The sequence below is a fragment of the Hemitrygon akajei genome, chromosome 10 (assembly GCF_048418815.1).
Source record: "Hemitrygon akajei chromosome 10, sHemAka1.3, whole genome shotgun sequence".
NCBI classification, from domain to species: domain Eukaryota; kingdom Metazoa; phylum Chordata; class Chondrichthyes; order Myliobatiformes; family Dasyatidae; genus Hemitrygon; species Hemitrygon akajei.
In genome coordinates, this window is record NC_133133.1 from 65319976 (window position 1) to 65392064 (window position 72089).

Below are 72089 nucleotides of genomic sequence, written 5' to 3' on the forward strand. Positions count from 1 at the left end.
TAAAAGACTGGGCAAGTTTCCTTTCTCACAAAACCTCTCTCTCTCTCTCTCCAACAAGTGAAACCCAGCGGTCCCCAAAAGGCTAAAGCCTGCATGAACATGAGAGATTTTTATATTTCCATCGGACAATATTTTCACCCCTAGACAAAACGATAGAGCTACTTCTTATTGCTGATTATTACTATACCCGCGCTTTAGATTGAGTATTGATGACGTATATTATCTGAATGTTTGTATTAACCTTATTTTTGTGCCTCTTTATAAATAAAGACTTTTAAAGATAGTACCATCCGACTTCAACGGACCTCTCTATCTTTGCTGGTAAGTGACCCAGTTACGGGGTTCGTAACATCACCGGTCCATTAAGCCCATTAACATTAAAACTTTTAAAATTGAGTAAATTAGTCATTTCATAATACCTTGGGGAATCTCCTTAAAATTCTCCATGTTGCTATGTGTCTCCCCCCCAATCATCCAGGCAAAAAAAAAGAAAAATAGAAGAATGATATATAGTAAAGAAAAAGATAACAAAATATCCCCCACTAATGTTGTGAATGAATAGAAACACAACATTACGCCCCTCTGTTTTAAGGGTCATGGCAATCGCCATGATTGCACACGTGAATCCCGCAGCAATCAATCAGAAGCTCCTCCAGCTCCCCCGTAACAAAGAAAAAGATACATATAAGCGAAGGAAAAAAATTAATATCTCTACTCCCAATTAATATTCCTCAATTTTTTTTTATCTTTCTCCCCTTCTATCATATACTTAAAGTATATTTGTATATTCTTCTACTCTTAAATATACATCAAATCCGATCCCTATCTCAGTCTTCATCTTTAATCCATTTCACTTCCATAATTCTTTACCATGTCTCACGAATATTAGTAAGTTCTTGTACAATGATCCGTAAATCCGATGATCAGTAAAAAAATTTATTTCTTCGTCATCCAAAAAGATTATCAGTGTTGCCGAGTAGCTCAGTATAAATTTATAACCCTTTTCCCATAAGATTTTTTTCACTGGCTTAAATTCCTTCCTCCTCTTCAAAAGGTCATAACTTATATAAGGATAGAAAAGAACTCTTTTCCCTTCTATCATCAATAGCCCATTTCTCTTTCTGGCACCTTGAACAGCTGCCTTCAAGATCTTTTCTTTATCTTGATATCTTAAGCATTTTATCAAGATTGATCATGGATTTTGATCTTGTTGGGGCTTTGGTCCTAAAGCTCTATGAGCACTTTCGATTTCAATTAACTGACTTCTCTCTTCCATTTCCAAGATTTCCGGGATCCATTTTTGTAAGAATTTTATTGGATCTTCTCCCTCTATACCTTCTTTAAGACCAACAATCTTAATATTATTTCATCTGCTAAAATTTTCAAGCACATCTACTTTTTCCAACAACCGTTTTCTTTCTGATGTCCAGGCAAGGATATTATCTTCCATCTTGTCCATTCTTTCAGTGGTGTCTCCCGTTTTTTCTTCCAACTTTTTAACTTTCTTATTCGTTTTCTTTTGTTTTTCCACCACCTTATCAAGCGTAATCTTCATATTTTTAATATCTGTTTTTATTACTTTTAATGCTTTTGTATCAGGGCTTTTCTTATGTCTCCAGAAAGTCTTCCACCTTTAATTTCTTCCTGTTCTTCTTCTCCTTCATCTATTTCCTCATCTGTGTTTTCCAGAGAGTCTGATTCTACTACCAGTTCACTTTCACTTTCAGTCGCAGCTGGAACTTGTAGTTTTGTTTGCACCTGTTTGCACATACCCGTTTCTTCACACATGTGCAATTCCTGCTGTTTCTTTGTTGATGCTGCCGCAGTTTCCTGTTCTGCATCATCAGAGGCGACATGTACTTCACCGGGAAGAGATCCAACTTGAGTATGAAGTTCTGTCATAATGGTCGGGCCTCTTTCTTTGCCAACTCACGCTATCTTCAAAGTAGTAGTTCTCTTCTGTTTCTGTTTAGGAGACATATCTAAAGATAGTCCTGAGTTGTTTATAAATAGTTTTTAGAAAGTATTTATTAACTCTTCTTCACTTAAATTTTATTTTACTAGTTTTTACGGGAGAGCCGGATTTCCACGTTTCGATCCTACGTCATCACGTGATGCCCCATGATCTTGTTTTGAATATAAAAAGACACAGGTCCTATATCAGCCACCACCCAGCCAGTGATTTATCCAGTCCTCCATAAAAATTGACAATAATACCCTTGAAAATGTAGACCCACTTTCCCTAACTTGGCAGCATTCTCTTCTCAAAAAGCAAACATCGACTTGGAGATCAACTACCACCTGTATAGTGCAAGGGGAGCTTATGCACAATTAAAGAAAATAGAAGAATAGTCTCTGAAGACCATGACCTACAAGTCCAAACAAAACTTTTGGTTTATAGAGCAGTTATCCTTCTTACATTACTCTATGGATCTGAAGTATGGACCACCTAGAGTACACACCTAAAAGCCCTGGAAATAATACCACCAAAGAACCTTATGAAAGATTTTGAGGATCATCTGGAAGGACAGATGCACTAAATCTAGCATACTGGAAGAGGCCACCGTGAACAGCATTTCCAGCATGATAAAGCAACACCAACTCTAAGGGCGTGATCAGGTCATTCAGAAGCCTAACTCACATCTCATCATACAGATCATTTACTCCCAGATGAAGATAGGTTTTCAAGTCTCTGTTGGGCAAAGGAAATGCTTCGAAGATGACATCAAAATCAGCCTGAAGAAATTCAATACTAAACCTAAATCTGGGAAGATATTGCACTCAATTGATACACCTGTTGGATCTCCACCATGCCACAGATAACAAACAGCAACTGTGAAAGGAGAGAATGAACAACTAAAAGATCCAACGAGCAATCATAGCCATTTACATATGTCCACACTACACCAGAATATGTGGATCCCAGTGTTGGCTAGAAAGAATTACAAACCACAAATCAGTGAATTCAAATGAATCAAGGACAGTGGAAATAGACAAACCAACATCTTTGTTCTTGCTATGAGGTTGGAGGAATAGAGGTTATCATTTTGTGAAGCTGCTCGGTATCCTCCATTTTGTGAACTGGTTTTGTTCAGTTGAATCAGTGTTTTAAAGTAGACACAATGATGCTCCAGGTAATCTGCTGGACTAGAGATCATTTCCTATATCAACGATATAGGTAAAAAAATGGGACAAGGTCCTACAAGGTGAATTTAGGGAGTTAGGAGATAAACTTAAAAGTAGAACCACAAAGGTAATAATCTCTGGATTACTACCAGTGCCACATGCTAGTCACAGTAGAAATAGGAGGATATTTCAGATGAATATGTGGCTTGAAAAATGGTGCAAGGGGGAGGGTTTCAAATTTCTGGGGCATTGGAACCAGTTCTGGGGGAGGTGGGACCGGTACAAACAGGATGGTCTGCACCTGGGCGGAACTGGAACCAATGTCCTAGCAGTATCATTTACTACTGCTGTTCAAGAGGGTTTAAACTAATGTGGCAGGGGGATGGGAACAAGTGCAGAGAGACAGAGGGATGTAAAATGAGGGTAAAAGCAAAAAGTAGTAAGGTGAAAAGTAAAAGTGGCAGGCAGGCAAATCCAGGGCAAAAATCAAAAAGGGCCACTTTTCAACATAATTGTATAAGGGCTAAGAGTGTTGTAAAAACAAACCTGAAGGCTTTGTGTGTCTATGCGAGGAGCATTCATAACAAGGTGGATGAATTGAATGTGCAGATAGTTATTAATGAATATGATATAGTTGGGATCACAGAGACATGGCTCCAGGGTGACCAAGGATGGGAGCTCAGCATCCAGGGATATTCAGTATTCAGGAGGGATAGACAGGAAAGAAAAGGAGGTAGGGTAGCTTTGCTCATTAGAGAGGAGATTAACGCAATAGAAAGGAAGGACATTAGCCTGGAGGATGTGGAATCGATATGGGTAGAGCTGCATAACACTAAGGAGCAGAAAACGTTGGTGGGAGTTGTGTACAGGCCACCAAACAGTAGTAGTGAGGTTGGGGATGGCATTAAACAGGAAATTAGAAATGTGTGCAATAAAGGAACAGTAGTTATAATGGGTGACTTCAATCTACATATAGATTGGGTGAACCAAATTGGTAAGGGTGCTGAGGAAGAGGATTTCTTGGAATGTATACGGGATGGTTTTCTGAACCAACATGTGGAGGAACCAACTAGAGAGCAGGCCATTCTAGATTGGGTATTGAGCAATGAGGAAGGGTTAGTTAGCAATCTTGTCATGCGAGGCCCCTTGAGTAAGAGTGACTATAATATGGTGGAATTCTTCATTCAGATGGAGAGTGACATAGCTAATTCAGAAACAAAGGTTCTGAACTTAAAGAAGGGTAACTTTGAAGGTATGAGACGTGAATTAGCTAAAATAGACTGGCAAATGATACTTAAAGGGTTGATGGTGGATATGCAATGGCAAACATTTAAAGATCACATGGGTGAACTACAAGAAGTGTTCATCACAGTTTGGCAAAAGAATAAACCAGGGAAGGTAATGCACCCATGGCTGACTAGGGAAATTAGGGATAGTATCAATTCCAAGGAAAAAACATACAAACTAGCCAGAAAAACCGGCACACCTGAGGACTGGGAGAAATTCAGAGTCCAGCAGAGGAGGACAAAAGGCTAAATTAGGAAAGGGAAAAAAGATTATGAGAGAAAGCTGGCAGGGAACATAAAAACTGACTGCAAAAGCTTTTGTGAAAAGAAAAGAAAAAAATTGGTTAAGACAAATGTAGGTCCCTTACAGTCAGAAACAGGTGAATTGATCATGGGGAACAAGGACAAGGCAGGTCAATTGAATAACTACTTTGGTTCTGTCTTCACTAAGGAGGACATAAATAATCTTCCAGAAATAGTAGGGGACCGAGGGTCTAGTAAGATGGAAGAATTGAGGGAAATACATGTTAGTAGGGAAGTGGTGTTAGGCAAATTGAAGGGATTAAAGGCAGATAAATCCCCAGAACCAGATGGTCTGCATCCCAGAGTGCTTAAGGAAGTAGCCCAAGAAATAGTGGATGCATTAGTGATAATTTTTCAAAACTCCTTAGATTCTGGATTAGTTCCTGAGGATTGGAGGGTGGCTAATGTAACCCCACTTTTTAAAAAAGGAGGGAGAGGGAAACCGGGGAATTATAGACCGGTTAGTCTGACATCGGTGGTGGGGAAAATGCTAGAGTCGGTTATCAAAGATGTGATAACAGCACATTTGGAAAGAGGTGAAATCATCGGACAAAGTCAGCATGGATTTGTGAAAGGAAAATCATGTCTGACGAATCTTATAGATTTTTTGAGGATGTAACTAGTAGAGTGGATAGGGGAGAACCAGTGGATGTGGTATATTTGGATTTTCAAAAGGCTTTTGACAAGGTCCCACACAGGAGATTAGTGTGCAAACCTAAAGCACACAGTATTGGGGGTATGGTATTGATGTGGATAGAGAATTGGTTGGCAAACAAGAAGCAAAGAGATGGAATAAACGGGACCTTTTCAGATTGGCAGGCAGTGACTAGTGGGGTACCGCAAGGCTCAGTGCTGGGACCCCAGTTGTTTACAATATATATTAATGATTTAGATGAGGGAATTAAATGCAGCATCTCCAAGTTTGCGGATGACACAAAGCTGGGCAGCGGTGTTAGCTGTGAGGAGGATGCTAAGAGGATGCAAGGTGACTTGGATAGGTTAGGTGAGTGGGCAAATCCATGGCAGATGCAATTTAATGTGGATAAATGTGAGGTTATCCACTTTGGTTGCAAGAACAGGAAAACAGATTATTATCTGTATGGTGGCCGATTAGGAAAAGGGGAGGTGCAACGAGACCTGGGTGTCATTGTACACCAGTCATTGAAAGTGGGCATTCAGGTACAGCAGGCTGTGAAAAAGGCAAATGGTATGTTGGCATTCATAGCAAGAGGATTTGAGTACAGGAGCAGGGAGGTTCTACTGTAGTTGTACAAGGCCTTGGTGAGACCACAGCTGGAGTATTGTGTGCAATTTTGGTCCCCTAATCTGAGGAAAGACATTCTTGCCATAGAGGGAGTACAAAAAAGGTTCACCAGATTGATTCCTGGGATGGCAGGACTTTCATATGAAGAAAGACTGGATCGACTAGGCTTATATTCGCTGGTATTTAGAAGATTGAGGGGGGATCTTATTGAAACGTATAAAATTCTAAAGGGATTGGACAGGCAAGATGCAGGAAGATTGTTTCTGATGTTGAGGGAGTCCAGAACGAGGGGTCACTGTTTAAGGATAACAGAGAAGCCTTTTAGGACCGAGATGAGGAAAAACTTCTTCACACAGAGAGTGGTGAATCTGTGGAATTCTCTGCCACAGGAAACCATTGAGGCCAGTTCATTGGCTATATTAAGAGGGAGTTTGATATGGCCCTTGTGGCTAAAGGCATTTGGGGTAAAGAGAGAAATCAGGTACAGGGTTCTGAGTTGGATGATCAGCCATGATCATACTGAATGGCCTACTCCTGCACCTATTTTCTATGTTTCTATGTTTTCCAAATAAGAAATTATTTGTGAAGTGTTCTTTGGTGGGATTTAACATGCAGGTTTCTGAGGTCTGTGTCTGCAATGAGTGATTTGAGCTGGTTGTTGGTTTGGTGACTGATTTAGGACAAAGAGCCATAAATTGCCAGTTGTCACCTATGGAAAAGGGCAATGAATGGGTGCTGGCTTGGTCCAGAGCCAATAAGAAAGTGACACAGGTCGTCAAATGAACTCGAGTGAATGAGATTGAAATGCAACATTTGAACTGGTAAGGAAAGTGTATAAAAATGAAAGGATTTGAATGAGAGGCTTTGACCATGAAGCTGTGACAGTGAAATAAAGAAGGTCCCATTGAGTAAACAGGACCAGAACATGAATGTCTTTACACTGACTAGTTACTTAATTCCCTTCAGCCACTCCTCTGAATTATTTAATCCAAATTTGCATTTTAAATAAAATAAATTTGCTGAAAGAATAAACTCAAGATTAGAGGGACTGAAACCCCCAGAGAGAGTAATAGAATGATGGCAGGGGTCAGGATATATTTCTTTCCACAGAGACTGAAGGAATTAACACACAGCTGATTAAAGTGAACTTTAACAAAGTTTTTTTTGGAAATACTAGACTGAATAAAAAGCAACTATTTTCACGGAAGGTTAAAATGTTTCATAAAGGTGCCACATCATCATTAATTAGACGGGCAAAAAAGCGGCGGATGGATTAAAGTGTTGGTGGATGCATGTTAATACATTTTGGCAAAAGGAACAATAGTGCAGACTATTATTTAAATGGGGAGAAAATTCAAACATTAGAGCTGCAATGAGACTTAGTCCTCGTGCAAGACTCCCAGAAGGCTAATTCACAGGTTGAGTCTAGGGTAAAGAAGACAAATACAATGTTGGCATTTATTTCAAGGGGAATACAATATAAAAACAAGGAGATAATGCTGAGGCTTTATAGTCAAGCTGAATTTGAGGTATTGTCAACAGTTTTGGGCCCTTATCTCAGGAAGGATGTATTGTCAATGGAGAGAATCCAGATGACGTTCACTAGGATGATTCTGGGAATGAAGGGGTTAACATATGAGGAGCACTTGGCAGCTTTGGGCCCGTACTCAGTGGAATTTAGAAGTATGCGTGGGATCTCACCGAAACCTACCGAATTTTGAAAGGACTAGATAAGGTGGATGTGGAAAGTATACTTCTTCTGGTGGGTGTATCCAGATCTAGAGAGCACAGCTCAAAATTGAGGGTGACCTTTCAGAACAGAAGAAAGGAGGAATTCTTTTAGCCAAAGAGTGGTGAATCTTTGGAATGCTCTGCCACAGACTGCGAAGTCCGTGGGTATATTCAAAGCGGAAGTTGATAGTTTCCTAATTGGTCGGAGCCTCAAAGGATATGGCAAGAAGGCAGGTGTACGGGGTTGAATGGGATCCAGAATCAGCCATGATGAAATGGCGGTGCAGACTCAATGGGCTGTATGGCCTAATTTTGCTCCTATGTCTTATAGTCTAATAGAGACCTATTCATTAATACAATGAACCACATTCCACTGGTAAAGCAGGTTTCATAGTAAACTTCAAGAGGAATTGAAAAGTAGCATTTGTCCTTTTAAAGTCATAGCATTGGTACCGGAGCCCAATCTGACTGCTTCATCTGGCCGAACGTTCTCGACCTGAAATGTATGCTTGTCCACTTCCCTCCATAAATGCTCTCTGATCTTTTTGAATTCCTCCAGATTTTTGTGTGGGGCTATGCTACTTCCCAGTCCAGACGCTGCTATTATTTTTATACCTGCAGTTCTGGCTTTGTGGAAAAATTGGATAATCCAATGGATGTTTATTAAGTTGTCATCAGCCTGTACAAACAAAGTTTTCAGAAATGCAGAATTTACAATATTGCTGCACAGCCAAACATCGTTTTATCCAGTTGGACATGATATCACCTAAACATTACTATTACTTAAGGAAAGACTAACACTGAAGCAAATTAACACCAGCATATGCACTCTGCAGTGCAACTTGCTAAATCCAGTAGTATATTGGTACTTCATGGAGTTGTATAAGCATGTCACTTCCCCATGAATGTCAATATCATGAACAAGAAAAAGATATTCAAGCAAATTTAGAATATAACCAAAGGACAAACAATCCTTGAAAGTGATCTTGAAGTCATTGCATACTGCTCAGCAAAATGCACAGCAGTTCACATTACTGCCTCACTTCTCCAGAGACTTGTATTCAGTCCTTTGGTGTGGCCTCTATGAAGTTTGCACATTTTCCCTTTGATTGTGTTGATCTCTTCTGAGTGATCCAGCTCCCTCCCACACCCCAAAAATACACTGGTTGGTACGTCGATTGGCCATTGTAAGTTGCCCTGATTTTAGATGTGTGGGGGGGTCAGACATGGTGTACAAGAATCAAAGGGGATGTTGCAAGTGGAACAAACAAGTTTATTGGAGAGGGGACTTGGTGGTCAACAGAATTATGATGGACCAATTGTACTGTTTGATTTTAACTCTACAAAGCCAAATAACTGGATCCTTTCTATCTCAATCAAAATCCAAATATTTAGTGTGTTCAACTCACTTACGATCACATCAATAGAAGACTAGTCAGCCATTTAGGTTTATTCCATTCCTCAGAGAGATTGTGTGTGATATGCATTGGAATTCTATTCAACCATCTTTGTTCCTAATTGAAGATCAATTTAAGCTTTAAAGTTTTTAATTGATCCACAGTTCATCAGATTTTTGGGGAGTGAAGGGTTCAAGATTTTCACATTACACTTGAAAAGCCTAGCTCTAATTTTCAGGCAGCCTTAATCAACTTAAATCAATTCAGATTTACATTCTAGTTTAGTGTTCATTGCTAAAATACATGTCAGTATTTTAAGTACTCCAACACTACTAGGTATTTTTCTGATTTCTTAAACTAAACAAGCACATCTCACCAGCAATAAAAATCAAAGTTAAAAATTGTAGATGATAGAAATCTGCAATATAAATTGCAAATGCTGGACACACTGGCAGAATCAGTGGAACGAAAAGTATTTAACTTTTCAAGTTTGGTACATACTATAATTGAAATTAGTTTATTGTCAAATTTACTGGGGTACAGTGAAAAACTTGCTTTTGCATACTGCATTTAAAGATCAAATAATTTCTCAGTGCATTGAGATAGTATTAGATAAAAGAATACTAGAAGGCAAAATAAAGTGTAACAATACAGAGAAAATGAAGTGCGGGTAGACAATCAGGTGCAAGATCAAAACAGGGTATTTGTAAGATGAAGAGTCCATACTTTGTAACTACTCATGTTTACCAATGCAAAAGAAGTTTTAGGCCTGAGTTTACACAGATTGTCCATCTCCTGATGCCCTTCCATTTGGGCAGATTTGATCTGTTCCGAATTTTGGCACCTTCCTCTGGAGGCTTATTTGCATGTAAGCATCTCTGACAACAGATTATGCTATAAAAGAAAGGTGACTGTCAGTCCTATCTGAACACTTCTTTAATAGCAGCTGGAATCTTTATATACTATTCATCTAGCAACCTCCAAAATAATTGCACAAAGTGCCAAGACAACAAATCATGAAATACATAGGATGAATTTGAAGAAGTCAAGATTCTGTTTACAAAACTCATTTGGCCATGATCAGAAAATTGGGTCCCGAGAATACTAGAACCTGAGATATCAAGTTGATTACTAGTCACTTTCATTAATTGGGTGTCGCTAAGCTTAAAATGCAACTTCACCTGAGGTGTTTTTCAATATGCCATTAATCCGGCAAATATGTGCTTGTTGAGAAATCTTCAAATTCCTCTCTATAGCTACTTGACTCAGAACAATAGATCTGAGTCTATAAGCCATTACTTTAGTTGTTCATTTATCTTGTTGATAACCCCCTACTGTTTTATTCCCATATTATCTGTTCTTGATTTCCTTCCTGTTTTCCGTTGGCCTATTTAGCTAGCAGTAATGTGAAGAGAAAGATGAATCGTTGACCTTAATGGACTCTGCCACTTGATTTAGTTTTGAACCAAATCGATAGGATTGCAGCTGACTTATGAGACATAGGGATGAATACCCTTACTGTGCTCAACGGCAAATTAGTCTTTCTTCGCCCCTTTGGGAGGTTAAGACCCCAACAGAGATAGCAGAGTTATCATAAATTGATTTATAAGGTATTGATTTAGATTTTCTTGGACAGTCATTTCTTTTCCTTAATAGTCAAAGTTGTAGAAGTGCAGTTATTCATCTTGATTTGTGACAGTAGCAAGATGTTCTAAGCCCGAAAATAGCATGAAATAAATGAGAAAAAGAAGAAACCTCTTACTGTTCCTGACTGGAATGAGTTTTAAAATTTAATCAGAATTATAAAATTGCTTGAAGCTGTTTAAGGAATAGTTGGTTGAGAGACAACAAACTTCTCCTAACTAGAAGGCATTACTACCGTAGATTCCGGATTTTAAGCCGCTACTTTTTTCCCACATTTTGAACAGCTTTGAACTTTGCGGCCAATAATCCAAAGCGGCTAATACATGGTTTTTTTCATGCCGCCTCGTAAACATTTTGCCTCGTAACAGTAGACCAATAAAATTGATGAGTAGTTCACAGAGGTCCAATGAAATTGTACGATAAATCAAGCGCACTTTCACAATTAAATTATTGTAAATCAGTCATTTGTACTCACCCTCATCAACATGGAAAACACTCGAAGCATTGTGCTACCTACCCTACTTAGTTTAAACTATATTTGTTTTCTGTACTACATCGCGGGATGCTATGACGTCACACCCGGTTTCGCGGCGTCTTGTGGGAAAATGCCGTTTGCGATGAAACGGGACGGAGGGGGGAGCGGATTCCGCGAGCGGCTTTGGATCCGAGCGAAATCTGCTTTTAAATGCCGTTTGCGATGAAACGGAAAGGAGGGGGGAGCGGATTCCGCGAGCGGCTTTGGATCCGAGCGAAATCTGCTTTTAAATGCCGTTTGCGATGAAACGGAAAGGAGGGGGGAGCGGATTCCGCGAGCGGCTTTGGATCCGAGCGAAATCTGCTTTTAAGTTAAAGGTATCAATAACTTTTCCTGGTAGGCTGCAGTATATATATTTTTTACCAGTCGTTAGGAGATATTGGAATGTTGTTCAGTAAAGAAGTATACGCAACGTATATTTAAAAGTAGCCGCGTACGGGCACGGTTCGAAAAAAAGCATTTGCAATATGTATTTGTTTTTGTTACCATATGGATTTAATTAAAAGTTAAAAAAATCCTCACGTGTAATATCTTTCTGTGTAAATATCTCATATTACAACGTGGGACACCTGCGGCCGAAAATCCGGTGCGGCCTAAAATCCGGTGCGGCCTTTACATTTAAAAAAATGATTTTATTTCTAAAATTAGTGCCAGCGGCTTAAAATCAGGTGCGCTCTGTAGTCCGGAATCTACGGTAAATATGGAGATTAACAAATTCAGGAGTGATGTACTTCTGCAGTGGACACAGACGGAGATGTTGCTTATTAAACTGTGCATCCTGATCAGTCCGGCAGTCCTCTATATGAGGAGAGAGAGCTAATCCCTCTTTTGCATGCATGAAGAGATAATGTTTCAAAATTTATTTCTTCAACCGCAGGAATACTTGATTAAGGCAGCATACTGTTCACTTTACTGCATCATTAAACTGTATGGCACTGTGTCTCATTACGTGTGCCTTCAGTGCAGAAGTCAGAATATGGTCAGTGTTTCTTCTCCACAGAATCTTAGTACATTGATCCACAAGAATAAAGGCAGAACCATGTTTACACTATGTCCTGTGATCCAGCAAAAGAGTAAGTTTTATATTTGATCTATTATGGAGAACTTCTACGGTGTGGCATTTTCATCAACTAAATTGAATTTACTATGCACGACATAGTTCACTCTCATTTGTGTAGCTAACTTGAGGTCCACTTCAGCCAAATTTATGGGGGCTATATCAGAATAGGTTCAGACTGTGGAGATAAACACTGGATACCAGCTGAGGCTAATACACTTTCAGTTTACTCTCTTCCTGAATTAGTCCCAGGGATCTCTACTCTAGACCAAGAAAGGACATGGATACTGTGCAGAGAATGCAGAAGACATTTACCAGGATGCTGCCACAATCAGAGCATGTAAGCTAAAAGGATAGATTGAACAAACTTGGTGTTCTCACTAGAGTGTTGGAGACTGAGGGGAGAACTGATAGAGGCTTTCAAATTATAAAAGGCATAGACAGATTTGACTCTCAGAATCTCTTCCCCAGGAAAGAAATGTCAACAACATAGAACATAGAGCATTCCTTATGGCTACGCTATGTCCACTTCTTTGAATTTCCTTCATATTCATGTGCCTAGCTAAATGTCTCTCAAAAATCCCAAATGTATCTGGCTCTACCATGACCCCAGGCAGTGCATTCCATGCACCCACCACTGTCCATGTGAAAAAACTTGTCCCTCACATCTCCTTTGAACTTAACTCCTCTCACCTTAAGTGCATGCCCTCTGATATTAGACATTTCAACACTGGGAAAAAGATCCAGTCCATCTACCTCATGTATGCCTCTCATAATCTTATATACTTCTGTGAGATCTCCTGTCAGCCTTCACCACTACAGAGATAAGATGTCAAACCTCTGATTATAGTGCATGCCTTCTAATCTGGGCAGCATTTTGATAAACTCCTTCTGCACCCATCCAAAGCCTCAAAATCTTTCCTATAATGGGGTGACCAGAATTGTATGTAATATTACAGATGTGACTTAACCAGAGTCTTCTAAAGCTAAGTATAATAGACAATAGACAGTAGGTGCAGGAGTAGGCCATTCAGCCCTTCTAGCCAGCACCACCATTCACTGTGATCATGGCTGATCATACACAATCAGTACCCATTCCTGCCCTCTCCCCATATCACTTGACCCCGCTATCTATAAGAGCTCTATCTAACTCTCTTTTGAATGCATCCAGAGACTTGGTCTCCACTGCATTCTGGGGCAGAGCATTCCACATATCCACCACTCTCTGGGTGAAAAAGTTTTTCCGCATCTCTGTTCTAAATGGCCTACCCCTTATTCTTAAACTGTGGCCTCTAGTTCTGGACTCACCCATCAGCGGGAACATGCTTCCTGCCTCCAGTGTGTCCAATCCCTTAATAATCTTATATGTTTCAATCAGATCCCCTCTCATCCTTCTAAATTCCAGTGTATGCAAGCCCAGTCGCTCCAATCTTTCAACATATGACAGGCCCGCCATTCCGGGAGTTAACCTTGTGAACCTACGCTGCACTCCCTCAATAGCAAGAATGTCCTTCCTCAAATTTGGAGACCAAAACTGCACATAATACTCCAGGTGGGGTCTCACCAGGGCCCTGTACAGCTGCAGAAGGACGTCTTTACTCCTATACTCAGTTCCTCTTGTTATAAAAGCCAGCATGCCATTAGCTTTCTTCACTGCCTGCTGTACCTGCATGCTTGCTTTCATTGACTGATGTACAAGAACACCTAGATCTCGTTGTACTTCCCCTTTTTCTATCTTGACTCCATTTAGATAGTAATCTGCCTTCCTGTTCTTGCCATTAAACTGCATCTGCCATACATTTGCCCACTCACCCAACCTGTCCAAGTCACCCTGCATTCTCATAACATCCTCCTGACATTTCACACTGCCACCCAGCTTTGTGTCATCGGCAAATTTGCCAATGTTACTTTTAATCCCTTCATCTAAATCATTCATGTATATTGTAAACAGCTGTGGTCCCAGCACCGAATCTTGCGGTACCCCACTGGTCACAGCCTGCCATTCCTAAAGGGACCCGTTAATCACTACTCTTTGTTTCCTATCAGCCAGCCAATTTTCAATCCATGTCAGTACTCTGCCCCCAATACCATGTACCCTAATTTTGCCCACTAATCTCCTATGTGGGACTTTATCAAAAGCTTTCTGGAAGTCCAGGTACACTACATCCACTGGCTCTCCCTTGTCCATTTTCATAGTTACATCCTCAAAAAACTCCAGAAGATTAGTCAAGCATGATTTTCCCTTCATAAATCCATGCTGACTCAGACTGATCCTTCTACTGCTATCCAAATGTGTCGTAATTTCCTCTTTTATAATTGACTCCAGCATCTTTCCCACCACTGACGTCAGGCTAACCGGTCTATAATTCCCTGTTTTCTCTCTCCCTCCTTTCTTGAAAAGTGGGACAACATTACCCACCCTCCAATCAGCAGGAACTGTTCCTGAATCTATAGAACATTGGAAAATGATTACCAATGTGTCCACGATTTCTAGAGCCACCTCTTTAAGTACCCTGGGATGCAGACCATCAGGTCCCGGGGACGTATCAGCCTTCAGACTCAACAGTCTATCCAACACCGTTTCTTGCCTAATATAAATTTCCTTCAGTTCATCCTTTACCCTAGTTCCTTTGGCCACTATTTCATCTGGGAGATTGTTTGTGTCTTCCCTAGTGAAGACAGATCCAAAGTACCTGTTCAACTCATCTGCCATTTCCTTGTTCCCCATAATAAATTCACCCGTTTCTGTCTTCAATGGCCCAATTTTGGTCTTAACTATTTTTTTGCAATTCACATACTTAAAGAAGCTTTTACTATCCTCCTTTATATTCTTGGCTAGTTTACCTTTGTACCTTATTTTTTCTTGGCTTATTGCCTTTTTTGTTATCTTCTGTTGCTCTTTAAAAGCTTCCCAGTCCTCCGGTTTCCCGCTCATCTTTGCTATGTTATACTTCCTCTCTTTTATTTTTATACAGCCCTTTAGTTCCCTCATCAGCCACGGCCACCCCTTACTCCCCTTAGGATCTTTCTTCCTCTTTGGAATGAACCGATCCTGCACCTTCTGCATTATTCCCAGAAATACCTGCCATTGTTGTTCCACTGTCTTCCCTGCTACGGTATTGTTCCATTGAACTTTGGCCAGCTCCTCCCTCATAGCTCCATAGTTCCCTTTGTTCAACTGTAATACTGACACATCCGACTTTCCCTTCTCCTTCTCAAATTGTAGGTTAAAACATATCATATTATGGTCACTACCTCCTAATGGTTCCTTTACCTCGAGGTCCCTGATCAAATCCGGTTCATTGCACAACACTAAATCTAGAATTCCCTTCTCCCTGGTAGGCTCCAGTACAAGCTGTTCTAAGAATCCATCTCGGAGGCACTCCACAAACTCCCTTTCTTGGGGTCCAGTACCATTCTGATTCTCCCAGTCTACCTGCATGTTGAAATCCCCCATGACAACTGTATCATTTACCTTTGCAACATGCAAATTTTAACTCTTCTTTCAACTTGCACCCTACATCCAGACTGCTGTTTGGGGGCCTGTAGATAACTCCCATTAGGGTCATTCTACCCTTAGAATTTCTCAGTTCTATCCATACTGACTCTACATCCCCAGATTCTATGTCCCCCCTCGCGAGGGACTGAATATCATTCCTCACCAACAGAGCCACCCTACCCCCTCTGCCAGTCAGTCTGTCCTTTCGATAAGATGTATATCCTTGAATATTCATTTCCCAGGTCCTGTCCGCTTGAAGCCATGTCTCAGTTATTCTCACAACATCGTACTTGCCAATTTCCAACTGAGTCTCAAGCTCATCTACTTTATTCCTTATACTTCGTGCATTCATATATAATACTTTTAATTCGGTACTCCCCTCTCCTTTCATATCAATTCCTATTTCACTTTGCCACACTGTATGATCTCTTCTTGAGCTTTCTACTCCATTGATTCTGTTGTCCTTTTTAACTTTTCTTATTTTCACTTTCCCTTTAACTCCATCCTTATATTTCCAGTTCATCCCCTCCCCCCCACTACTTAGTTTAAACACATCCGTGTTGCAGTGGCAAACCTGCCTGCCAGAATGCTGGTCCCCTGCCTATTAAGGTGCAACCCGTCCCTTTTGTACAATTCATCCCTACCCCAAAACAGATCCCAGTGGTCCAAGAATGTAAATCCTTGCTTCCTGCACCAGTTCCTCAGCCACACATTCAGATCCATTATCTCCCTGTTCCTGCCCTCTCCAGCACGAGGAACTGGAAGCAAACCAGAGATAACCACCCTGGAAGTCCTGCTTTTCAGCCTTCTTTCGAGTTCTCTGAAGTCCCGCTGCAGAATGTCCTTCCTCTTCTTCCCGATGTCATCTGTGCCGACATGCACTACCACTTCCGGCTGTTCACCTTCACCCTTGAGGATTCCCTGCAATCGGTCCGTGATGTTCTGGATCCTAGCACCAGGGAGGCAACACACCATCCTTAAATCTCGCCTGTTGCCGCAGAAACCCCTTTCTGTACCTCTTACTATGGAGTCCCCTACTACCACAGCTCTTCCTGATGTCTGACTCCTCGGCTCTGCTTCTGCACCAATTTTCGGCTCGCAGACCTGTCTGCCTCTCAGACTGGCAGTATCTTCTGTCCTGACAGCTTCCAAGAGGGTGAACCTGTTTACCAGAGGTACATCCCCTGGGGTCTCCTGTACTTCAAGCATCCTTTCCTTCCTCATCGTCGCCCCCTTTCTCTCTTCTGGTATCCTCGGTGTAACGACCTCACTGTAGGTCCTGTTCAGAAAACCCTCGTTTTTGCGGATAAACCTGAGGTCATCCAGTTCTTTCTTCAGTGCTGCAACATGCTCCTTCAGAAGCTGAATCTGGACACACTTTCCACAGCTGTAGCAGCCAGGGGCACCATCAGTGTCCCTGACCTCCCACATCATGCACGTAGCACACTGAATCAGCCTAGCAGTCATGTCTTCACCCTCTGCAATTGTGCCTGGCGTAGTCTCCTCGCCGAAGACTCTCGAGCCAAATACTAGCACTTTTCACACCAGGCACTTCCCTCAACCAGGCCACTTCCTGACAGGCTGACAGATAATATATCTTCCTGAGAATCCATTTTTAAAATAAAGCTGATATGAGTGGCATTTTTTAAATAAATGCAGAAACTGGAACAGCTTACCAAATGTAGCAGTTGAAGCAGGCAGTTGCATTGAGTTAATAGGATATTTAGATAGACATATGAATATGAAGGGAATTGAGGAATATGGATGATACACAAGAAATGACATTTAGTATAAGTTGGCATCACGATTAGAACAACATTGTGGACCGAATTGCCTTCTCAGTGCTATACTGTTTTACGTTCTATGCTTTTATGTTTCTCGAAGTCATATCACAAGTGTCACACACCCCCACAGAGACCTCATTTGAAAATTCTCAATCAAAACATCAGAATTTGTTTGATTACATAATTGACCAAACAAGGAGAGCAGAACATTAATAATCATTTGTGCTATGCACATTGATCTGATCACCAATTAATAGATCCTGTAATTTCCATCAGTCTTGTCCTAGATCAACAGTGGTAGTAGCTGTCTAGATACACAAGCCAGGGCAGTTTGGAGAGCAAACTGTTGCCCATGTAGCAAGCTCCTCCTCTCCATGCATTTGATGAACATCAAGGTACAGCATAGACCAACATAGTTTGGTACCAGCAATGTTGCAGGAGTTGCTAGTCAGCATAGAATTCAATGCAGGACTGCCTTCTTAACTCTATCTCAAGATTTTTCTCTCAGGGTTTACTCCCAAAGCCTTGTGTGGGTATAGCTGCAAGGCAGCAGAGTTTTAAATCAGAGTTTTCCTTCTCCTAGATGATCTTCCAACCGTGGCTGACAAGCCCCATCTGCCTGAAATGACTGGTTTTAAGGTGCCCGTAACTCACCTTTGCCCAATTTCTTGTCAGTGGAAATAGTTTTGCAGAACTTAGTAGCTAAGCCACACATAAAGGCCAGAAGCTGGACTTAGTTGTCAGAGGCTATTTCAGGCACATGCCATTTAGAGTATTTAATAGGTAGTAGGAGCTTGTCTCCTTTACCATCACCCAGCTATAATAACCTTAACATAACCTCATGATAACTAATTGAAAATTAAGAAGCGGGCTCAAAATTCACTGCTGGTAATCCATATGATATGTACAATGTATTGTTACGAATGTGGAGCAACTTTGAGGGGCCGAAGGGTACAAAGTCGCCCCCACCTTTTTGAGAATCGCAAGATCGCTATTAATTCGGGTCTGAGACCCAGGAAATGAGAGAGAGATACACATCATGTCAATAATGAGAGAGAGAGAGAGATGCAGAATACACAAGGTTTGGAATGTCTCCTGACATAAGCGGAACGGAACCACTGACTACTGCTATTGTCTCTTGGAGAAGGAATTGTGTATTGAGTACTGTACTATTCATTGAAACCCCTCAGGGGACAACCAGAGTGGTCTGGTTGAGGGATTGCATCATCCCAACCTGATTGACATCTGAGACCCTGTGATTGAGGATAAAAATGGGTCTGGGGAACACCCCTTAGACGCACCAGGAGAAACGCTAGAAATCCAGTGACAGCGTTTTATAGCGAAAGCCGGTGGGAGCTCGTGTGCGTCCTCCCTTGCCTGGGTGGCGGGCTCATCACGGAAGAACGGTTTAGCTAAAGGAGAGGTCACACTTGAACGGCCACACCAACGAGACACCGACGGATCGAAATCATAACGGAAGGTTGGAAAAACCCGTAGCGGTAATGGTTCCCATTCTCCTATCTCTCTCTCTCTCTCTCCAACAATTGCAGCACAGCGACAAACAAACGACGGCAGCCTGTGTGAACTGCAGCGAACTTTATATTTCCATCGGACAATTCATTATCCCCTAGACAATGATAGAGCTTATTTCTTATTGATTATTATTATACCCGCACTTTTAGGTTTAGTATTGACGACGTATATTATCTGTATATTTGCATTGATATTATTTTTGTGTATTTTTACTAATAAGTACTGTTAAAAATAGTATCACCAGACTCCAACGGACGTCTCTATCTTTGCTGGTAAGTAACCCAGTTACGGGGTTCGTAACAGTATAAAGAAATTGTACACTTCACAAGCCTCCATAGTCATATTGATTTAAATGATAATGTATGAACTACTATGAAAACATTAGTTAATTAGTATAAAATTTCTAGCACACTGCCACAACATCCTCTGTCACAACATCTCCAAAGATATATTCAGTGTTTTAGAAATGTAAGTGCCTCATAAACACCCAATGAACCTTCGAAAACAGAATTCCTCAGCCTTTAAATCTACTTCAATAATTTGTGCAAATCTGTAAAAAAACATTTATTGCTTTTAATTCATGTTTAAATGTTTACTGTGGATTTCTTACAAAACTGCAAGGTTATTTAACTAATATTGAAGAAATATTTTGATCCACTGCTGACATATCTTTCACAAAGTGTTATCAAAAGTATTTTAATTATTGATGGCAACAACTTGTAATTATAATGAAATTCATAATAAAAGTAAGCAATAGCTCATTTAGCTGAAAATGTTAATTAGAAATAATATTTCAAATAAATATCTGAAAATGCAGCTTCTCTAGTTGATAACATAAGGATGGCACAGTGAAGTAGACATGTGCTGACCAGTGATATAGTGGCATCAGCACCGGAATTCAAGGCAAATGGTCCTTGGTTTAAGTCCTGCCGGCCCCTTGCATGCTTTTTTATCCACGCTGGGTTGAACGTTGAGCTAGTAACTCAGCCTTGTAAAATAAAACAGACAAATACTAAGGAAACAGCAAAAAATGCTGCCCATTGTAGCACAAAAAGGAACAACAGCAGAAGAAGACATGAGGTTGCTACTAGAAGACAAGGCAAAGAAGAAAGCTAGAGCTTCTATTGATATATTAAGAACAAAATGACAGCAAGGGACAAAAGTTGTCATCTGGAAGATCAGTGTGGCATCTCTGCCTGGAGCCAAAAGAGATGGGGGGAGATCTTAACCGGATTTTTTGCACCTGTATTTATTTGGAAGGCAAGCACAGCGTCTATAGATGTGGGACAATGCAGCAACGTGGTCATGGACCGTATACAAATGAAAGAGGTGGTATTTGCTGTCTCAAGTCAAATGATAAATCCCCAGGGCCTGTTGGGAAGTTTCCTTGGACCCTGTGGGGGGCTAGTGCAGAAACTGCAGGGGCTCTAGCAGAGATATTTAAAACATCCTTATCCACGGGTAAGGAGCCAAAGAATTGCAGGACAGCTAATGTTGTTCCATTGTTTAAGAAAGACTCTAAGAATTAGGCAAGAAATTATAGGCCAGTGACCTTGTCATCAGGAGTGGAAAAGTTATTGGAAGGGATTCAAAGGGACAGGATATATAGATATTTGGATAGATAGGGACTGATTAGAGATAGTCAACATGGCTCTCTGTGTGTTAAGTTGTATCTAACTAATTGTATAGAGTTTTTCAAGGGAGTTACCAGGAAACTTGATGAAAGCGAGGGAGTGGATGTTGTCTAAATGGACTTTAGCAAGGCCTTTGTTAATGTTTTCCATGTGAGCTTGGGCAAGAAAGTTCAGTTGCTTGGCATCCAAGATGGGATAGTAAATCGGATTTGACATTGGCTTTGGGAGAGAAACTAAAGAATGGTAGGAGATGGTTACCTCTCTGATTGGAGGCCTTTGACTAATGGTACATTGCAGGTTTTTTTCTGGGTCCATTGCTGATTCTCATCCATATCAAGAACCTGGATTATAATGTTGTAAATTGGATCAGCAGATTTGCAGATGACACCAAGATTAGGGGTGTAATGGACAGCAAGGAAGACTATCAAAACTTGCAACAAGATCTGTCCAGCTGGGGAAAAAAGGGGCCGATAAATTGCAGATGGAATTTAATGCACACAAATGTGAAGTGCTGAACAGATTGACCAACCAGGTCTTACATGGTGGGGCAATGAGAAATGCAGTGGAACAGAGGGATCTGGGAATGCAGATCTATAAGTCCTTGAAAATGGCATCACAGGTAGATAGGGTCATAAAGAAAGCTTTCAGTACATTGGCCTTTATAAATCAATGTACTGAGTAGAGGAGTTGGCATGTTATTTTAAAATTGTATAAAACTTTAATGAGACCTAATTTGGAGTATTGACCAATTCTGGTCACCTAACTACAAGAATGCTGTAAGTAAGACTGAAAAAGTGCAGAAAATTTACAATGATGTTGCTGGAACTTGAGGGCCTGAGATATCAAGAAAGGTTGAATAGGTTATGACTTTATTCCCTAGAATGTAGAAGATTGAAGGAAAGTTTGATAGAGGTATACAGAATTATGAGGGACATACATCGGGTAAATGCAAGCAGGCTTTTTCCACTGAGGTTAGGAAGGTGATAGATTAATTTGCCTTGAGACAACAAACACCTCCACCTCTTTAATTTGTATAGGGTCCATGATCTCACTACTGCATTGTTTCACATCTGTAGACTCTGTGCCTGTCTTCCAAGTAAATACAGGTGCAAAAAATCCATTTAAGATTTCCCCCATGATATAAAGGTCATGCATCAATGGAGAAAGGTGAAATATTTAAGGGGAACATGAGGGAAACTTCACTCAGAGGGTGGTGAGAGTGTAGTTCGAGCTGCCAGCGTAAGTGATGGATGCAGGGTCAATTTCAACATTTAGGAGAAATTTGGATAAGTACCTGGATGGAACGGGTATGGAGGGCTATGATCCAGGAGCAGGTTGTTGGGACTAGGCAGATTAATGGCCTGGCTGGACTAGATGGGCCAGAGAGCTTTCTGTGCTTTAGTGTACTATGATGCAACAGCTGTATTACTCCAATTAATTTTCTGCAAAGACAATTTATCTGCTGTTCCAGAAAGCACTGGATCAACTTAATTCTCCTATACAGTGTCTCAATGTAATTTTTCATAAAGAAATATAATTAGACAGAAGGATGGCTTCACATGTTCAAAGGAGGGAGACGTAAAAGATAATACTGACACAACGAATCCTAGCTAAATGCAAGGTGTTAAATTTTTCTGTCTTGGTTTGCTGCTGGTAAAGTTCAGATCAGTAACTGAGGCTCACATGCCACCTAGAATAATTCACACTGGGAACTCCATGATTTAATTCCATCTCTGGCCTTCTGCACTATCATAATATTCACAAGCATGAAGAACAACATGTCACAAAATCAGAATAGAGCAGAAATTCGATAGCACAAGATTGTCATGTGCAATTTTTCAATCTATTAGATGGAGGAATGGCTTCTCAAGCTAAAATTTCATGGAAGCTGTTTTGTCATAATATCAGGAATTACACCATGCCACCTTGACTGGAGGGTTTAGGAAGATATTCCACTTAATTTTATTAACTAATACTCATTTTGATTTATTGTTAATCACTATGAAGGAAATTGTACCACTCATTCTGCTTAGTAATTATGACATATTAGCTTATTCATATGTTAATTCAGAGATTCTTATGATGCCCACATGGAAATGAAATGTGTCATGTTGTTGTACATAATTTAAGTCTTAAGGCAAACAAAATTTTAGGTATTTTTGCTTCAACAAATTGGCTCGAGTATCACAATTTACTGGTTCTTGACCTTAATTATTCTGTGGAGGAGATTGAATGAGATGAAAGTAAGACTATAAAAGCAGAATTAGATGAACAAGTGCAGATTTTGCTGTAGCAGGCACATCTATATTTTACTCTTCTCATTTTAAGGTATTTTTATGTCATAGCCTCACTGGAAATGCAAATTCATAACACTATTGCAAAGATAAGAGTAAATTTGGCCTTTATAAAAGAAAGTACAGCAGTGTCACACCCTTAACAAGGATATTTAAAAAAATTAAATATAAAAGGATGAATTGAGATGCAAGGTGATTTAAATGTCAAAACAGGAACAGGATAAAAAATACATAGTGGAAGAAATGTTGGGTTAAGACAGAGAAAACATAAAATATATGTGGAATACTTGTAAAGTCTGAAACAATTCTCAAGCTGAGTTCAATCTCACATTTTTCTTTTCTGGATAGAAAGATATATTTATAAATTATTGCCCATCATTAGATCTATTTTATACAATAATTTCTGCTAGTAACTATTGCACAAGTAAATAACCTTCATGGGATCATTAGACAGATTAAATGAATGTTGCAATTAGGAAGTTAACAGCCAAGTGTTCCAATTTGACTAGCAACTTGCAATTTGATGTTCACAGTCTATATATTCAATAGAGAAAGCTGCTGACCAATTTGCACATTAATAAGAACAGGTATTATTCAGTGGCTGATAGTTTTCCAGCAAAATCTGGTAGAGTGATTTGGTTTCTATATAAAATTATATTTAACAAGAGACAGATAGGAAGGCATAGACTTTGTATCATCATTGACAGTAGCTAAACAGCATGGAAAATGGCCAGTGTGTGAAAAGCTGTCAAACTTCAGGAACTTAGAAAATTCACAAAGCACACAGGTTGGATCTCTCATGTAAGCAGAAGTAAAGTGTGTGGAGAATTTATAATTCTATCATTTGATGTCTTTATTGGTAATTCCAGACTTGGGAAAAGCAAAAAAAAATTACATTTTTGGGCTAAAAGGTTCAAATTTGTCAACAGCAATAAAACACTATACACAAGCTGGGCATAGACCAAAAGACAGTAAGGTCTTTTTTTCATGTTCAGAGGTGTAAAACAAATTGAAAAATACACCTTTTGTTAGAAAGTCACCCCAGGTACCATGAATTCCCACTAGCATTTTAAACACTTATTTGTTATCTTACATTTGATTTTCCTACATTGAAGATCTTCAGATCCTCAGTAAGTCACTGGAATGATTGGATGACCATATATTCTGAAAGTTTGGGTGCTCCCAATGTGGCTTCCCGTACATTGGTAAGACCTTATGTAATTGGGGACTGCTTTGTCAAGTATCGCCACTCCATCCATCAGAACTGGAATTTCCCAGAAGCAAACCTAATTAATTCTTACCCCATTCCTATTCTGACATTTCACCCAGGGCATCCTCTTCTGTCACAATGACACCACTGTCAGAGTGAAAGAGCAACACAACATATTTCATCAAGGTAGCCTCCAACCTAATAGCATGAACATCAATTTCTCATTCCATATTTTCTTTTCTTTCTGCTTCCCTCTTCTGTTCTCCACCCTGGCTTCTTACCTCTTCCCCTCACCTGCCTATCACCCTGCTTTTGTGCCCCTCCTTCTTCCCTTTCTCTTATCGTCCTCCACCTATCACCTAGGTTGTACTCCTTCCATTCTCCTCCCATCTTTTTATTCTGGCATCCTCCCACTTCCCTTCATGTCCTGAAGAAGGATCTCAGCTTGAAACATTCCCTTCCATCAATGCTGCTTGACCTTCTGTGTTCCTCCAGGATTTGTGTGTGTTGTCCTGGATTTACAGTTTCTGTGCATCTCTTGTGTTTATGATTGACTTTATCCCTTGCATCTGACTTCAGCTACCACTTTGTATGTTCCTTCTCCTCCCCCACTTATTTTATTCTGGTGTGTCTCCCTTTCTTTCCAGTACTGATGAAGGGTCTCAGCCCAAAATGTCAAATGTGTATTCCTCTCCATGGATGCTACCTGACTGAACTGCTGAGTTCCTCCAGCATTGTGTGTGCATTGCTCTGGAATTCCAGCATCTGCAGAATCTCTTGTGTCTTCTGCTAGTTGTTGGGTTCTACCTGACAGCTTTGAAAATCAAAATTCATTCACTTGGTTGATTTTTTTTTGTCTTTTGCTGAATTAATTAGCAGACAGGAATTATGTAAGCCACTGAAAATGATGCTACAAACATTGAAAGTACAACAAATTTAAAGTGTAAAGTGTCAAATAAAAATGTTATAAGCAACACACAAAAAATGCTGGAGGAACTCAGCAGGTCAGGTGGCATCCATGGAAATGAATAAATGGTTTAAGTTTTGGGCCAAGATCCTTTTTCAGGACTGGAAAGGAAAAGGGAAGATGTCAGAATAAAAATGTAGCAGGAGGGGAAGAAGGATAGATAGAAGGTGACAGGTGAAGCCAGATGAGTAGGAAAGGTAAAGGGCTGGAGAGGAAGGAATCTGATAGGAGAGGAGATATACCATAGGTGAAGGGGAAGAGAGAGGGGAACAAGAGGAATCTGATGGGCAGGTGAGGAGAAGAGGTAAGAGGCTAGAGTGGGGAATAGAAGAAGTGGGGAGGGCAAGGGAATTTTTGTTCTGGAAAGAAAAATTGATATTCATGTCATCAGATTGGAGGCTACCCAGATGTTGCTCTTCCACCCTGAGAGTGGACTCATCATGGCAGAAGAGGAGGCCATGAACCAACATGTGGGAATGGGACTGGGAATTGGTTTTAAAATGTACAGCCACCAGGAAGTTCCAATTTTGTTGAATGGAGAGGGCATGCTCCATGAAGCAGTCCCCTGATTTACAACAGGTCTCACCAATGTAGAGGAGGGCACATCACAAGTACTGGATACAATAGACAATCCCAACAGATCCAAAGATGAAGTGTTGCACCACCTAGAAGGACTGTTTTGGGCCCTAAATGGAGATGAGGCAGGAGGTTAATGGGCAGGTGTCGCACTTTGGCCATTTGCAGGGATAAGTGCCAGCAGGGACAAATGTACAAGGAATCATGGAGGGAGCAATCCCTGTGGAAAGCTGAGATAGGTGGGGGGAGGTAAAGATGTGTTTGGTGATAAAATGGATCCCTTTGGAGAAGGAGGAAATGTGGAGGATGATGTATTGGATGTGGAGGCTCATGGAGTGGCAGCTAAAGACGAGAGGAAATGGAGGGCAGGTGAGGGCAGCATTGATGGTGGAGGAAGGGAAACACTGCTCTTTGAAGAAGGTGATGTCCTGGAAAGGATATCCACATCCTGGAAACAGATGCTGCAGAGATGAAGGAACTGAGAAATGGGTATAGCATTTTTACAGGAGACATGGTGGGAAGAGGTAGAGTCAAGATAACCATGGGAATCAATAGGTTTATAACAGATGTTGGCAGACAGTCAGTCTCCAGAGACGGAGACAAAAAGATTGAGAAAGGAGAGACAGTTGTTGTAAATAGACCAAGTTAATTTAAGAGCAGGGTGGAAGATAGAACCAAAGTTAATGAAATTGATGAGCTCAGCATGGGTGCATGAAACAGCACTAGTGCAGTCATCATTGTAGTGGAGGAAGAGTTGTGGAGCATTACCAGGGAAGGTTTGGAACATGGACTGTTCTTAGCCAATGAAAAGGCAGGCATAGCTGGGTCCCATGCAGGTGCCCATGACTACCCCTCAAGTCTGGAGAAAGTGGGAGCTGACAATATGAAAATTGTTGAGGGTTAGGACGAGTTTTTCCAGGTGGAGGAGGGTGGTGGTGGAGGGTAACTGGTTGGTTCTTTTATTGAGAAAGAAGCAAAGAGCTTTAAGGCCTTCTTTTATTGAAAAAGTAATGGAGAGCTTTAAGGCCTTCTTTTATTGAGAAAGAAACCGAGAGCTTTAAGGCCTTCTTTTATTGAGAAAGAAACCGAGAGCTTTAAGATCTTCTTTTATTGAGAAAGAAGCAGAGACCTTAAGGCCTACTTTTATTGAGAAAGGAGCAGGGAGCTTTAAGACCTTCTTTTATTAAGTTAAAAAGTTTTAAACTATATGGATCAACCTGACAGAATGAGTAAATAATGTATGAATTATGTGATAGATTGAGAGGATTTAAAGTGTCTGGCTTTTGTCAGCTGCCCTCATCAATACTAATTGAAATGAACATTGCAGCCAGCTACAGCATCTGGGTCAACCTTCCTTATTTCACTGCAGCATTGCCTAAGAAGAATTCTTATGGACTTTTCCCTGTTCTGCTATATAAGCATCACATTTACTGTCTGCAGTTTCAAATTTCCCAAACCTCTTTCAGATCAGTGACTGAATCAGTCTATATGTTCTCTCGAAGAGCAACGTTTATTGTGGTGGGAAAGGGTTATGTTCATGTAAATACATAGGTGGTGAATGCTGCCAAGAAGACAAATGTTGAAATATGTGTCCAGATAGTATCGCAGTTCATTTATCACAATTACTCTGGGATGAGGGAGAAATGTTTCTGGAAGAATTACCTAGGGAATGATTGCTACACTGGAGATTAATCTTTTCTCCTCTGGTTGAGAGCTTGTGCTCTTGTCATTACTGTCACCCTCTTTCCTGCAGGCAACAGAAACAATGATTTGAAGCTATAGACCATAATTCAAAAATCAAACCACTCCATCTATAGATAGCAAACAGGGATCACAACATCACAATAGTGTTAGAATATAGGTGTTTCAAAAGATGAGAACACCACAAAATATTCATTTCCACCTTAGCAAAGGGCAATGTCCATTGCCCTGAACATTCCCAGGGATAATTATTGGATCATTAAACCTCAGATTTTATAAACTAAGGCAATAATGTGACAATATCCTTGGCAGTGGTTCACATCTCTTTTGAGGGGAATTCCATAATGGCAATCTAAATCACTCTTGAGAGCTTTTCATATAAAACTTGCTTTATTATAATCAATCATAAATAACTAAACATGTTTTATTTGTGTAAGTAAAGACACAAGTAGAGGAAATCTTTAATAGTTTAAGTTCTCAGAATCAGAATCAGAATGAAATTTAATATCACTGGCATATAGTATGTCATGAAATGTGTTGTTTAGCGGCAGCAGTACAGTGCAATATTTAATTTTAAAGATGATAAATTACAAAAAGATATACTGGGAAAGTTCCCGAAAGTCTCTGCACATCACAGACAGTTCTGATTAGTTACCTTACATATGTAATGAACAGAAGTTAATGAAAAATAGAAAAACACCGCCTAAAGTGAAAAATGAAGATCTCAACATGTATTGAAAGAGTGGATTCGTCAGCGTCGGAGCAAACATATGCCACTTAACGGTATGCTGATCATGAAACAAGCAAAAATCCATCATAACGATCTGAAAATTAAAGCTAATTATGAATATTCAGCAGGCTGATTTCAGAAATTGAAGAAAAGGTACACCAATAAATTTTTAAAGATCTGTGGTGATAAAGCATCTGCTGATCAGGAAGCAGCAGAGAAAGTCATTGATGAGTTTGCCAAGATTGCCGCTGTGGATAATCTAACACACTGAATGGCTGCATCAGTATGTATGTGTGATGAATAAATGTAAGGCAAAGACTACTTATCAGTAGCATATAAATTCTCAGTCGGGAAAATAGTGATACCGAGCAACTACTGACTGTCCACCTAAAACAAAATACATATGCAAGAAGAGAAAAAAAAGTAGTTCATTTAGCTTCAATGTCCGTTTAATTAATTAATTTAACTCATTTTGAGAATTGCTTGACGGAAAGGTGCAAATTCTCCATTTGAAAGTCAATTCTCTTAACCTGAATTCTATCCCCAACAATCTCTGAGAAAGTAGACTCAATAAATGCACTATTACCTGAAAAGGAGTTAATGCTTTACATTCAGAAAATTGCTTCAATTTGTATAATATGTCATTATCAATTTTTGCATTGTCTGACTACAATATTAACCATTGGATCAACTAATGTCACCATAAATTAATTTTTAATTCTTACCTGTCTGACATATTCTTGATCTCCTGAGGCCACAAGTGAACTGCTGCATCCAAGTGCCTTGACTCAGCATTTAATGGTTTGTCTTTCCAAGTAGAAGCTAGTAGGGTGGTTTATTGAATTCACCAGATTAGCTGTTGGCCTGTGAAAGATCGAGGTTAGTGTGAAGGTGACAAACAACCACCTCCGGGGCTTACAGCAAAATGAAAAATCTAGTCCGTTTTGTGTAGTCAACAGGGTATATGCTGTGCCTCTTGGGGAACACCCAAGGAGATACCGGGCATACTCTATCCTGTATATCAATTTCAATTTCTGTTCACCAGTCAGATATTTTGTATTAAGCAAACTTAATGCAAGAAAACACAGTTTTTTTTTAGATATTTCTAGGCCAAGGAGAAACAGTAATACTCTTTTAAGCCATTCCAAAAATGACTAAACTTACAGCACACTGTTGGACCCTCTGTTACCCCACCCACTTATCCCTGTACCAGTTCAAAAGATCCAAGGGTAAATTTTGGCTCAGATCCAATTCTAAGCTAACAGAAACTCCTACAAAACAAAAGATTAAAGATGAAAGGAAGTGGAGACATGTTCAGAGTGAAGATCAGCCCATGAGAATGATCAAGGATTTCAACTTGTTGGCTTAATATTCAAATGACCCTGCTCTCAAAAGAGCTCAGCTTTCTCAGAAGGGTGTTCAGGTATATATTATGGAGGGAACACTACTGTTGTCTTTTATCCAGAATGATTTAAAATCATTCTCATTTCCATTATTTTTCTTTTGGGCCAGTATAAAAACTAATGGATGGGTTGGCATATGTGTATTACCATATTTTATTGCTGATCATGATACTTCCTACTCCTTTAACCTGCTTAGCAATGGACAAAAGTGGAAAAATCCAAACTCCTAACAGTGCACTTGTCACATCTAAATTTTGCTCAGTTTTCATATACCATTATCTGCTTTATTCCCCAATACCTCTGCCTCCACATTAATGGACACCCTCTTGAACATTCCAATGTTCTGTTATATTGAAAGGACACATTTGCTCCATGTTTTATTTGACATAGTTGCTGGGGTCTGAACATCACTGGCGAATCTAGGATGCACTGATTGAATGCAGTGAGATTTGCTCTTTCTTAGCTTCAGCTGCAGTGAAAAACGTATCTATTCACAGAAGGAACTTCTCACCTCCTGGTGTTAAGCTAAGTGCCTAATTTGTTTCACTGTTTGTGGTACAAGCAAAGAGCCTTTGACATTACTCACTTTATCCTAATAAAACTAATCTTAATAACAAACAATTAAAGTGAACAATTAATTCATTTATGTAAGAATTAAAACCCTTACATGATTATGCATGATTTGATCAACATAACATTTTAAATATACTGTAATTTCTAGTATTTCTTGAACAGATACTTGAAAATGTTGGTCACCAACAAAATATAAAATTACAAATAACTGCAGCATTGAAATAGGTTATTTGGGCTGATGGGATCTAGTGGTGTTTACCTGACACACCCTTATTTCAACTTAGGCCAGCCTCTTCTTTTGTGTGTCATGTAAATCACATTATAAACCGTTAAATAAATAAGTTTCTTAAATTTAAAAAAACACCTCCGTGTGAATAAGGTATAGTGGAAAGCAATATATTTTGGACATAAATAATCTGAAATTAAGCAGGAAATGCGAACACTGTTCTGAAGAAAGGCCGTTGACCTGAAAAGTTACACACACAAAATGCCGGTGGAACACAGCAGGCCAGGCAGCATCTACAAGGAACAGTGCATCAGAAAGGTGGCATCCATTATTAAGGATCCCCACTAACTAGGGCATGCCCTCTTCTCATTGTTATCATCAGGAAGGAGGTACAGAAGCCTGATGGCACACACTGCCATCAGGCCAGGCAGCATCCTGACGAAGGGTCCTGACGAAGGGTCTCGACCCGAAACGTTGACAGTGCTTCTCCCTATAGATGCTGCCTGGCCTGCTGTGTTCCACCAGCATTTTCTGTGTGTTGTTTGAATTTCCAGCATCTGCAGATTTCCTCGTGTTTGACCTGAAAAGTTAACTAACTTTCTTTCTCCACAAATTCTGCCTGACTGGCAGGGCATTTCCAGAGATTTCCAACATTTTTTGGGGCAGTATGGATTGTAAGAGCAGTGAACTGACTGCTTTCATGACCTATTAAGTGTATTTAACTGGAGTAAGTCTCAGTGGAAAACTGGCAGGATTTTATGCAGCAAGATTCTGTGCAGTGAGGAGCTTACTGATGTGAAAGACGCCTCACATAGCATGGCCTGATGAACCTGACAGATAAAAGGAAGAAAGAAAATCTAACAGCACTGTTAAACACATTCCAAGATTTATTTTGAACTGTCAGAATCAGAATCAGGTTTAATATCACCGGCAAATGTCGTGAAGTTTGTTAACTTAGCAGCAGCAGTACAATGCAATACATAATAAATTTAGAAATAAATAGATTACAGTAAGTATATATGTATATTAAAATAGTTAAATTAAAACAGAAATAATAAAAAGGGAGGTAGTGTACATGGGTTCGATGTCCATTTAGAAATTGGATGTCAAAAGGGATGAAGCTGTTCTTGAATTGCCGAGTGTGTGCCATCAGGCTTCTGTACCTCCTTCCTGATGATAACAACGAGAAGAGAGCATGCCCTAGTTAGTGGGGATCCTTAATAACAGATGCCGCCTTTCTGATGCACTGTTCCTTGAAGATGTCTTGGATGTTACAGAGGCTAATGCCCATGAAAGAGCTGACTAATTCTACAACTTTCTGTCACTTCAAGGTCAAAGGCTGAGAAAATAGACATTTCAGCACCAAGCTAATAACAATGATAATTGTAGTCCTCCTGCTGGTAGCAACTAACAATGAGCATTGCACTTTTGTATGATGGAAGGTGTTCTGTCTCAGCTCTGAGTATGGCTGAAAAGGAAGGTCGTGTTATGGGAGAGAGCTGTCAGCCAGAGGTTAGGGGCCAGTTCATGGAGGAAAGTAACTGGCCAATGTGTTGGGGATATAAAGAATGGATGGATATGAAAGGTAGGATAGAGTACAAGAATTACGCAACTGTTTTGGAATAGAGAAAAGGCTGAATTTGGGAATTCCATGTAGAGGATTATTCAGTTGGGATGCTTACCTTGGAAAGTTATAGGACCCTTTGGACTACGAGTAAATAGGACATTCTCAATGCTGGACAAGTGGATGATTGCGAGCTCAGAACTGAGCCTTATGGAATCCAGGATGAATTTATATAGGGTGGAGAGGGGATAGGGGATGTGGTTATGTGAACTGTCTGAAGGATCTATGTTAAGTAAAGTGAATATAGCCTACAGTATATTATTAAATCCTTGGTAACCTGGAGTGCTCAGTGAAGTTTGCACCTGAACTGGAGGGGAAACAATATCCTAGCGGGAAGGTTAAGGTTTGATAATGCTGCGCAGTGGGCTTTAAACTAGAGCTGCTGGGACAGCTAGTAGAGAGGTTGTAGAGGCCGATATTGGTAAGACATCAGATCAAGTCAGGAATCAAAAGGTTGAGCATGGTGTGACTAGTGTCCTGAGCTGCATATACTTCAATGCAAGAAGTGTTGCTGAAAAGGGATGAGCTCAGGACATGGACCTACTCCTGTAGTTAAGACATTGTAGCCATTAGTGAGACTTCATTGCAGAAGAGGCAGGACTGGCAGCTCAGTATTCTAGGGTTCCATTGTTTTACTAGTCAGGGAAAATATCACAGCAGTGCTCCATCAGGACAGACTGGAGACCTCAACTACTGAGGCATTATAGGTGGAATTAAAAAATAAGAAAGGCATGACCACATTAATAGGGCTATATTACAGAACACCCAACAGTCCTAGGAATTGAAAGGAACACATTTGTAAAGAGATTGCAGAATGTTGCAAGAAATGTAAGGTTGCTGTTAACTTTCCACATATTGCCTGGGAATCCCATACTGTAAATGGACTAGATGGGATAGAGTTTGTGAAATTTGTTCAGAAAAGTTCCCTTCATCAGATACATAGAAGTCCCAAGAAGACAGCATGCAATACTGGATATGCTATCAGGGAATGAGACAGGGCAGGTGACAGAATTTTATGTAGGGGAACACTTTGCATCCAGCAATCACAATGCCGTTAGTTTCAAAGTAAGTATGCAAACAGATAGGTCTGGTCCATGGGTTGAGATTCTAAACTGGAGAAGGGCCAGTTTTGATGATATCAGGAAGGATCTAGCAAGTGTGTGGTTGCACAGGCTGTTTACTGGCAAAGGTGTCTTGTCAAGTGGGAAACCTTCAAAAGTGAAATTCTGAGACTAGAAATGTCCCTATGTCCCTGTCAGAATAAAATGTAATGATAACAGGTTTAGGAAACCTTGGTTTTCAAGAGATATTGAGGTCCCGGTTAAGAAAAAAAGAAGGTGCATCGCAGATGCAGGCAAGTATAAATAAATGAGGTACTTACAGAGTATAAGAAATGCAAGAGAACACTTAGTAAAGAAATCAGGACAGCTAAAATAAAATACTTCAAGGGACAAATTTGGTCCTTCAGCAGATCAGAATGGTAATCTATGTGTGGAGCCAAAAGAAATGGGAGAGATCCTAAATGGGGAGAAATTCCAGGAATCTGAGATGCAGAGGGTCTTGGGAGTCCTTGTGCAGAACACCCAGAAGGTTAACTGGCAGGTTGAGTCAGTGGTGAGGAAGGCAAATGCAATGTTAGCATCATTTCAAGAGGTCTGTAATATAAGAGCAAGGATGTGATGCGGAAGCTTTATAAGGCATTGGTGAGGCCTCACCTGGAGTATGGTAAACAGTTTTGGACCCCTGGTCTTAGAAAAGATGTGCTGACATTGGAGAGGGTCCAGAGGAGCTTCACAATGATGATTCCAGGAATGAAAGGGTTATCATATGAGGAACGTTTGATTGCTCTGGGTCTGTGCTCGCTGGAATTCAGGAGGATAAGGAGGGATCTCATTGAAACCTTTCGAATGTTGAAAGGCCTAGACAGAGTAGATGTGCAAAGGATGTTTCCCATGGTGGGAGAGTCTAGGACAAGAGGGCACAGCCTCAGGATAGAGGGGCACCCTTTCAAAACAGAGATGCAGAGAAATTTCTCTAGCCATAGGGTGGTGAATTTGTGGAACTTGTTGCCACATGCAGCTGTGGAGTCGAGGTTGTTGGGCGTATTTAAGGCAAAGGTAGATAGTTTCTTGATTGGATGTGGCATCAAAGGTTACGGGGAGAAGGTCGGGAAGGGGCATTGAAAAGGAGATAGAAAAAAAGGATCAGCCATGATTGAATGGCAAAGCAAACTTGATGGACCAAATGGCCTAATTCTGCTCCTATGTCTTATGGTCTAAATGGATTGTCTTGTATTTGTATTTACTCAGGAGATGGACACAGAGTCTATGGAAGTGAGGCAAAGCAGCAGCGAGGTCATAGACCCTGAACAGATTACAGAGGAGGAAGTATTAGCTGTCTTGAGGCAAATTAAAGTGGATAAATCCTAGGGGCTTGACAAGGTGTACCCTTGGACCATGTGGGGGCTAGTGTAGAAACTGCAGTGGCCCAAACAATAATATTTAAAACATCCTTAGCCACGGGTGAGGTACCTGAGGATTGCAGCATAGCTAATGTTGTTCTGCTATTTAAGCAAAGTGCTAAAAATAAACCAGAAAATTATAGGTCAGCGAGCTTGACATCAGTAGTGGAAAAGTTATTGGAAAGTATTCTAAAGGACTGGATATACTGTATAAGTATTTGGATAGTCTTAGAATGATTAGGAAAAGTCAACATGGCTTTTCACGGTAGGTCATGCCTAACCTATCTTACAGAGTTTCTCAAGGAAGTTACCTGGAAATATGATGAAGATGAGATAGTGGATATTGTCTTAATGGACTTTAGTAAGGCATTTGACAAGGTCGTGCTTGGAAGGTTGGTTAAGAAGGCTCAATCGACTGGCAGTCAAGATGAGGTAGTAAATTGGATTCAACATTGGCTTTGTGGAAAAATCCAGAAAGTGGCAGTAGATGGTTGCCTCTCTGACTGGAGGCCTGTGATTGGTGGAGTACCACAGAGATCGGTGATGGTTGCTTTGTTTTTTGACATCTATATTAATGATCTGGATCAGCAAATTCCTGGATGACATCAAGATTTGGCATGTAGTGAACTGTGAAGAAAACTATCAGAGCTTGCAGAAGGATCTGTATCAGATGGAAAAATGGGTTGAAAAATGGCAGATGGAATTTAACGCAGGCAAGTGCAACGTATTGCAATTCGGTCGGACCAACCAGGGTAGCTCTTACACATTAAATTATAAGACATTGAGGTGTGCGGTAGAACAAAGGGATCTGGGAATACAGGTACATAATCCGTTGAAAGCGGCATCACAGGTAGATGAGGTTCTAAAGAAAGTTTTTGGCATATTGGCCTTCATAATTCAATGTATTGAGAACAAAAGATTGGATATTTTGTTGAAGTTGTATAAGATGTTGGTAAGGCCTAATTTGGAGAATTGTGTGCAGTTTTGGTTACCCACCTACAGGAAAGATGTAAACAAGGTTGAATGAGTGCAGAGAAAAGTTACAAGGATGTTGCCGGGTCTGGAGGACCTGAGTTATAAGGAAAGATTGAATAGGTTAGGGCAGTATTTTTTAGAATGTAGAAGATTGTGAGAAGATTTGTTATAAGTGTACAAAATTATGAAGGGCATTGATAGGGTAAATGCAAGCAGGCTTTTTCCACTGAGGTTGGGTGGGACTACAGCCAGACATTATGGGTTAAGGGTGAAAGGTGAGAAGTTTAAGGGGAATATGAGGGGAAATTTCTTCACACACAGGGTTGACAGAGTGTGGAATAAGCTTCCAGCGCAAGTGGTGCATGCAACCTTGATTTCAACATTTAAGAGAAGCTTGGATAGGGGCATGGATAGTAGGGATATGAAGAGCTATGGCTCTGGTGCAAGTCAATGGGAGAAGGCAGTTGAAATGTTTTCAGCATGGACTAGGTAGGCTGAAGGGCTTGGTTCTGTGCTGTACTTCTCTATGACTCTATGACTCTATGAAGTCTTCTAATAATGCAACTCAGTGAAACTTCTTTTGAAAGGGTGTTGCATGAAGAAAAACATTTATTGCACAGAACTGAAATTGTCTTGCTGGTTGTCCAGAAGAATGCAAATGATCCAAACAATAGCCATGATCACATTTCTATTCAGAAATGCAACAAATTTTCATTCACCTCTTATTGGAATTAATAGCATTCTGTTTGCAAATCTCAGTTCGTTATTTCAGACATATTAGGAATCAAAGCATTTTAAGTATCTTTCAAAGAAATGCAAAGCAGATGATAATCTCTTTGAACATATTTTCGCACCCTAAGATACTGAAATATTTGGAAGCAAACACTTAAAAAATTAACTGAGTCCTGACATCCATTTAAATCAATAGGGAAAACCTGCTCCAGGCAATGCAAATTTCCTGATCTGATAGAAATGGTATGAATCAAGTGTAAGAGTGAGGTCTGTTTACAATTGCAAATTTCTGGATATAACTTCGGAATTCCTGCATCAACATGAACATACATGCAAATCCTAAAGTTGTCCTCATTTATGCAGTACAGTGATGGCAAACACCAACAGATATGCAAAGTCTATACTGATCTTAATTTGTAGATCAGCATCTTCATCAGCGACTCTAATTTCTTCTACATTCCTCTAATTCTGGTTTCTTAAGCAACCAAAATCCAATCATTCCACCACTGGTGGTTAGGCTTTAGACTCCAAAGGCTCCGATGTCTGGGACTCCCTCCCTTCTTTCAGATGCACCACACAATCACCTTAACCAAATATTTATTCAGCAGCTCCAATTTTTCCATAAGTAGCTTGTAACAAACTCTTATTTCATAATATATCGGAGTTAAAGTCTCAAAAATAAATTGATATTATTCAGGCTGATCAATCACAAGCAAGTTGATCATCATTGCATTGCCAATTTCAACAATTTTTTTCATTAGCACCATTTTTTCAGTTATAGAAATCAGTAGCACAGTAGCACCCAATCTTAATTTAATGCACTACATGTAAACTGTGAGCAATGACAATTTCAATGTCCCCATATAACCAGACTTCTAACAAAACGAATAATCAGGCAAGGACATTGTTTCCAAAAGCAGTATTTTGTACACATAGTACAAAAGTTTCTGTATAGCCGTAATCCACTAAGCCAATGTCATTTTAACTTGAGTAACTAGTTTCCTCTCCATCAGCTTAAAGTAGCATTCTGCGAATACCAGATAACACTCAGTTATCAATTGACTGAAGTTCACAAGTGAGAAATTATTAGGAAGTGGTTTACTTTAGAAATAGTTGCGTTTATTTTGTTTCTTGTTTTCCACAGTAGTTTTTGCTTTACCGCCAATGAAGATGAGCAAGTTTTAGTTTTATTACATTTTCTTGTTGGAACAAAATAGAAAAATCCAAGTCTGAAGTGATCAACGTGTGGGGAGATGGTTTAAAATTACTCTGTCTTTTTGCATTGACAAGAGGAATATGTTCCCTTCGTTAGCTACATGGTGCCACTAATCACATCAATGGAATCAGTTGTTCTCCAAAATGATTGCTGAATGTTAAAAGAGAATGGAGCATGCTTAGCACAGTGTTTGACTCTCTCTATACTCATGATGTCATGCCAAGCACAACTCATACACCAACTATGAATTTGCCAATGTTCACAGTTGGTACAAGCTCAGAGTTGATGAGGAGGCTTATATCTATCGTGGGCGCAACACATCAGTGCAATTGTGAAAGAGACGGACCAGAAGCTCTAATTCATTAGAAGTCTGTGGAGAGCTGGTATGTCACCAAAGGCTTGAACAAATTTTGATAGATGTACAGCAGAAAGCATTCAGACTGGTTGGATTATAGCCTGGAATGGAGCCTCTGATCATCACAAGTGCTGCAGAAGATTACAGCTCCATCACAGACAAAACCTTCCCCACCACTGAAGACATCTTTAAGAATTAGTGCTTCAAGAAGGGGCCATCCAACATTAAGGACTATCACCACACAGCACATGTCCTCTTCTCATTACTAACATCAGGGAGGAAATATCAGAGCCTGAAGACCCAAACTCAATAATTTAGGAACAGCTTCTTTCCCTCTGCCATCAGATTTCTAAGAATGGTCTATAAAAACGACCTTATAATTCCATTTTGTGCAGTGGTTTTGTAATTTATAGAATTCTATGTCTTTCAACTGCAGAGCTGCCACAAAACAACTAATTTAATGTTATATATCAGTGATGATTAAGCTCAGAGAAGTCTTGACAGGCAGCTCACTCTATTGAAATACTTCTCAGTAATTGAGATGTAGTTTACACATTGATTTCTCTCAACAATCATTTGTACTTGTATAGCATCTTTAATGTAATAAAAAGCAATCCATCAAGATCTCGTTCCTCTTCCAGTGTTGACACTAAAGCACTTCTGACAATAAAAGCCACTTCATAAGAACCTTCTCAAATAAAATCTGAAACTGAGCTGCCCTAAGATCTGAAAGCTGAACATCTGAAATTGAATCACATGGGCAAGTGGGCAAACTTAGTTAAAATAATGAGCTTTAGGAAGCTTAAAAGGGAGAGAAATACAAAGAATGAAAGATTTATGGAAGGTGTTCAAAAATTAAACACTTATGAGCAGACATCAATGGTGCAACAATGAAGTTCTATGATTAATCAGCATTAGAGGAAAACAGCAGAGGAGCAAAGAATTGGAAGATGCTGTTAAAGAGTTGAGGAGAGGTATGGTAGATGAGGCCCAATAGGGATTTCAACATTGGGAGGATAAACTGAAAGACGCAAGAAAAGTGAGTTTGAAAATTTAAAGAAAAAGTTGAATTGGAGAGTTGAGAATTTTCTAGTTAATTGTGAATGGGAAAATGGTAAGTTTCTCCACATTTTTCTCAAACAGTCTATTGCAAAGGCACAGGAAATTATGCAGAGCTTAACAATATTTGCAGCAACCCAGTATAACTGAATGGATCAATGCAAAATGCTAAAATGTAGCATTATTATAACAGTCTAGTGCAGAAAACATTCCTCCTTCCAGGTGACAACTGGAATACTATAGACTGCAGTGGCAACAAGTTATGAGCACTTTACATCTTGATAGGATGAAGCTGACATTTATTCTTAGAAATATTCCCATATCTAGTGATTGTGAACTGTATAATAAAGCACAAGATGCACAATAATGTAGCTTCCAATTTGTTTATTTATTTACTTACTTACTTATTTTATTGAGCAATACAGTGTGGTGTCTGCGCTGCTGGCTCTTTGAGCTACATCACCTCAATAAACCCCGTCAAATCAGATTAATCCTTACCTAAGCACGGGACTATTACATTCACCCACTTACCTATCTGGTAGATCTTTGGACTGTGGGAGGGAGCCGGACAACCCAGAGAAAACCCATGTATTCCACAGGGAGGACGTACAGAGACTCCTTTTAGAATGATGCTGGAATTGAACACTTAACTCAAGAATGCCCTGAGCGTAATAGCACCGTGCTAGCTGCTGCACTATCATGTAGCTTTGGACTCCTTGTCATTCAATTTTCTCAGGTCAAGTGACTGATATAACTTTATGCTCTTTATTCTGAAGTAAAATAAAACTTGGTGATTGGTATGAAGAGGAAGCCCTTTATTGGCAGCATCCGCTTAATTATCTGTAGATTTTAGGAAGCTTGGGGCAACTTGTGCTGTGGTCCTATTGTCCACCAGTGGATGTACACAAATGAAAATACCTTCTTACACAGAGCTACATGTTTTAATTACAGAATTGATTCTTGATTTTATTTGCTGCTTGAATGCAATCAATAGTATCATTACACTAATTGATGAAGCTGAGCAAGAACCATTTAGCTTAGCCTTAGATATCCCTGTTTCTTACTTATCTTGAGATATTTAAGTTATTTCACTGAAGTTGTTGTATAGCATGGTTTACAGATGCCCTTTGTATACCCTTTTATTTTTCAATCAGTTGTGGTAATGACAAAATAGGAACAAATTGCAGTTCCAATTCTCTCCATGACTCTATCAAATTTTGGATTTAACTATGTTTATTTATTTATTTACAGAGATACAGCATGGGAGACCCTTCCAGCCTTATGCTTAGCAATCCCTGATTTAACCCTAGCCTAATCATGGGACAATCTACAATGACCAATTTAACTACTGGTCGGTATACCTTTGGGCTGTGGGAGGAAGCTGGAGCACTTGGAGGAAAACCCACGTGGTCACAGAGAGCGCATACAAATTCCTTACAGGATGGGGAAGGAATTGAACCCAGGAAGGCATTGTGCTAACCACTATGCAACTGTGCTGTGCATGTTGAAATACAAGAACACATTCTGTTACAAATAACATTACAGAAGAGAAAAAATTTCTTTTACTTTATCTGTCAATATTTAAATATAAAAGTTGATTAACTAAACTGGACAACAAAGATTTTGCTTCCTGAATACTTTTGGATGTATCTCATGGATTTTGGGCTGCCTGTCAGGAAAATCACCATGAAATACTATTCAAATGTTAATAAGTAAATTGTTATTTCAATTCATAATTCAAGTCAAATAAAATGTTGCCAATAATGTAAGCTGAAACGTTTTCTATCTTCTCCAGGCATGCCTGGGCATGCTTAGGCAGGGCAGATGCTAAATGGCAGGATGCGTTTTAGAAAGGCTATAAACTTCCATGAAGGATTTTAATATTTGAGACAGATATTTCATGGAAATATAGAAAACCTACAGCACAATACAGCCCCTTTGGGCCATAAAGCTGTGTCAATCATGTCCTTACCTTAGAACTACCTAGGCTTACCCTATTTTTACTCTATTTTTCTAAGCTCCATGTACCTATTCAGGAGTCTCTTAAAAGACCCTATCGTTTCCACCTCCACCACTGCCGCTGGCAGCCCATTCCACACATTTGCCACTCTCTGCATAAAAAACTTATCACTGACATCTCCTCTGTACCTACTTCCAAGCACCTTAAAACTATGCCCTCTCATGCTAGCCATTTCAGCCTTGGGAAAAAGCCTCTGACTATCCAGAATAACTAATGCTAAGATTAAGGGAAGCATATTTGTTGGTCCTAAAAATCAAACAGATCATCAATGATAGCCAATTTGAAGAACTTCTAATGGGACTGGAGAAAATTGCATGGAAGGCATTCCAGGATGTTGTCAAAAATTTCTTAACAACTACAGAGCACAAAACTATGTGTAGATGGTTAAGAGTATGCTTCAAGAAACCTGAAAACTATGAACTGAAATGTTACTAAAGATACGTTTTCTGCATTCCTAATTAGACTTCTTCCCTGCAAATTTTGACGCTGTCAGTGACGAGCATGGTGAAAGATTTCACCGGGATATTGCAGTCATGGAGAAAAGGTATCAGGGCAACTGGTATCTATCAATGCTGACTGATAATTATTGGACACTTTAGTAAGAAACCTCAGCCACTGAGTACAAATGAAAATCATCAACAAACCATTTTTAGCTACTGAATCCATCAGCACCATTATGCAATTAAACACATTAGATTCAATAAAAGTTCAGCTCATGTCTCTCCAAATTCTTATGTAATACACGTTGTCTGAAGTTATATTTGTGTTCAGCTTCCATCAGTCTATCATACACAAAAATAACCTCAGAGGAAGCAACATTTTCAAAAAAAAAATCATTCCCTGTATAACTTACTGGTTCCAGGATGCAAGACAAATGACGAATTGCTTTTATTAACTGGCCAGCTTTAACACTTCAGCCCCCCCCCTCATTCTATAATTCATTGTTACAAGTTTAAGAGTGGGAATAAGCATTCACGAGGCACTGTTTTTGTTTCAGATTTGAGATCTGCTGCTGGACATAACTTTGAGTGATACACAGTCCGTGCAATTGAAGATGTGTGCACCCAGAGAAAAACCTCTACATTTCAAGCAAACATTTGATATTATCTAAGCAACAGGGATGGTTGTGAAGCAAGAATACAATTTTCTACATCACTCATTGAAGGGTCAGAGTGTTAACCAGTTGAGCCCTACCATACTGCATCTTCAAAGAAAATGAGGAACAAACTGAAGGGGAGATGTTGTCATGGTGGCAGCACAGAAAATTGAGCTTGTCAGCGCAGGCACAAAGAATCCCTTTGTTGTAATTGTGGCATCAAGGCACTTCTGCCAACAGTTGGTTCAAAACAAAGACAGTGAGATATGTGAATCCCTAAGCAGTGGGAAGAATAATAAAAATCATCATACAAATCAAGATGAAGAACATGCAGACTTAGCTGGGTGATACAGACAGTAAGCCAGGAAAGTGCTGAACCTTTCTATATGAATTCAAACTATGAAACAGAACATGTTCATTCATAGAATTTGCCATTAGAACAGCAGTATTTGTGTTGTGTGAGCATGGATTTAGCACCAGCCAGACACAGAGTAAAGCTTATAAGTCATCCATTTTCCTTAATATCTTCACTATACAAAGGATAATGGTGAAAAGTGGTGTCAAATAATGATGTAAGTTCATAAAAGTGAAAGTATACTCCATTTACTGATTAACCTAGGGTATGGGCCCAATTTGATAGCTATTAAATATAAAATTAGATTAGTGAGAGATGAAGAGCATGAAGAGAATATTTGTATCTGCAATATTTGACAAGTATTGTAGGATATGTCATGATTAAACTGGAAGTACTCAAGGCATGGAAGTCTAGGTTAACCTAAAGTAAGCTGCTCCAATTTTTCCTGTGTTAAAAGTTTAATAGCACCATTAGTCTGTGCAGAAATTATAAGATAAGAAATAAAGAAGCAGAGCTAGATGTCTGTCTTCTCCTTAACACGGATTTATGGCGCTTGTAACTGATACTTTGTAAGTCTGATTTATGATTGTTTTGCCCTTGTAGGAGGGTGACAGATCTTCATAAACCTACACAAGAAATTGAGTTGGATGATGGCTCAAAAGACTATTGAAAGATTAGTACTCACCTTGAACAGTTCCATTACAGCAGGTTTCTATCAGAAACATAAAAAGAATGGCTTGATTTATCTTCTGGAAAGATAGACAGGAACACACGAGCAGTTTATAAGGGGTATTTCAATGATTCCAAGCAGCAAGAGGACATTAGAAAAAAGACAAATGTGAATGTGTTTCCTCTCAAGCTATCCGTTTTATAAGATTGATGCTGAAGGAATCCATTCAGTTAAGAACCAGGCATAGTACTGTAGGATGCACCTTATTTGGCCATCTTAACAGAGTTATAATAAAAGCAAGAAATGGTTGGTTAAGAAACACAATTAACATTTCAGATCAAAGACCTGTCATCAGAAAAGAAAAAATGAATTAAAAGGACTCTTCAGTGTTGATGGTATTCTACCATTTCTTTTTAAGATTATGAACCATCGCACAAGTTGATGAATCACAAGGAAGAGTGGAAGTTGTTTTCCAGGAATCCAAGCTGCTTTTTCACATGTTCTGGATTAGAAAAGTAGTTGCAGCATATTATGAAGGAATGCCAACAATGTGAGGATTATCACACTTATCTGTTGCTAATTCTTCTTCCTGCCTAGTCCTCGTCAAACAAAACTTCACTGAAGCTACCTATGGAATTTGCTTTTCCATTTACAGTATAGGATGCACAATCATAATTATATCAGAAGCAATTGCAAGTGGATAGAAGCAGCAGTACCTAAGTTTCCATTGATCTATCTAACTTCCAGTAATTTCTCCAACTTCCCTGGCCTCTTTCCCTGTATCTCTTTTCTCATTCCACATTCTGGCTCCCCTCTTATACATTCTCATCATCTGCCATTCACCATTCTCTGGTGTAATTTTCAAGAATTACTTGTGGGGAAACAATAGAAACTATTTCTCCAGTTTTATCTCTACAATGTGTTTCAAATATGAATGTAGCACTCTGCCATTAAGTTTCATTTTAACAGAAACAACTGAAAACAATGACATAGGTAAAGCTGAGGTAAAAGTTGTACATACCTCATTTTGCTACCAGAATCAACCTGGTCTGCCAGAATCTTACTGCTAGGATCTGATTCTGATAAAATGACACAACAGACAACTTCTAGCTTGCTGATTGGAACCCATGTCAAGTCACACTTAGATTTGGTGCAGCCAGAGCTTTATTCCAAGCAGGAAAAAGTGAAAAAAATCTCAATGACAATTGCTGTAATTACAAACTTGAAATAAATGAGCTCTACCTCTGTAATATGCTGTAGGAGGAATCCAGTTCATTGGCTCTATTGGGCTATATTCATCTGTGGTTCATCTAGATAACAGTTATGTGACATAATGCCACTAACTCACCTCCAGGCATTGCATGTTCAAGCCATCAATGAAATCAGCTGATGGATGTGCTGCAACCAAACATTAGTTCAGCTTTTGCGGAAATCAATCTGGAGAAATATATTACATGTCAAAATGAAATTTTACCATCTCCTGCCATTTTCAAACAGCAAGAAAGCTACAAAACAGATTGCACTTCAAACTAAGGAACTGTTGGATTCAAAATTTTTCTGTTAACAATTGACTACTTTGTCAATATATTGTTCATATATATTCATTTTTATTCAATTTAAGGGATGATAAATTAATAAACTACATTCTGGACCCTATGTGGGAACCTATGTTATAAACCTATTATTATCAACCTCTTGCAGTTACTTCTTACACAAAGCTTTACATATTCTAACTGCTAAATTATAAGTGTTGTTTATTGTCAATATTCGAATGCCTTAAGATAACCATGATGATAGCTCTTTTAAATGTGACAACAAAAACGGTTAAGTATAAAGAAGGAGAAACATTAAATCCTTAGGTCATGGAACATTTGCACCCTTGGAAACCAACCAGCAACTAACAACATGCATTTAAATTATTTTGGGAGAAAGACATTTTGTAGTCAACTTTGGATAATTACTTGCCATATTTTCCAAAGAGGTGCAAACATTTGTACCTGAGTGCAGGTGCCTATGGAACTCGATCATTAAACAAACAAAGGTACTAGCGATGGATGTGAAATCGTCACAGAAATACAGTCTTATTTGTTGAGAGCTTTGCTGTGCTTCCTGGTAAATTCATTTTAAACATACAATGACCACTGTTATCAATTGCTGTGCAAATGTTTTTAAAATCATGCTTGCCATTCTCAAAGATTGGAAATCAACAAACCAAAGTGAGTGGAACATATGTCTTCAATTTTACACAATAATTCGTCAGATATTTATCTAGCAAGCAAGAGAAATTGTTATTAAACTCTGCATGATATCATTCTATTTGGAATGATACAAATCTTGTGTGTTAGGAGAGTTGAATCCAGGAACTGCAAGGTCAAGAGAAACATTTCAACAACTTGATAATGACTGGAATTAACCAAGTCCACAGTCTGATTAGTGGGGATACTAACTATTAATAAATCAAAAATATATAAATATATACTGTATATTCCAAAATAATATGATTCCCAAATTTCAGGTTTACTTATATTAATCATTATGTCTATAGAATCTCAATAAAGTGAACATATAATCATTTGTATAATAAACTGTTTTAAACATCCCTTTGTAAATCACTCACAAAGATTTCAGATAGAACAATAAAGGTTCTGCAGTTTTTTACGTGGTTCCAAGTGAAGTATGCTAACACTTCATTGGAAAATAGTTGACTAAGGATAATTCCTGCCACTATTGGGTGTTTGTATATGGTTCCATCCCATTTTTAGAGGATGTTGAGCATTAAGTAAAGGTCACAATAAATGGAACATTCCAAAATGTGGGAAGATTTGAAATGGCCAGGCATTTTCCAATAAGTTTATTTGGGCAGATAAAGGCACGGGTAGGTACTGATTATCTAAAATTAAGAGTACACAATGAAGTGCTAATGTTGTGCTTTGGATAAGAAGCAACAAATTCAAGAGCTTGCAGTGCATTTGACTCTTCAAACCTCTTCCTCTTTTATAGCTTTCTAACATAATTTTAACACTAGAATTGTCTTCATCTCTGGCCAAAGGTGAGTTTCTGAAGGACTCAAGAGTAGATAATGTGGTACCATTATTTTTAAAAATGTAGCAAAGCAAGCCAGGAAATTCCACGTCAGCGAGTCTGACATCAGTGGTGGGTGAATTGCTAGAGGAGATCCTGAGGGACAGCATCTAGCATCACTTGGAGAGAATGGATGTGATCCTATGCAGTCAACTCAGCTTTGTGTGTGTGAAGTCACGTCTGACAAATCTCTTGGAGTTCTTCAAAAGAATAAATGAGGAGAGGGCAGTGGATATTATCTATATGCACTTTAGCTTCTATGCCTTTGGCAGACTAGTCTGGAAGGTTAGATCACATGGAATCCAAAGGGAGATAGCTGATGGATCCACAATTGGCTAAACTGTAGGAAGGAGTGGGTGATAGTCGAGGGTTGTATCTCTGACTCGATGCTTGCGTTTAAGCAACCCAAGGGCTTGATGCTGAGGCCTTTGTTGTTTTTAATTTATATAAAGCAATTTATTTGTAACTATTTAAGACATGGTGAGTAAGTTTGTGGATGAGTGGTGTTGTTGATGGTGAGCACAACTTGTGATCTGAGGATTGGCAAATGGCTTTCAATCTAGATATAAGTGAGGTATTGCATTTTGGAAGAGCAAGTCAGGGAAGGCAGTGAAATTAGGGTCCTGGGAAGTGTTATGGAACAGAGTACGAGTGCATAGTTCACTGAACAGAACATCACAAGTGGATAGGATGGTGAAGAAGGCATTTAGCATTAGGCCTTCATCAGTTAGGGCATTTAATAAAGGAATTGGGAAGTTATGTTGCATTATACACTCAGTGACCATTTTATTAAGTACACCTACACATCGGCTCATTCATGCAAATATCTAATCAGCCAATCATATTGCATCAACTCAATGCATAAAAGCATCCCAACATGGTCAATAGGATCAGTTGATGTTCAAGTCAAACATCAAAATGGGGAAGAGATATGATCTAAATGACTTTGACCATGGAATGTCTGTTGGGGATAGACGAATGGTTTGAGTATCTCAGGAACTGCTGATCTCCTAGAATTTTCATGCACAACAGTTTCTGGAGTTTACAGAGCACGGTGCAAGAAACCAAAAAAAAAAAAATGCTGTGAGTGGCAGTTCAGTGGGCAAAAATGCTTTATTAATGAGAGAGGTCAGAGGAGAAGAGCTGGGCTGGTTCAAACTGACAGGAAGGTGATGACTGAAATAACCTCATGTTACAACAGTGATGTGCAGAAAAGCATCTCTGAATGTGCAACATGCCAGTCCTTGAAGTGAACGGTCTACAGCAGCAGAAGACCACCCAGGGTTCCATTCCTGTATCTAATAAAGTGGCCAATGTACTGTATATACATTGGTGAGGCTGCATTTTGAGCATAATGCACAGTTTGGTCACCCTGTTTATTGTATTTGACTCTTCAGTCATCTTTCTCTTGAATAGTTTTCTAACATGATTTTTATGATAATTCTTCAATTCTTCATCTCTGGCCACAGGTGAGATGCTGGATGTCTGGAGAGTGTCCAGTGTCCCACTGCAAAGACATTTTTTTTCACTCTTTCTTATTAATGAGAGCGAAGAGAAAGACTTACCTGGATGTTGCTTGAACTTGGAGGCATGAATGACTTCACTCTCGACTTCAGTACACTTCTCTCCTCCTTGAACCATACCTCCTCTGAATGCATTCCCCTCCACTCTCTCCACACCAATCCTAAATTTACCATGAAACCCACAGACAAATGGGGGGTGTTGTTGTAGTGTGCCAGTCTGACCTCTACCTTGCTGAGACCAGGTGTTAACTTTCAGACAGCTCTTTATACCTACCTCTTGAAGAGGAACCCACTCCGGACTATCAGAATCTGTCTCAGATACCATCAATGACCTCATCAACTGTGGAGAACACTCAACCAGTGCCACCAAACTCATAGTTCCCTTCACCTACTTCTACTTCCTACACCAGATCTACAAACCTGATTGTCCAGGTAGGCCTATTGTCTCTGCCTGCTCCTGCCTCACTAAGCTTGTGTCCTCATATCTCGACTCCATCCTATCCTCCTTGGTTTAGTCCCTTTCCATGGAAAAATGCTGCTTCCTTTTCACAGTTCCTTCATCTCCACCGCATATGCTCCCACAAATGTTCTCCTTCCTCAAAGAACAGGGTGTCTCTTCCTACTTCATTAATGCTGCCCAGACTCATATCTTCTCCATTTCCCTAACATCTGCACTCACCCCCACTTCCCGCTGCCTCAACAGTGATAGAGTTCCTATTGTCTTTATCTACTACCTACCCCATGAGCCTCTGAATCCAACACATTATTCTCCACAACTTCCGCCATCTCTATATGGATACTACCATCAAACATATCTTTACCTTCCTCCCTCTCTCTGCTTTCCACAGTGATCACACCCTCTGTGATTCCCTTGTCCATTCGTCCCTTACCACCGTTCTTCCTCCTGACACTTATCCCTGCAAGTGAACAAAGTGTTACACCTCCCTATTCAGCTCCTCCATCAACTCTTCTCAAAACCACAAATAGTCCTTCCAGGTACGGCAACACTTCAGTAGCACTGTGGCTGGTGCTCACAGTGTGGCCTCCTCTATATTGGTGTGACCTGTCATAAATTGGGGGACTGCTTCATGGAGCACTTCCGCCCCATTCACTATAAGTGGAATTTCATGGTGGACAAACATTTTACATCTGATTCCAATCCCCATTTTGACACGTCAGTCCATGGCCTCCCCATGTGTCAAGAGGAGGCCACCATCAAGATGGAGGAGCAACACCTGATGCTCCATTTGAATAGCCACCAACCTGACGGCATGAATGTCAATTTCTCCTTCCGGTAAAAAAAAATCCCTTCCCCTCCTCTCTTTGTCTATTCCCCCACTCTAGCCTCTTTCTTCTTCTGACCTGCCTATCACCTCCCCCGGGCCCCCGCCTCCTTCCCTTTCTCCTATGGTCCACTCCTCTCTCCTATCAGATTCCCTTCTCTCCAGCCCTTTATTTGTCCTACCCTCCTGGCTTCACCTATCACTATCTGGCTATCCTCCTACTCCTCCCACCACCTTTTTATTCTGGTGCCTTCCCATTTCTTTTCAGTCCTGAAGAAGGATCTCAGCCCAAAATGTCGACTGTTTATTAATCTCCACAGATGCTGCCTGACATGCTGAGTTTCTCCAGCATTTTGTATGTGTTACTTACGAACATTTTTATTTGACACTTTACACCTTAAATGTGTTGCACTTTCAATGTTTACAGCATTTTGTGTGTGTTGCTATGAATTACTAGGACAGGTTACACATATCAGGTCCTTTCTCTGGAGCATAAGAGATTGTGAGGTGACGTGATAGAGATATATAAGGTGATGAGTGTCATGATCAAGGTGAAAGCACAGTATTTTTTTTGCCAAGCAGGATATGCTATAAAAAAGAGGGCATGTGTTTAAGAGCAGAGGTGGGAGATTTAAAAGAACATCAGGGGCAAATTTTTCATGCAAGGTGCGGTGCATACTTGGACTGAGCTGCCAGAAATAGTGGTTGAGAAAAGCACATTTGCAACATTGAAAAGCCATCTGGATAATTACATGGCTAGGAAAGGTTTAGAGGGCAATGGGCCAAATGCAGGCAGATGGGCCTAGCTTTCTGGGCAACATAGTCAGCATGAGAGAGTTCTGCTAAAGGACTTGTCTCCACGCTGTATGACTGTATGATGCTGTCTAGTTGACAGAGTTAATTTTCTCTCAAATAATGAGGCAACACCCACAAAAGCTCCAGTTTTGGGGTGGCATGGTAGCGTAGTGGTTAGCACAATGCTTTACAGGACAGGCGACCTGGGTTCAATTCCCACTGCTGCCTGTAGGGAGTTTATATGTTCTCCCTGTCATCATGTGGGTTTCCTCTGGGTGCTCCTGTTCCCTCCCACAGTTCTAAGATGTAGCAGCTGGTAGGTTAATTGGCCATTGTAAATTGTTCCATGATTAGGCTAGGATGAAATCAGGGGATTGTTGGCTGGCCAGAAGAGCCTAATCAATATAAAACATCTCAATATAAAACAAAAAAACAAATAAATTGAGAGAGTTGTGGAGGGAACAATATTATAAAACCTTCAATGGTATGAAACTGCCAGTCCAGCTCTTTGCTCTTTTTATGGGAGATGGCTGAGACAATATCACAGTGTTGTCACTGTAGGTGTAGATCTATGTGGTCAGTAGATATACGTAATCTAGATTCAACTCATGGACACAAGACTTTTAATCCTAAGGGATCTCACTAGCCATCTATGTATGGGGCCAGTCTTGAGTAAATCCAATATCTTCCCATAATCTCCAAAGCAGATCATACTCATTGCTGGACACTGAATCTGATTTCTGCAATAACAACAGCACTATGCTACATAGGTTTTCATGCAAGATATGCGGACAGATGTGAGGTTATGCTGGCATAGCCTCACAATGTACAGGTTCAACTGAGACCTTAGGTGCTGTCTGTGTTGAGGTTAACCATTAACCTCATACCATGTGGGTTTTCTCTGAATGCTACATCCAAAAGATATTGGGTTGTTAGGTTAATTTGGCCACTTTAAGTTCCCTTGGCTTTGAAGGTGAATGGTAGAATATGCAAAAAAGAGATTAAAAACTGGGATATGATGCAGGATGAATGCAAATGACCAGCATGCAATTGATGGGCTAGTGGTTTGTTTTCGTGCTTTATCTTTCTACAACTCTGAAAGTGTATAATAAGCTCAGAGGGACAACAATACAGAAGAAATCACAGCAGTAATGGAAAATAAACAGCAGAGTGGACAACATCAGTTTAGACCAGGATTCCCGACTTTTTATGCCGTGGAACCTTACCATTAACCAAGGGGTCTGTGGACCCCAAGTTGGGAACCCCTGGCTTAGAGGATACAGGAAGAAGCCAGAAAATAAATGACAAACCCTATTCTCCATGTACAAACACGCTGGATGAACTCAGCAGGTCGGGCAGCATCTATTGAAACGAACAGTCAACGGATGCTGCCCGACCTGCTGAGTTCCTCCAGTGTGTTTATACGTGTTGATTTGACCCCAGCATCTGCAGTGTACTTTGTGTAAACCCTATTCTCCAATTCCCCAGGTGAGGCTGGTGAGAATACAAAAAAAAAGTCATTTTATTTCCCTACACCACCATAGAATTATGAAACAATGTTGGACAACAGGTTTTCATTCTGCTCATTATGCTTATGCTAGGTCTTGAAATAGCTGTTACTTCCCCTGGTCTCTCCTGTATTGGATTAATGGACAAATACATTTTTTATTCTTAACACAAATGCTAACATGACAAGTGGAATTTAAAATATTGAAAAGGCTGGTAATTTGTCATTCAATTTTGATAGCCCAAACTAAAACAGATTTTAAAACAAAAAGAATCGAATAATGATCACTTTCAACTGACTTTGTCAAGTAGACAAAATAATTATACAAAATGATGGAAATGGTATAAAAGGCAACCATCTCCACAGAGAAAAGAATAGGGTTACTTCTTCAACTCAATGACCTTTCTTCAGAAGGAGAAAAATTTGGAGATGAAACAGATATTAAGCTAGTAAAAAGGCAGTGAGTGGGAAGGATTGTAAGGAAAGGTGACAGCCCATGATGGAAGGCAGAAGAGATTAGATGATAAAAAGGATAACAATGCAAGGCAAAAGCTGATGAAAATGGCAGGACATCACTTTTTACTTCTTGTAGATAGAAAATAGTTACGCTCAGAATATCTTGAAGTAAAATGGTCCTTGCTAAGAACCACACTCCCCACCTTCCAAATTCTCTCTTCCCACTTCTTGGAATTTATTCTGCCCTGCTGATGCTCCACTCAATTTCCCAGTCATGCTATATTTCCAAGAGAATACTGACTAACAACCCTTTCTTGAACAACCCAGCTGACCGGTAGTATTTAGATTAGCAAAATGTCTTTCAGAATCTACTGCACAGCTCTTGATACCGTACACGCTGAAAAAACTGCCAAACACTTGCAGCAAATTAGCAATAGCTGAACAAAATAGACAAGCAACTAACTTCTTAGCAGTTGATTCTTCATTTGAACACAATTGGTAAAACACCAAGGAAATGCTGGAAATAAATTGTGTGAGGCTTAGTTTGTAAAAATAATATATTGTGAAATAAACACTGTTAACTAAGTGAAAGGCAATGAAAGGTACAGAACCCATGATGGAAAGTAACATGGATTTGTTTCAGTTAGATCAATGTCATCGTTCCTATGCTAACCTGACAGCTAGGTTTAACAATTCAATCCTGTGTTTTTTTAAATACACTAAGCAATTGAATTGTGTTACAAACTCTTTCACTTAATGTCAACATAGCAAACACAATGCATAATGCAACATTGATTCAGGAACAGCTTCTTCCCCTCTGCCATGCAATTTCTGGATGGACATTAAACCCATGAACACTACCTCACTACTTTTCTGTACTTCTATTTTTGCACTACTAATTTATTTTAACCTCTCTCTATATATATATATTTATACACACACACACATATATATACACACACACATATATACACACTTGCTGTAATTCTTTTTTTTTCTACTATCGTGTATTGCATTGTACTGCTGTTGCAAAGACAACAAATTTCACGACATAGGACAGTGGTTCTGATTCAGAATCATATCACTATGTGGGCATTTCAGTTGTACATAAAAAACAAAGGGCATGCATGCACAAGTGACATTGCTTGTCATGTAATGTATATTTGGCAATGTAGTTGCAAATTGGACTCTGGGTATCTACCACAGAAAATGAATATTTTTAAGATGTATAAAAAATTCTTACTTTTTGTACATAAAGATAGTCTATTTTTCCTGCAAACGGAGTTCCTTCATTCCAGTGCCCCTCCAGCTGGCTCGGGAGTGAGGGTGGATCATTCTGGGTGCTGAGAGGAGAAGTCGGGACCCAGGTGGGGGAGATTTGGTGCCCGTACAACTTCCATTGGTGTGAGGTTGGATTGAGCTGATTTGAAGAACTTGAGAGTGGTCTTGGGCTGGGTGGCCAGATCTGGAGCAAGTTTAGGCCCAGAGCCTTTCACAATAGTGATGGTGGGGTCCTAGTGCAAGTATGATTCACTGTTTAGATAATTTAAATGCCAGCCCAGATCAAAGGCGAGAGCCAATTTTGCTCACACTCGACAGTGTTCTCTTCTCTCTCCAGGGTGCTGGAGCCTTTCGCTGTTCCATTGCTTGATCAATTTAAACACCAGTCCAGATAGACTGAAAAGACAGCGTGCCAGGAACAAGGTAGAGAGCCAATTTTGTTTGTTCTCCGCGATGGTCATCTCTATGGCGTTGAGGCTATGAAGACTGCTCCGTCTGCTGTTCTTCATACCGACTAATATGATGAACTGATAAGCAAGGATTTGGGCCTACTCCAGGCTGCCCCAGGGTTCAGATCTGAGAACTTAATTTTGGTTCGGAATGCTGTTGTTAGTTTTGATTTATTGCATGATCTGTATTTTTTCTTTCTTTGCACATCGAGTGTTGGTCTTTTATTTTTATTTTTATTCTTTTCTTTCTTCTGTTGGGTTTTTCAGGTTTCTTGCTTTGTGGCTACCTGTGAACCAGCAAATCTCAAGGTTGTATAATTTATACATTCATTGATAATAAATGTACTTGAATCTAGAATCTATGAGAGACTCCTTTCCATTTGTCGTGGATGACAAATTAGAAAGGAATCTCTAATAGTAGGAAAAACTACATGTTTAAATGAAAAATGGCAATTGATGATTCCAAGTAAGCATGGACTCAGTTGGAGGATGAGATGTGACTCTGACTCAAACACATTGTGGAAAATAAATTAATAGACTCACATTTAAGAAAATTATGGATTAGAGATTTTACCATCATCCGAAACCTACCATTATGAGGGTTCTTCTGAAAGAGAATGCCTATACAAATATTGCATACTTCCCTCACTGGTACCTGAGGCTGTGTAAGGGTCTGCTGGGTATGTGATAAGGGAGGGAGGAAAAATCAAACCTAGGTTGGTGTTCTGGGAGAATAGACCATAAGACATAGGAGTAGAATTAGGCTATTTGGCCCATCGTGTTTGCTCTGCTATTCAATCATGGCTGATCCTTTTTTCCCCTCCTCAGCCCCAATCTGCCACAGATTGACAGATTCTGTTGTGATGGCTTGATGGATTGTCTGCAAATTTGCTAAGGGACTGGATAAAGATTGGGTGTTGATGTGGGAAGGGGTGGTGGAGAAGGGAAATAAAATCAGACACCAACTGTGAGTCAGAAAATTTAGGAAGCTGGCTATTAGGCAGCATCTGAGAGGCTGGGATTCAAGGCAATCAGAAGTCAGCAATTAGTGGAAGCAGTGGTGGGGAGGAGGCTACACCAGGACTAATAAATGTAGGGCAAATAATGTGAATAGAGGATGGTGCTGATCAGTAACATTGTATAGCACCTCAGGATAAAAGCTATTTGATTTTTATGTGTATTCCTTTTCAGCTTTAAATACTAATTCTAAAAAATAAGCAAGTACAGATTTCTCAGAATCATCTGGAGTTTAATGCTCCGTATGCAGTGAGGACTGGGAAATGGACAGCGTGCATTTTTGTTTTGATATCTATAAGTTAATGGACCATAATTGCACAATTTCTTTTTTCTGATGTCCTGATTACAAAATGCAGAATCCTATAACTGTGAGTTTTCAAAATTTATTCAGATCTTCCTGTGGAAATATTTTCACCGAAAAAATCAGTTCAAATATAATAAATTATATCATCTGGTTATTTCTTTTTAAATCATGATAAAACGTACTGCTCTTTGGCAAATACATTCCTATTATTGTGAATGCATGCAATGATTATGATTTCAGTTGTTATACTGAATGTCCATCTTTGGTGTGTGAAGTAATACCGTAGATGTCGGATTATAAGCCGCTACTTTTTTCCCACATCTTGAACAGCTTTGAACACTGCGGCCTTTACTACGGTGCGGCTAATGCATGATTTTTTTTCATGCCGCCAAAAACATTTTGCCTCGTAACAGTAGACTAATAAAATTGATGAGTAGTTCACAGAGGTCCAATGAAATTGTACGATAAATCAAGCGCACTTTCACAATTAAATTATTGTAAATCAGTCATTTGTACTCACCCTCAACAACATGGAAAACACTCGAAGAAAAGCATTGTGCTGCCTTTATGGCAGTTATTTAGTTTATAATATTTTCACTTAGTAATTCATTTTCTAGTTAAAGTTAGAAGTGTTTTAACTATATTTGTTTTCTGTACTACATCGCGGGATGCTATGACGTCACACCCGGTTTCGCCGCGTCTTGTGGGAAAAATACCGGTTTGCGATAAATGGGAAGGAGGGGGGCGAGCGCATTACGCGAGCGGCATTAGATCTGAGCGAACGCTGCTTTTAAGTTAAAGGCGATCAATAACTTTTCCTGGTAGGCTGCAGTATATATATTTTTTACCAGTCGTTAGGAGATATTGGAATGTTGTTCAGTAAAAAAGTATACGCAACGTATATTTAAAAGTAGCCGCGTTACAGGCACGGTTCAAAAAAAAGCATTTGCAATATGTATTTGTTTATATTACCATATGGATTTAATTAAAAGTTAAAAAATCCTCACGTGTAATATCTTTCTGTGTAAATATCTCATATTACAACATGGGACACCTGCGGCCGAAAATCCGGTGCGGCCTAAAATCCGGTGCGGCTTGTACAAGTACAAAATTGATTTTCTTTCTAAAATTAGAGCCAGCGGCTTTTAATCAGGTGCGCTCTGTAGTGCGAAATCTACGGTAGTTCCATTGAGTTTGATGGATTCACCCATGTAATATTAGGTATTTAGATTGCAGAATAACAATATCAGCTTTAGTTGAGAAATTGTGATGATCTTTCCCTTCTGGGGGTATGTATAATGGGGGGGGGGGTAGTCTCAGAATAAAGGGTTACCTACCTGATAGCCATGAGGATGAGTTTTCTCTTCCTAAGTAGTTTTGAATATTTGCAATTGTGAACACATGTATGTTTGAGGTAGCTTTTTGGACAATAGGGGACATGTGGATTATGGGAAACAGGTAGAGAAGTAGGATGGAGGTCATGATTATATCAGTCATGATCTATTGAATGAAGGAGCAGTTAAAGAGGCCAAAACAGACTAAATCTGCTCTATACCTTGGTTATCTTTTCATTCTTTGGCTCTAACTGATTAGAGGCTTTCAAATTGCTTCCAATCCCTTAAGTGCATCATTTAATGCATAACTATGTACCATGACTCCTCACGTAATTATGTCTCATTATAACACATTAATTAAAACCAAATATTGAGCTTAGGTCCCTGGTGATTAAATCAGTTACAGTCAACCATCTTTCCAACAGTGGACTTCTTACCAAGGCTAAACACTTACAGTTCTGGATCAGCTATGACCACAGAAATAATATAACACAACAAACACTGGCAGTGTTTTGGAACACTTTTTTTTTGAAATTCATTGAAGGAATCTTTTATTACTTTTGTGAATTATAAGCAGGTGCAGAATTGAAAACATTCTTGACAAGAAAACTTTAGTTTTCCAGTCACATTTATGAAAATAAATCCTGCTCCCCCCCACACAGTGGAAATGACTAAGGTGGCTTCTAATCAAGCTGAACAACTAGAGAATCTCATTGCCTTTTTCCATTTGTGAACTATACCTGTACAAATTTCCTCCTCAGACACACTGATGACATTATCCACTGCACAATGAGTTACCTAAAGCATAATTGTTGATGGGTACTCTCAGCATAAATAAATGTCCATGACACTTCCAAGTCAACAGCCATTGAAAGATACCTCCATGAGCTTCTTTTAGATTGATGAGGAGAATTGAATCAGATTAACCTTTCCCTTGAGTTTCCAAACCCCAGACTCACTGACTCCACTCCTCATCTCCAAGTCCATTACTCATTTAAAACCATACTTGTACGTCAATTTGTCAAACCTCAAGCCACAGTCACAAAATCACGAAGCCTTAATTACTCCAGACCCACGTGAGTCAGTTTCATGTGTATTTCCACTCTGAATAAGATGGTCTACATTGCTGAGATGCCAAAATGGAGCTCAAGAAAAAAGCATCCCATCTTCTGATTGGATACTTGCTACTTCTGTGACTTAATGCCAAATTTCAGGTAATCCTCTGTGTCTCTCTCCACAGACGTGGCTATACCTTCCTACTTCAATTTGGTTTACCCTTCTGCCTCAAACTGCCAATTCTTTAAGCAATTATTCCCTTGACCACTCTGGCCTGAACTCTTTCACTGACCATTTCCTCTGTTCTCTCCACCAATTCAATCTTTGCAACTTAAAACATATTTATTTTTAGCTCTGAGAAAAGGACCTTGACGTAAAACATTAACTCTTTTCCATCCCATTTATGCTGCATTCTAAGTGCTTCATGGATTTTATATACATATATATATATATATATATATACACACACACACACACACACACATATATATATATATACACACACACACTCATATATATGTACTGTATATAGTATGAATTTCCAGTAACTGCATATTTTGTTTTCATTTCAGTAGCCTCAAATACATGTGACTTTTCATTCAATGGAATTTCAATATGATGAAATTTGAGCTGACTGCAGGCCCAGCTCTGATTTCTTCAGGGAATAATTCTATTTTTAAAAAACAGCCTTGTCAGGATTTCAGGATATGTCAGGATTTCCCCAAGTCCTTCATAGATAAGAAAATACTGCTGTAATGCAGGGAAAATGGTAACCATTGTGCCCTCATAAGTAACAATAATGATATATGGCTATTAGCTGTTTTAATGATCTAGATTGGGAATTAAAAATCAGCTCACTTCTGGAAGGAATTGCCTAGTCCTCTGCCAGAGTGTGGGATGTTTTCAACCAAACTCAGAGGGCTGACTATATCTTGTTTTACAACTCATCTGAACATTGCCACTTCTAATAGTGTAGCACTCCATTAGCACAGTGTCAGGGTATCTGCATTACATTTTATCCACAATCTCTGGAATGAGCCCTGAACTTGCAATCCTTTAGCTTAAAGACAAGAGAGATACCTGTCAGGTGTCATTATTGAATAAAGTGCCATTAACCATAGATGTCAAGCATGATGTGTCAGACTGAAGTGGGAACTCAATGCAACACTAAATTGAAATATAGTAGATAGAGTTTTATGTGTCAGACACTGACCAAAGGGAAAATACTAGTTTGTTGACAGGTGCTGAAAGAAATCATTTTGGTTATCTCATCTTATTGCAATATAAAATATAAAATATTTCAACCAGTTACAGTAGGTATTTTCTGAGCTTGGAAGCGATTGTGTCACAACCACAATCTACTGTATGGTCTGGCCACCCTTGCAGGTGGGTTGCTGAATGGGAATGACAATCACGCTTGTGAGTATACACATTCCAGCCAATTAATGTGGAACTCCCTTCCACTTTTTTCAGTGTTGTAGAGTCTTAACCAAAAGCACAGCAATGTAAACCCTTCCACCCTACCTTCGTCCATGCTCTGGGAAAGATGACTACCATTTAGATTGACACTGTAAAGGTGTGGTACTTATTTAGCAGTGCTGGTGATAGCTTTCAACCTGAGAGTTTTATCTAATAGCTCTGTTGGCCTGGCATTTATTGTTTTTCTTTTAATTCTGCATGGTCCTTATTAAAAGTCAGTGAACTGTTCATCTGCTTCAGTGTCTCTCCCTCTGCACTTGGGCCATAAGAATACATCTCTGAAAGCAAGACTTGACTACAAAGAAAATGGAGAGAGAACAGTTGACCATGGCCCTGAGATTCATGTGGAGAGAACTGGTGTTTGCACCTCTCTTCCAAGTCCAGCTTGCGTGGATCGGACACCTAAAATCTCAGAACTTGGAAGGTTATACAGATGAACTAAAATGTCTGCTTGTTCAAGTGACAAATAATGTCTACAACAAATTTCATGATATATGTCAGTGATCATAAATCTGATTCTGATACAAAAATCACAGTCAATCCTTCCATACAAGACACAGATTTTGATGAAATAATCTTTTGTTGATGAACCATGCAAAGCACTCTAAAATAAGGTTCATCATCCCATGGTTGGACATGAGGGGAAAAGGACTGCAGAAACTTTTGAGTCAGAGGGAGGTGGGTGGAGGACTATAATTTAGGTATCAACTGTAAACAGGCTCGGCGATTTGTAATGGCTGGTTATTGACTACATCTCAGCGTTTAACACAATCATTCCTACAGTTCTGATCGAAAAGCACGAGAACCTGGACCTCTACCTCCCTCTGTATGGATTTCCATCTTCCTAACTGGAAAACCACAATCTGTGTGGATAGGAAATTACATCTCTACCTTGCTGACAATCAACAGTGGCACACCTCAAGAATGTGTGCTTAGTGCACTGCTCTACTCTCTCTACACCCAGGACCATGTGGCTAGACTCAGCACTAATATCATCCTTAAATTTGCTGATGATACAACCATTGTTAGCAGAATCTCAGATGGTGACAAGAGGGCATACAGGAGCAAGATATACCAGCAAATAAAGTAGTGTCGCAGCAATACACTTACACTCAACATCAGTAAGACCAAAGAACTGATTGTGGAATTCAGAAAGGGTAAGTTGAGGGAACACACACCAGTCCTCATAGAGGGATCAGGAGTGGAAAGAGTAAGCAATTTCAAGTTTTTGGGTGTCAATATCTCTGAGATCTCTGAGGACCTAACTTGGACCCAACACATTGATGCAGCTACAAAGGTGGCATAACATTAACTATATTTCATTAGGACTTTGAGGAGCTTTGGTGTATCACCTAAAACACTCATAATTTTCTACAGATGTACCATTGAGAGCATTCCAACAGGCTTTATCACCATCTGGTATGGGGGTGAGGGTGGGGGGACTACTACACAGGATCGAAATAAGCTGCAGAGAGTTGTACAATTAGTCAGCTCCATCACGGCACTGGCTGCAGTAATATCCAGAACGTCTTCAAGGAGTGTTACCTCAAAAAGACGGTGTCCATCATTGAGGATCCCCATTGCCCTGGACATGCCCTCTTTTCATTGCTGCCATCAGGATGGAGGTACAGAGCACTGAAGGTGCACACTCAACAATTCAAGGAACAGCTTCTTCCTCTCTGCTGTCAGATTTCTGAATGGATATTGAACCCACGAACACTACCTCACTACTTTTTTTTTAGTTTTGCACTGCTTATTAAACTTTTTGATATACATATATATACTTACTGTAATTCACTCTTTTTTTCTCTATTATTATACTGTATATAGCATTGTACTGCTACTGCAAAGTTTACAAATTTCCCAACATATGCGATGATATTAAACCTGATTTTGGTTCTTATTCTGATTCATATTGGCAGTGTTTTTTCATTCCACTTTAGAACATTTATTTGGAGTGCGTGTGTAAAGACAAGTCTGCTTTCATTTGACCGTTTGTTAGGGAAGGAGAGATTGGAGAGCTGAGGAAGTTATAGAGCAGGTGTCTGGGTGAAGGATAAAAGTCATATCCAGGAACTTCAAACGTCTGCTTTAGCTGCACGAGGATTTAAATTAATCACTTGCATTCACACAACATACACTGAATTAGGGAGACCATTACTTTGTTTTTGAAAATATTGAGTTAATAATTATCTGGTATGCAGCTCATCAAGGCAAATATAGCAATTCCTATGCATTCTATAGTGGAACCTTGAATACGAAGGTCACCACAGTGTGAGCATCTCTCGTGAATGCTGAATAATTGCCTTGGGCTCTAATACTGAACATACTCTCTTAAATTACTTCTACATGATTGCAGATCAAATACTGTTGATCTTGTAAGCTCTAGTTTTACAGATCTCATTATTTGTCTAAGACCTGTTCTCACAAAGATCAGTAGAAATTTTCTGAGGATCAATACCAGCAGCAATACTGTTGTGCTGAAAATGGCTCCAAAAATCACATTGCACGAATCATGCCATCAAGTAACCCTTTATAGTGACAACACAGTGGATATGTTAGAACATAAATGGGCCTTTGGAAGCCAGAAAGATACTTAGTATGATTGACTCAGGTAAAGGGCAATCAGTTAAGTCCACTCTATGAATTGACTTAGGGGCTTCTTGGACTTTACTAGACAGATAACAAACTTGTACCACCAGACAATATATTTATGAAGAGGTAATCAATGCTGCCAAATACACTGTGTATTTAGGCAAGGTATTTCCTCAAAGCTTTCAGTTTCCAGCACTACTTCAATCAGATCCCAATTAAGCTCTTCCTTCATCATCCTCTGAAGCTGCATTCCATGAAACTCTGGATGTCTATTCCATATCATATCAGTAATGCAAATGTTACAAAATGCAGAAACCTGATGAATTTATGTTAACCAGTGATTAAACAATATCAGCACCAAAAGTATATTCATAAAAATACAATAGTGATGTTTTTAGAGGATTTCAGGTGGATTCATGAATTTACAAGGATGAAGGATGTGGATCAAGTACAGGCAGAAATGATTAGTTTAAATTGCTATCATGTGGACCGCAGGTCATGGACCAAACATCCTGTTCCTATGCTGTACTTAATCTATGTCCTAAAAACTATTTTTACCTTCTTAAAAAGGTTTTGATTAAGGTCAACCAAATTATAATTGAAGGTAGACTGAAGGAATCAGTAGATTTTAGAATCCATAAGGGAATATGCACATTTATCATTGAATAGTGGTACTGATCATCAATCACGAATTCAAAGCTCAATAATTAAATCAAATAAATGTGTTTCTTTCTATACCTTACTTGAAGTTACTGAGTTGTGGAGTAGGAGTAGATAATAACACGATGGTGAAAGAACTGAATAACATACGATGTTAGCTTATTGTAATTAGCATATAATAAATATTACAGAGTTTAAAATAAAGTACAGCAATTAAAATATAGAACATAGACCAGAGAGCAGTATGGTACAGGACCAAGACCTTCAGCCCACAGTATTATGACGAATCAGCTAGAATGTAAATTGTAACTCACGCTTTGGCTAGCAACTTAATATAGGGGGTGATTACCCCTGGCCCAGCCAAACTTAAGAAATCTCGTTTGGGTGGATGCTGTGCGATGTGTCCCCTGTTAAAAATCAGTACCCCAGCTTAACAAACAGTGCAGAATATGTGATTAAACGATTAAGCTTTATAATCCTTGCGTTGACTATATGGTTAGAAAAGAAACAGAAAAAAAAGGCCCAATCTTATAAAATAGTCTGTTGCATAAAGTTGGAGCTCACTGATAAGTCGACCATTCACCATCCACCTCCTTCGATTGTCACTACCCTTCGGACCCTCACTCCAAGTCCACCCCATCCGGCGGTCTACAACTCTCTCCATTCGCATCTTCTCTCCTGATCTCTGCCCGGCAAAAGCCCGCGAACCCTCTCTCCAGATTCACAAGACAGAGTAACAAAATCCTGATTGGCTAACATGCATACCACACTCCTGTTATCTCCAGACATAACCCAAACATTGCTGCTACAGAGAAACCATTACCTCGGCAGTGAGCATTACAGAGAACCAGTTCATTAGCCTTAGCAGTGAAACATTATAGAGAAGCCATTACAGCACGTTACACTCTCCCCCCCCATCAAATTTAGTCATGTCCTCATGATGTTGAGATAATTTGCCAACGCTTCCTGCAAAACACAAAGCCCAATCCAGGTGCAAACGGTAGTGACATAGCTCCCCAAAACGGTAGAGATCACACCCCTTTTCCCTGGTGCTACATAGGCTAACCTATCCGGTGGTCTCCTAATTCTCTGAGAACTCCATACCTCCTCACCTAACTTTTCAGGCTCAGATGCTACTAGGGATACTTCTGGTCTACCTGGCAAGTTCTCCCCCAACCTGTCACTACTGCCCCCCTGCAACTTGGTGCCCTCTGTCCATGTCCAGGCACCCCATGCGCCCATCGGAACAAATCATCAGCTTCAACATTCCTGCTTCCCGGCTGGTACCTGGTACTTCGGGCTGAAACCATAGGCAGACAACACCGCCAACCACCAGTGGCCTGTGGAATACACTTTTGCTGAGATCAGGATATAAGTTAGGGGGTTGTTGTCTGTCCTCACCTCAAACTTGGTCCCGTAGAGGTAATGACTCAGCTTATCCAAGACCGCCCATTTCAACGCTAGAAATTCCAACTTGTGCGTGGGGTAGTTTTTCTCGGAGGACAACAGACTCCGGTTGACAAACACAATGGGCCTCAACCTGGAGCCCTGATCCTGATACAGGATGCCCCCTAAACCCTCTCGGCTGACATCCATGTACAGTACATGCAGTAATCGGGTGTCTGCAAGAGTCAGCTCCGGCACCTGGGTCAGCAGCTCCTTCAGCGACTGAAAGGTCTCCTCACAGTATACATCCCACCTCGGTCGAAAGTGCTCTGACAGGCTAAGATACTCTCCACCCTCCTGTCCTTTTCTCCCCCTCCATTTCTTCCCCAAGGGAGGGTAACCACACAGAAGCTGATTCAAAGGGTGACTCACTTTTGCATAGCCTTTCACAAACCTCGGATAATAACCACCGAACCCGAGGAACAAGCGCAGGATGCTCACAGTCTGGGGTCTTGGCCAAGTGGTAACCGCCATAACCGCCCCAATATTAGCTACCCCATCCCGTGAGACTATGTGACCAACATAACTAACAGACGTTTGGCAGAACTGGCACTTGACCAGGGAACGTTTTAACCCTTCAGCTTTCAGGTGGCCCAGCACCTTCAGCAGCCTCGCTTCATGTTCTTCCAAGGTGGATCCAAATACTATGAGGTCATCCAGATATAGTAACACCTCAAGCAAGTTCATATCCCCCACCATCTTCTCTATAACCCCCTGGAAGGTTGCAGGAGATCCTGAGATGCCCTGGGGCATCCATTCGAACTGGAAAAATCCCAAGGGGACATATAAATGCCGTTTTCTCTTTGTCAGCCTCACTCATGGGGATCTGGTAATATCCACTCCTCAAGTCCAGCACACTGAACCACTCCACACCACCCAGGCAGGCCAGCGCGTCTTCAGTCCTCAGGACCGTATACTGGTCAGGGATGGTGTGCCTGTTCAGAGTCCTATAGTCCACACACATCCGTACCTTCACATTCTACTTTCGGGCCACCACTATTGGGGATGCACAAGGGCTTTGGGACTCTGTGATGATCCCAGCTTCCTTCAACTTACACAAATGCTGCCAAATGTCCTCCACCTCTGCAGGGGTCAGTTGCCGTGACCTTCCTCTGAACAGGGTATCTTCAGTCACCCGGATAGTGTGATGCGCGATCTTGGAACAACCCACATCAAACTCGTCAGTGGAAAAGACACCTTCCAGCTTCAACATCTTCTCCACTAGCCTCCTCTTCCAACCCACAGGAACCAGGGAGTGCCCAAAGTTGAATGACTCAGCGGTCAACTTGCCCACTTTTCCAATAATTTCTCCCTGGCGCATCTCACAGGGGCACTAAACATTACCGTCACTGGGAACAAAAGCGCCAGGGGCATTCTGTATTTGAAGGTGACCTCCCTCTTTGTAGTGTTCCGGACAATCACTGCCATCCTGTGTTCCTGTACAACCAAGGGCTTCTGCAATTCGGGCCTCACTAGTACCCTAGCAGGAAATCCTGACTCCCCCTTGTGATCTTCTGGAGCGTCCACTAAGAGGGCTTTGCCCTCAGGCACTCCTAGAAATTTGGGGGTCCCCATCACTCTCGCTACTTCCCCGGGCCATACCACCATTTGCTTCAACTGGGTGAACCATACAATTCCTCATTTAAACTTGGTATCCAGCCCAGTGCAGCCACACACTTCCTCAAAAGCAGCTTGAAACCATGGCAACATGGACAATGTTCCCAGAAAGCTCTCACCAGCCTTCTCCTCGCAGGCGCCCATGAGCCTGTTCACAAGAGGGGTGTTGGTCCCCACCTGAATTGAAACGCCTCCCTTCTCAACAGGGTCCGGACAAACCAGCACCAATGTAGCACAAGTGCTACACCTGCCCCTACACTTCTTCTCTCACCACCATTCAGGGCCCCAGGCAGTCCTTCCAGGTGAGGAGACACTTCACCTGTGATTCGGCTGGTGTGGTATATTGCGTCCGGTGCTCCCAGTGTGGCCTTTTATATATTGGTGAGACTTGGCACAGACTGGGAGACCGTTTCACTGAACACCCACGCTCAGTCCGCCAGAGAAAGCAGGATCTCCCAGTGGCCACACATTTTAATTCCACATCCCATTCCCATTCTGATATGTCTATCCATGGCCTCCTCTACTGTCAAGATGAAGCTACACTCAGGTTGGAGGAACAACACCTTATATACCGGCTGGGTTGCCTCCAACCTGATGGCATGAACATTGACTTCTCTAACTTCCGTTAATGCCCTTCCTCCCCTTCTTACCCCATCCCTGACAATATTTAGTTGTTTTTTTTTTCTGTCTCTCTAACCATCACTCTGCCTGTTCTCCATCTCCCTCTGGTGCTCCCCCCTCCCCTTTCTTTCTCCCAAGGCCTCCCGTCCCATGATCCTTTCCCTTCTCCAGCTCTGTATCACTTTCACCAATCAGCTTTCCAGCTCTTAGCTTCATCCCACCCCCTCAGGTCTTCTCCTATAATTTCGCATTTCCCCCTCCCCCCCACTACTTTCAAATCTCTTAGTATCTTTCCTTTCAGTTAGTCCTGACGAAGGGTCTTGGCCCGAAACATCAACAGTGTTTCTCCTTATAGATGTTGCCTGGCCTGCTGTGTTCCACCAGCATTTTGTGTGTGTTGTTTGAATTTCCAACATCTGCAGATTTCTTCGTGTTTGCACCAGTGTATCCAGGGCCTCTGCTCACAATCATAAGTTTAGCAGTACTTAACAGTGGAATTAATAATTCATCCAGAGTACAAATATCTGCCCCACTGGTTCATTGCTCAGGGTAATCACACAGTATCCAAAGGAATCAATCCTGGATGAGCCCCCACAATTGTAACTCTTGCATCAGTGAGAGGCTTAATATAGGAGTGATAACCCCCGACCTGGCCAAAATTAAGAAATCTCATTTGAGTGGACGCTGCACAATGTCTCCCCTGTTACAAATCAGTGTCCCAGAATAACAAACAGTACACAATATGCGATTAAACGATCAAGCTTTATAATTCTTACGTTGACTATATGGTTAGTAAAGAAATCGGTGGCATGGAGAAGGGAGACTTGCAGCTTGGGCAACTGCCGGTCTTCCATACAACCTTGCCCAGGCTTGCGCCCTGGAAACTTTCCAAGGTGCAAATCTATGGTCTCACGCGACTAACGGAGGCCTACACACACAGTAAAGAAATGGAAAAAAAAGCCCAAACTTATTAAACAGTCTGTTGCAAAAAGTTGGAGCTGACTGATAAGTTGATTGTTCACCATCGACCTCCTCCAATCGTCACTGCCCTTCGGACCCTCGCTCTGAGTCCACCCCGTCCGGGAGTGTACCAAATCTCTCCATTCACGTCTTCTCTCCTCATCTCTCCCCAGCAAAAGCCTGTGAAACCCTCTCTCCAGATTCACAAGAGAGAGCAACAAAATCCTGATTGGCTAACATGCATACCATAGTCCTGTTATCTCCAGCCGCATCTCCACCCAAATATTACTGCTACAGAGAAACCAATACCTCAGCAGTGAACATTATAGAGATGCTATTTCATTAGCCTTAGCAGTGAAACATTACAGATAAGCCTTTACAGCGCATTACATAAATTTAAAAAACAAAAATGAATCCCTCGAACCTGCACAATGTCCACATCCCTCCTTCTTCCTTACATTGATGTACCTATCTAAAAGTCCCTTAAAAGTCTCTAATATGTTTGCATCCACCGGCAAATCAGTCAGCGCATTCCAGGCATCCACCATTCTCGAAGTGAAGAAACTTACCCTTCACATTCACTTTGTACCTACACCATCTCATCTTCAATGCATGCCCTCTGTCATTTCTACCCTGGAAAAAATTTACTCCCTGTTTACTCAATCGATGACTCTCATAATCTTATAAACCTCTATTAGATTTCCTCTGAGCTTTCACCACTCCAGAGAAAATAACTTAATTTTGCCCAATCTCTCATGATAGCTCATGCCCTCTGAACTGGGCAGCACCTTGATAAATCTCTTCTGCATTCTCTCCAAAGCCTCAACATCCTTTATACAGTGGGGTGACCAGTACTGTATTAAATACTCCAGATGTAGCCTAATTAGAGTTCTATAAAATTGCAACATAAAACTCTTTACTTCTGAATTCATTGCCTCAACTGATAAAAGCAAGCCTTCCATAAGCCTTCTTAACCACCCCATCAACCTGTGTAACCACTTTCAATGAGCTATGAACATGGTCTTCAAGATTTCTCTACTCAGCTGTCTTGCCTACTGTCTCCTTGCATTTGCCCTAACAAGGTGCAACACCTTACATTTATTTGTGTTAAACTCCATCTGCCAATTCTCTGCCCATATCTGCAACTAATCTATAGTGTGCTATATTCTTTGCCAGTTTTCAATACTATCCATTTTCTCACAGATAGTTCAGTGTAGTTTTGGTACTGTTTCATGTAGCACCATGGTCCTGAAAAACATTGTCTCATTTTTACTGTGTACTGTACAAGCAGTTATGGTCGAAACGACAATAAAAAGGGACTTTACTTGACTTCATCTAGAGAGAGGAAGGAATATATTATTATGTTCAAATGAAGAAAGGCAGAAGGAAGATTGGGTTGAACATAGCCCACTGGACTGAATGGCTAGCAAAGAACATGAGAAAAAATATTCAGGCACGATTTAATATGATATGCCTTTTATACTTGATCATGAGAAAATATGAGGCAATTTTTCCTATATGGTAGATGATGTGACTGTGACAAATGCACACTAGATGGATATGCTTTTATACAAAGACACTATGTGCAATCTTGAAACCTAGCTTATGATGGAAAATCCTGTAAGGATAATTGATTTGTGCAACCACATTCTGGAACTTGTACAATTTGCTTTTGTGTGCAATGCAATATTTGCCATTTTAAAAGACCACAGAAGATTACAATGTCCACTTTATATGGATGTTTTCATGAGAATTAATCATCTGAAGTGATTTACAATTGACCATATCTATTTTAGTAGCATCTATTGAATGAAAGACAGCCATTAGGAATGGATCTGAGGTAATTAAAGTGTAACTGATAAGGAATAATAAGTTATTTTGCTTTGTCTGTATTGACAAATACCTAATAAATTATTTTATGTTAGTTAGAAAAGCAATTAAATTTGAACAATTGACTTAGAATGATCATATTTATCATTCCTAATCATTTTGGTACAGAAATAAAAAAAGATAATTTGACAGAAAACACATTTAGTACTTTCAATGTAGTAAAATGTTTCATGGGAGATTGAAAGTACAAAATTTGACAACAAAGCTCACAGAGATAGTTCTGACTGACAGAGAGGAGTAGATTAGAGCCAGATACAGAAAAAAGGTGAAGTAATAAGTTTTAGTAGAGCAGCTGAAGCCATAAACACCAACAGCTAAGCAAAGAAAATTCAGATAGACAACTGTCCATAAATGAAGGGATGTACACTGACCATAAGCATTGTAAATCTATAAGCGTAGAGATACAAAGGATGAGTGTTGCAGAACAGGACATAATGTAGGTCAGCAAGCATGGGTGATAGGAGAATGCAGTAGATGCAATCCAAGACATTTGCTGTAAATGTCTGGATGAGCTGCAGTTTTCAAGACCCAAAAGTTTCTTGAAACAAAACGGATTTTCTGGAGTGTGTCAATAAGATTGTTCATGAATTGTGAAATCTTTCATAAAGAAAAAGTTATAGCAGATTCCGTGATTTAAATACATATAGATCAAGATGGGAATATGACCCGGCCTGATTTCGTTTCACAGTAGAATACTCAGAAGGGCAGACCACATCTGACGTTTTAGGTTGAAAAATCTTAATAATTCCTGAGAGAATCTTTGATCTGAAAAATTAACCATGCTTTCCTTTCCACAGATCCAGCTCGACCAACTGAGTACTTGTATTATTTTCTGTTTTAATTTTGGATTTCCAACATCTGTAGTTAGATTTTCACATTTCAATCTGCCTTCTCCCAAAGCTAACCTTGACTGTGTTCAAATGTTGAGTTTGCCACAGTTTAAGAAATCTAACCAAATCCTCTTAAGAGTGCACAACAGATATTACTGGAGGATAGTAACCTCATTAAAATATTGAATTGGACAAATTGTTTCCTGGGATAGTATTGGCTCCTGCCCATATGTCCTTCTATTGATTTCAGGGCACTGTCTCAGATTAGCTTGATCCTTTTTAATGTTAATTCGGTCTTTAGTGTTGCTGCATACTAAGGCAAACAAGTGACAAAACACCCTTTAATTGCAGCAGGCAAGGCTCAACTAATAGCAGTAGCTGGTACAATAACATCATAGCATATGGAACACTAATTTTTGTTGTTGCTGTACATCACAATCCATACATGCCCTGCTTTTTGAACTAAGAGCCTCCCAATGAAATCATGCATTTTGACAAGGAGTCACACACGAGGCTTCTAAACAATATAAGAACCTGTGGTATTGAAAGGAAAAATACTAGCGTAATTAGAAGATTGGTTGACTGGCAGAAGGCTAACAATGGGAATAAAGGGGTCCTTTTCCAGATGGAAAAGCTCCCCTTTATTCTCACAGATCTGCAGGGGTCAGTGTTGGGTCTGCTACCTTTCACATTATATGTTAATGATCTGGATGAGCGAAATGATGGCTTTGTGGCTGAATTTGTGGATGATACAAAGATAGGTTGAGGGTTAGACGGCTTTGAGGAAAAAGGGTGTATGCAGAAAGATATGGACAGATTAAGAAAATGGGCAAAGAAATATTAGATGGAATGCAGTGTAAGGAAGTGTATGGTCATACACTTTGGTAGAAGGAATAAAGGCAAAGGCTATTTTCCATACAGGGAATGAATTTAGAAATCAGAGATGCAAAGGAACATGTGTCTCCAAGTGCAAGATTTCCTAAAGGTTAACTTGCAGGTTGGATTGGTAATGAGAAAGATAAAGGCAATGTTAGCATTCATTTTGAGAGGAATAGAATATAAAAGCAAGATTAAATACTAAGGCTTTATAAGGCATTGGTGAGACTGCATTTGAAATATTGTGTGCAGTTTTGAACCCATATCTGAGAAAGGACATGCTGGCATTGGAGACAAGGAGAGGATGTTTCCATTAATGGAAAAGTCTAGGACCAGAGGGCACAATCTCTGAATAGAAGGACATCTCTTTAGGTCAGAGATTAAGAGGAATTTCTTTAGTCAGAATGTGGTGAATCTATGGAATTTATTGCCACAGATGGCCATGGAGGCCAAATAACTGGATATATTTAAAATGAATTTTGATAGGTTCTTGATTAGTAAGGGTGTCAAAGATTACGGGGAGGAAGGCAGATAAATGGGATTGAGAGGGAAATTAAATCAGCCATGAATAAATGGTGGATGTTTGACTCAATGATCTAAAGGGCCTTATTCTGCTTTTATGTTTAACTTAGAAGAAAACTTCTCCAGTGTTTGCACTGTTTTATTTTTACAGCTGAGATCCACTTCAAGGAAAAAAGAAACTGAGTCTAATAAAGATGTTCTTTTCATTTACAGGGTATGTGGATTTCCAGCAAGCTAGTACTTACTGCTCATTAATAGCTCTTGAATATGTCATGCCAGGAGGGGGAGGTGGGGTGTGGTTGCAGCTGCTTGATCCAGTCTCTCTGCTGATGGTGCACTCTCAGTGACATTATGGGGGGAGTTTTATGCTTGAGCCCCAATGACGATGGAGCACCACTTCAGTCATTATTGCTTCCATTCTCATTCACTCTTCCTGCCTTGGAACCTCTAGGCAGTGGTGGTTTTGGGTTTGGTAGACATTTTAAAACGCATTATTGAGAGTTAGAGCATGTTTCGTTGATGGCACACACTGTAGCCACATGTCTAAGACACACTGCTTTGTAGTTTAAAAGCCTGTTTGAAATTGCAGGTAATATAAGTGGGTGAGCAGGGAATATGGGCAGTGTGGGAAGTTGATGGGGCTCCGAGAGTTAAAATGAGAATGATAGTTGGCATGGATGGCAATGGTTTGTTCTCATGTTGTATCTTTCTCTATGTACTGTCGGGTCCTTGCAGATTTGAACTGGCACAGGAGAACTGCCAGTAAATAATTTAATTATGCATTGAGTAATGTTATGGCATATATTCTAGTGCTTTGGGGCTTTAAAGGATCTAGTGGCCAAATTTGTAGCTTATTTCCTTTTATGTCTACTTGCCACATTGCAAAATAAAGATGTTTGGCAGCCTAAGAATATTCAGCACTAATCCTATTTGCAACCATACATGAATCTGTTCATATTTTCATGTATTTTATAAAAGTTCACAGTTCAACTTAAATTCTTTTATCAGAATACATACATGTCAACACATACAACCCTGAGGTTCTTTCTCCTGTGGGTATATTTAGCAAATTTATGGAAGAGTAGCTATAAACAGTGTTACGTACCCCGTAACTGGGTCACTTACCAGCAAAGATAGAGGGGTCCGTTGAAGTCTGATGGTACTATTCTTAACAGTATTTATTGATAAAAATGCACAAAAATAATATCAATGCAACCATACAGATAATATACGTTGTCAATACTAAATCTAACTGCGCAGGTATAATAATAATCAATAAGAAATAGCTCTATTGTTGTCTAGGGGATAATGTATTGTCCGATGGAAATATAAAAGTCACTCAAGTTCATTCAAGCTGCAGCTTTTGGTTGGAGAGAGAGGCGGGGTTTAGAACTTGCCCATTTTCCTTTCTATGATGTCGATCCTTCGAAATGTCATTGGTGTCCTTTTCCTTTTTAGCTAAGCCGTCTTC